The sequence below is a fragment of the Tamandua tetradactyla genome, chromosome 11, assembly GCF_023851605.1.
Source record: "Tamandua tetradactyla isolate mTamTet1 chromosome 11, mTamTet1.pri, whole genome shotgun sequence".
In the NCBI taxonomy this organism is placed as follows: Eukaryota; Metazoa; Chordata; class Mammalia; order Pilosa; family Myrmecophagidae; genus Tamandua; species Tamandua tetradactyla.
In genome coordinates, this window is record NC_135337.1 from 97,421,178 (window position 1) to 97,493,266 (window position 72,089).

The 72,089-nt window shown below is 36.8% G+C and overlaps 1 protein-coding gene and 2 pseudogenes across 1 annotated transcript; 1 reads left to right on the forward strand and 2 right to left on the reverse strand.

Annotated features, from left to right (window-relative positions):
* Nucleotides 1-9,386: 9,386 nt before the first annotated feature.
* On the forward strand, nt 9,387-10,250 carry LOC143649292 (olfactory receptor 9G19-like; annotated as a pseudogene).
* A 1,489-nt stretch (nt 10,251-11,739) lies between these two features.
* LOC143649293 (olfactory receptor 9G4-like) lies at nt 11,740-13,617 on the reverse strand (annotated as a pseudogene).
* A 15,068-nt stretch (nt 13,618-28,685) lies between these two features.
* Nucleotides 28,686-29,621, reverse strand: LOC143649726 (olfactory receptor 9G19-like). Its single transcript, XM_077119656.1, has one exon. The coding sequence runs from the start codon at nt 29,619-29,621 to the stop codon at nt 28,686-28,688; it is 936 nt and encodes a 311-aa protein (XP_076975771.1).
* Nucleotides 29,622-72,089: the final 42,468 nt, after the last annotated feature.

Here is a 72,089-nt window from a genome sequence, read left to right on the forward strand (position 1 = left end):
TCATTTGTTTTGTTTGGAACCTTATCAAAGATTGTTCAGCATATTAGGAAAATCTTATCTCCAATGTAAATGCTATTCCTGATATTAGGTCATTAATAAATATTCATTCAATATTTATGTATATGACTATTTCCACTAGTGTTCCAGCATTGAGGTGGAAATATACCTTTTTATTATAGTTCCTATTTCATATTTATTATCACATAAAAATTATATTATGGACAGCTTTCCTTTTATATCACTAAATTGTCCAGCATTTAGAGATTTAAATACATTTTATTTTATTATAATTCCTGTTTTATAGTTATTATGTGATAATTTTATTATGAACTTTTCTTTTATGCCAACTATTTTTACAGATAGGATATTCTCATACATGTATGTATGATATATTAATATTTGCAAGTAGTTTACATAAATGATAAAGTTTGTTTGAAAAACTTATAGGAGACAGTAATAATGTCTGTTAAATAAAAGTTATGTTTTAATGTGATAGGGCTGAGAGTTATTGCTATAAAGAATCAAAACTTGTGATGTGTCTTTTTTCAGAAGTTATGTGCATGGCTAATTAGACAGACTGTAGAATAATAGTTTATTTCAAGTGACTGACCCTTAAAAGGCTCATATTTGGTTTACTTAAGATAATGACATAGATTCATTTGTTTGTCTCTATTCTACAATTTCACTGTGATTTTCGGTCTGGTTCTCTACTCTGGGATTTATGTTGATTGTGCCAAAATTTCCTCTAGAAAAGCAGAGTAAAGAAATTCCAATGTGGACTTCTGGAGAAGATGGCGGCTTAGTAAGGCATGCAGGTCTTAGTTCCTCCTCCAGAACAACTACTAAAGAACTAGAAACAGTACAGAACAGCTCCTGGAGCCACAACAGAGACCAGACACATAGCGTACCCCATTCCAGAATGGCTGGACCAGCTAAGAGACTCCGCTGTGGTGAGGTCACTGAGAGGTGCGCGCTTCCCTGGGCCGCTGCAGCTGGCGGCCGGAGCCCCTCCCTCCCTTCTTCCCGGGCCAGCTGGGAGCTTTGGATTGGGTTCCCCAAGCTGCAGCAACCAGAGCCCCTTCCACACATGCGGCTTCCCGGGCTGCCTGGGAAACTTGGATCGGCGGTTCCCCAAGCCACGGCGGCCCTCCCACATGCGGCTTCCCAGGCCGGCTGGGAGCTTGGATCGGAGGTTCCCCAAGCCACAGTGGCTGGTGACCCTCCCCCATGTGCGGCTTCTTGGGCCGGCTGGTAGCCTCGGAACAGCAGTCCCCCAAGCCACAGTGGCCGGTGACCACAGCCCCTTCCACACATGCAGCTTCCCGGGCCAGCTTGGAGCATCGGAACAGCTTGGTTCCCCAAGCTGCAGCGGCTGGTGACCCTCCCCCACAGGCGACTTCCCAGAGGGAAAGGAAAGAGTCTCCAACAGTAGTAGAGACTGAGCCCAAGCTAACACCAATAGTGGCATTAAGGAACAACTTCTGACTACTAAAAATAGGCCCTCAGCTCAGGTGAAACTGATCAAGGCAGAAGTCGCCAATTGGGCTAACTGAAAAAGAGGAAAGGGGGTGAAACAGAGCCGTCTGTGGCTGTTTCTATGGAGGCTTCATTGCCTCTGGGCTCAGCGCTGGGATTACATAGGTTACAACTGCCCCAAATGCAGAAACAGGCTGCTTTCAGGGCTCTCTACCACCTGAACCTTCCCCACGGGAGGGGTGAAATGCGACTCAGGAGGAATCCCTCTCTCAAGGAATTCAGATCCAAGGACTTCACAATTTGAAGCATTAAAACCAACCTACAACCTTTCCGCTGTCTCCACCACACACCCAGCAGCGAGAGTCTTCCAAAGTTAAAGGAGCCACAACATCTTTTGCTGGTGGGACCCACAGACAGACAAGCACCACATACTGGGCAGGATAAGAAAAACAGAGCCCAGAGACTTCACAGGAAAGTCTTTCAACCTGCTGGGTCCCACACTCAGGGAAATCTGATTAAATTCCCAGATGCCAGCAAAAAATAACAAATCACACCAGGAAAATTGAAGATATGGCCCAGTTAAAGGAACAAACCAAAAGCTCAAATGAGATACAGGAACTGAGACAACTAATTCTGAATATACGAACAGAAATGGAAAACCTCTTCAAAAACCAAATCAATAAATTGAGGGAGGACATGAAGAAGACATGGGATCAACAAAAAGAAGAAATGGAAAGCCTGAAAAAACAAATCACAGAACTTTGGGATTGAAAAACACAGTAGAACAGATGAAAAAAACAATGGAAACCTACAATGGTAGATTTAAAGAGACAGAGGATAGAATTAGTGAACTGGAGGATGGAACATCTGAAATCCATAAAGAAACAGAAACTATAGGGAAAAGAATGGAAAAATTTGAGCAGGTGCTCAGGGAATTGAATGATAATATGAAGCACACAAATATACGTGTTGTGGGTGTCCCAGAAGGAGAAGAGAAGGGAAAAGGAGGAGAAAAACTAATGGAAGAAATTATCACTGAAAATTTCCCAACTCTTATGAAAGACCTAAAATTACAGATCCAAGAAGTGCAGTGCACCCCAAAGAGAACAGACCCAAATAGGCGTTCTCCAAGACAGTTACTAGTTAGAATGTCAGAGGTCAAAGAGAAAGAGGGACTCTTGAAAGCAGCAAGAGAAAAACAATCCATCACATACAAGCAAAACCCAATAAATATGTGTAGATTTCTCAGCAGAAACTATGGAAGCTAGAAGACAGTGAGATAATATATTTAAATTACTAAAAGAGAAAAACTGCCAATCAAGACTTCCATATCCAGCAAAATTGTCCTTCAAAAATGGGGGAGAAATTAAAACATTTTCAGACAAAAAGTCACTGAGAGAATTTGTGACCAAGAAACCAGCTCTGCAAGAAATACTAAAGGGAGCACTAGAGTCAGATATGAAAAGACAGAAGAGAGAGGTATGGAGAAGAGTGCAGAAAGAAGGAAAATCAGATATGATATATATAATACAAAAGGCAAAATGGTAGAAGAAAGTATTAACCAAACAGTAATAACACTAAATGTCAGTGGACTGAATTCCCCAATCAAAAGACATAGACTGGCAGAATGGATTAAAAAACAGGATCCTTCTATATGCTGTCTATAGGAAACACATCTTAGATCCAAAGATAAACATAGGTTGAAAGTGAAAGGTTGGGAAAAGATATTTCATGCAAATAACAACCAGGAAAGAGCAGGAGTAGCTATACTAATATCCAACAAATTAGACTTCAAATGTAAAACAGTTAAAAGAGACAAAGAAGGACACTATCTACTAATAAAAGGAACAATTAAACAAGAAGACATAACAATCATAAATATTTATGCACTGAATAAAAATGCCCCAAAATACATGAGGAGTACACTGCAATCACTGAAAAGGGAAATAAACACATCTACCATAATAGTTGGAGACTTCAATTCACCACTCTCATCAATGGGCAGAACACCTAGACAGAGGATCAATAAAGAAACAGAGAATTTGAATATTACAATAAATGAGCTTGACTTAACAGACATTTATAGGACATTACACCCCACAACAGCAGGATACATCTTTTTCTCAAGTGTTCATGGATCATTCTCAAAGATAGACCATATGCTGGGTCACAAAGCAAGTCTTAACAAATTTTAAAAGACTGAAATCATCCACAACACTTTCTCGGATCATAAAGCAATGAAGTTGGAAATCAATAATAGGCAGAGTGCCAGAAAATTCACAAATATGTGGAGGCTCAACAACACACTCTTAAACAACGAGTGGGTCAAGGAAGAAATTACAAGAGAAATTAGTAAATATCTCGAGGCGAATAAAAATGAAAACACAACATATAAAAACCTATGGGACACAGCAAAGGCAGTGCTAAGAGGGAAATTTATTGCCCTAAATGCCTATATCAGTAAAGAAGAAAAGGCAAAAATTCAGGAATTAATTGTCCACTTCGAAGAACTGGAGAAAGAACAGCAAACTAACCCCAAAGCAAGCAAAAGCAAAGAAATAACAAAGATTAGAGCAGAAATAAATGAAATTGAGAACATGAAAACAATAGAGAAAATCAATAAGACCAGAAGGTGGTTCTATGAGAAAATCAATAAGATTGATGGGCCCTTAGCAAGATTGACAAAAAGAAGAAGAGAGAGGATGCAAATAAATAAGATCAGAAATGAAAGAGGAGACATAACCACTGACCTCACAGAAATAAAGGAGGTAATAACAGGATACTATGAACAACTTTACACTAGTAAATTCAACAATGTAGATGAAATGGACAAGTTCCTAGAAAGGCATGAACAACCAACTTTGACTCAAGAAGAAATAGATGACCTCAACAAACCAATCACAAGTAAAGAAATTGAATCAGTCATTCAAAAGCTTCCCAAAAAGAAAAGTCCAGGACCAGATGGCTTCACATGTGAATTCTACCAAACATTCCAGAAAGAATTAGTACCAACTCTCCTCAAACTCTTCAAAAAAATCGAAGTGGAGGGAAAGCTACCTAATTCATTCTATGAAGGTAACATCACCCTCATACCAAAACCAGGCAAAGATATTACAAAGAAAGAAAAACTACAGACCAATCTCTCTAATGAATATAAATGCAAGCATCCTCAACAAAATTCTAGCAAATCGAATCCAGCAACACATTAAAAGAATTATACATCATGACCAAGTAGGATTCATCCCAGGTATGCAAGGATGGTTCAACATAAGAAAATCAATTAATGTAATACAACATATCAACAAATCAAAGCAGAAAAATCACATGATCATCTCCGTTGATGCAGAGAAGGCATTTGACAAGATTCAACATCCTTTCCTGTTGAAAACACTTCAAAGGATAGGAATACAAGGGAACTTCCTTAAAATGATAGAGGGAATATGTGAAAAGCCCACAGCTAATATCATCCTCAATGGGGAAAATTGAAAACTTTCCCCCTAAGATCAGGAACAAGACAAGGATGTCCATTATCACCACTATTATTCAACATCGTGTTGAAGGTTCTAGTCAGAGCAATTAGACAAGAAAAAGACATACAAGGCATCAAAATTGGAAAGGAAGAAGTAAAACTATCACTGTTTGCAGACGATATGATACTATATGTCAAAAACCCGGAAAAATCCACAACAAAACTACTAGAGCTAATAAATGTGTACAGCAAAGTAGCAGGTTACAAGATCAACATTCAAAAATCTGTAGCGTTTCTATACACTATCAATGAACAAGCTGAGGGGGAAATCAAGAAATGAATTCCATTTACAATTGCAACTAAAAGAATAAAGTACTTAGGAATAAATTTAACTAAAGAGACAAAAGACCTATACAAAGAAAACTACAAGAAACTGTTAAAAGAAATCACAGAAGACCTAAATAGATGGAAGGGCATACCGTGTTTATGGATTGGAAGACTAAATATAGTTAAGATGTCAATCCTATCTAAATTGATTTACAGATTCAATGCAACACCAATTAAAATCCCAACAACTTATTTTTCAGAAATAGAAAAACCAATAAGCAAATTTATCTGGAAGGGCAGGGTGCCCCGAATTGCTAAAAGCATCTTGAGGAAAAGAAAACGAAGCTGGAGGTCTCAAGCTGCCGGACTTAAAGGCATATTATGAAGTCAAAGTGGTCAAAACATCATGGTATTGGCATAAACATAGATATATCGACCAATGGAATCAAATAGAGTCCTCAGATATAGACCCTCTCATCTATTGACATTTGATCTTTGATAAGGCAGTCAAACCAACTCACCTGGGACAGAACAGTCTCTTCAATAAATGGTGCCTAGAGAACTGGATATCCATATGCAAAAGAATGAAAGACGACCCATATCTCACACTCTATACAAAAGTTAACTCAAAATGGATCAAAGATCTAAACATTAGGTCTAAGACCATAAAACGGTTAGAGGAAAATGTAGGGAGATATCTTATGAAACTTACAATTAGAGGCAGTTTTATGGTCCTTAAACCTAAAGCAAGAGCACTGAAGAAATAAATAAATAAATGGTAACTCCTCAAAATCAAACACTTTTGTGCATCAGAGAACTTCATCAAGAAAATAGAAAGACAGCCTACACAGTGGGAGACAATATTTGGAAACGACATATCAGATAAAGGTCTAGTATCCAGAATTTATAAAGAGATTGTTCAACTCAACAACAAAAAGACAGCCAACCCAATTACAAAATGGGAAAAAGACTTGAACAGACACCTCTCAGAAGAGGAAATACAAATTGCAAAAGGCACATGAAGAGATGCTCAATGTCCCTGGCCATTAGAGAAATGCAAATCAAAACCACAATGAGATATCATCTCACACCCACCAAAATGGCCATTATCAACAAAACAAAAAATGACAAGTGCTGGAGAGGATGCAGAGAAAAGGCACACTTGTCCACTGTTGGTGGGAATGTCAAATGGTGCAACCACTGTGGAAGGCAGTTTGGCGTTTCCTCAAAAAACTGAATATAGAATTGTCATATGACCCAGCAATACCATTGCTAGGTATCTACTTAAAGGACTTAAGGGAAAGACACAAACAGACATTTGCACAGCAATGTTTATAGCAACATTATTTACAATTGCAAAGAGATGGAAACAGCCAAAATGTCCATCCACAGACGAGTGGCTAAACAATCTGTGGTATACACATATGATGGAATATTATGCAGCTTTCAGACAGAATAAACTTATGAAACATGTAATAACATGGATGGACCTAGAGAACATTATGCTGAGTGAGACTAGTCAAAAACTAAAGGACAAATACTGTATGGTCCCACTGATGTGAACCGACATTCGAGAATAAACTTGGAATATGTCATTGGTAACAGAGACCATCAGGAGTTAGAAACAGGGTAAGATAATGGGTAATTGGAGCTGACGGGATACAGACTGTGCAACAAGACTAGATACAAAAACTCAAAAATGAACAGCACAATAATACCTAATTGTAATGTAATTATGTTAAAACACTGAATGAAGCTGCATCTGAGCTATAGTTTTGTTTGTTTGTTTGTTTTTATATATATTTTTTGTATTTGTATTTTTATTTTTTCTCTATATTATCATTTTATTTCTTTTTGTGTTGTCTTGCTATTTCTTTTTCTAAATCGATGCAAATGTAATAAGAAATGATGATCATACATCTATGTGATGATATTAAGAATTACTGATTGCATATGTAGAATGGAATGATTTCTAAATGTTGTGTTAGTTAATTTTTTTAATTAATAAAAAAAGAAAAAAAAAAGAATACAGGTGACCTCCAAAATCATTCAATTAAGTGTTATGCTGTCTTGCAGCATTCTAATATACTTTATGTATTTACAAAAATCTTATTCTTATTAGTCAGTTTACATCTTTAGTTTGCTTAGGATTGTTAAAAATTTTATTTATTGCTTTGCTGGTTTTAATCTCTTGTGTAGTCCAGAGAAGACATGTTATTTAATCCTGATTCTATATTGTTGGAAGGGACATTTTATTGTTTCCATGAAGATGTGCCTTCCAACTTGTGAGTGGTAACCTTTGATTAGATGGTTTACCTGAAGATGTATCTCCATGCATTCAAGGTGATGTTGCTTACTGGAGCCTTTTAAGAGGGGGCCATTTTGGAAAAAGCTACAGAGTCACCAGAACCAGTAGAGCCAACACAATGGACAGCACCCCAGGGAAGCCACTGAAGTTTCCAGGAGAGAAAGCTATGGACATTGCCATGTGACTTTCCACCTGAGAGAGAAACCCCAAATGTCTTTGGCCTTCTTGAACCAAGTTGTCTTACCATGGATGCTTTAATTTGGACATTTTTATAACCTTGCATTAATTGGGACATTTTCATGGACTATAAACTTGCAACTTAATATATTCCACTTTCTAAAAACCATCCTTTTCTTGTATATAGCATTCTAGCATCTAGCTTACTAAAAAAGTTACCTAAATTGGTTGTCAGGAGTGATCCCCTTTTCTGAGAAGTGGCAGGAAGTTTGGGGCTTTCCAAGAAAATGGAAGATACCATGCAAAATTCAGTTTATAGAAAAATTGAAAATGTGCTGGTTTTCATCCTGTATCATAAAAGAGCAAATATGTTGAAATAGCCAATGCTTGATCATTCCTCCCTTTGTAATAAATAAAATAAATGTTAACAAATTAAAAAGAAATGAACTTCCAATGTGGTTGCAGGAGAGAATATCATTTACCTGGTGAATGAGTGACCTTCCTAACTCTTAGGAGAACTTTACAAATCATTCATTCCAAGCAGAGAATTGAGGAAGTTTTGTTTTCCTGTATCTAAGTTTTTTAGCTCTTATCCCAATTCACTTTCTCCCAGAAATCAGATTTTTTCTGAAAAACATTAAACATTGTCTGAAAATCTTTCCATATTTGCTTATTTTTAAAGTATGCATCTCTCCCTTACAGACTAAAAGCCTCATAAGAGTAAGGACCCATGCTATTTTCCTCACTGCTATATCCCTAGACCTAGAACAGCACATGGGACACAGGAACAATCGTGTGAATAAAATGACTAGACCCAGCAGCATTATGGCATTCTTGGTTTAGAATTATTTTACAGAAAGGAATATCTTGAGGTACAGAGAACTTCAATCACCAGCCCAAAAGTAGGAAGGATTCCTGCTCAGATTTTCTTATCCATAGACCTGTAGTCCCGACCGTATCACAGGGTCCTGGTTTGTGGAAAGCTCTCATCTTATACCTACTGAGGGAACTAACTCTCTGCTCTATGCATAGGTGATGTCTCATTTAACCATGGAAAGAAACAATCATACCATGAATGAGTTTATTCGGTGGGCTTCACCACAGACCCTCTGTTGCACTTGATCTTACTTGTGGTGTTCCTATACATGTACCCAGTGACCCTCCTGCAAAATACCATCCTCATTGTGTTGATCTGTTGTGGGAAACAGATCTTTTTACCTTCAGGCTAAACCTTGAGACAGTGACCCGGAACACTGGACCACATAGCTCTTGCCACAGGCTGCTTGTCTCCTACAAGGAAGCTTTGAAGGATAAAAGGCCTGGGGCCTAGAATGTGCTATTCTTTGAAGAGATTTCACAGATAAACAATTTAGATTAAAAGGTTTTGCATTTTCTTGTATTTTATATATTGGCCTAGTTTGTAATTAACATTAAAGATGACCTTGATGTTACTTCCTCCTGCCTTTTGAAGTAACCACTAATAAATAGCTATAGCAAGACTAGCAAAGGGCTCTTGGCTCTAGAATTTCAAGAGTCCCCTGCTCTCATTTTCAGAAATCTGTGTCTGTCTTAATTCTTGCCTCACCCTGTCAGCAACAATTTTTTAATGACTTCTGACTTCATACCCCCATGTATTTTTTCATCAGAAACCTTTATTTCCTGGATCACTGGTTTTCCTCTTTCTACACCCCAAAGATTCTGGTGACCTGCACCTCTGAAGACAAGAGTATTTCCTTTGCTGACTGGGTAGCTCAGTTCTTCTTCACTGGGCTGGCCCATAGCAAGTGGTATCACTTGGCTGCCATAGCTTATGACCATTACATCACCATTTCCCACTCACTGTGTTATGCTCAAGCCATGTCAAGAAAATTGTGCATCTGTTTAGTTATATATTCCTATGCTGGAGTCTTTGTCAATGCAATAATATTGATCAGCAACAGTCACATTAGATTTTTTTTTACATGGGCAGGCACTGGGAATCGAACCCAGGTCCTCAGGCTTGGCAGGCAAGCACTCTTACCTGCTGAGCCACCATGGCCCGCCCAGTCACATTAGATTTTTGTGGTGATAATGTCATTGATGACTTTTTCTGTGATGTCCCACCCCTGGTGAAGTTGGCACATGATGTAAGAGAGCTACCAGGCTGCACTCTTCTTCCTGCTGTCCTCCAATGTCATCAACCCCACTCTGCTCATACTGGCCTCCTACCTCTTCATCATTGCTGCCATCCTGAGGACCCACTCCACAAAGGGCCACCTCAAAGCCTTCACCACCTGCTCCTCTCACTTGATTTCTGTCACCTTGTACTATTACTCAATTCTCGACATCTACTCTCACCCAAGTTGTGGTTATTCCCTTGAGAGAGAAAAATTGGTTTCTACATTTTACACTGTTGTCTTCCCCATGTTGAGCCCCATGATCTATAGTCTAAGAAATAAAGATGCAAAAGAGGCTCTGAAAAAACTCTTCATGTTAACAAAATCTGAAGTCTGATGGACATAATTTTTAAAAACCATTGCTAAGAGATAATGGAAAGCCTTCAGTGGAATATTGGAGAGCTAGGGTACAAAAAAAATTAAATTCTTAATTTTCAATTAAGAATTTCACTGCAGCAATATTGCTTCTTTTGCTTAGTGTCTGTATTTTGTTTTAAGGATCTGACTCAAATATATACTGTAGAAAATAGACTAAGCTTAATATTATGATCTATTTTTAAAGTGGCATTTTGACTTAATACAGAATAGAAGGTTATGGAATACATCAGGGATCTCAAATAATTAAATTTGATATGCCTACCACCTTCAAAATTGGTCAAGTATTTTCCACCTTTGGGATGGGTAATAAGTTAATATAAAGAAAATTTAATGGATTGTTCACATTTCAGGAAAAGAACGTTAAGAGTTTTGTGATGAAAAAGAGAGGGCTATGAGGAATAAGAAATAAATGCAGGTGAATGAAAGATAAAAAGTATCAGAGCTAATGTAAATTATGAAAAGCCTAAAATATGCATGAAAACTTCAATGTAAATTAATTTGTGAATTTGTTCTTTTCATAAAGAGTTATAATCCCTCAATACTGAAGTTCTAACTTCTAAATTTCAAGCTTTTCATTGGCAAAATGTAACCAATAATCCTTTACATGTAGAGTTAATAGTATTGAACTAAATACTACTAAAAATCTTCTTGGAGACAGATATTGAGCTGTCAGTTTCATACAGTTTTCTGGTGGGTTAAGAAACAATCATTGCATCTGAAATACAGTGGGTCTTTGTTTGTCTGTTTGTTTCATTTACAGCGCTTATTTTTATTTTTCCCTAGTCATGGTGGTATACCTTGAGGAGAGCACTGTGAAGTGTCCACTATATGAGGGAGAAATCATTCTTTAGATTGACACATAATCCTAAACAAGACATCATTTTGGGGTTTTAGAACAATGTTTTTATAGTCTAAACAAATATTTAACTCTTTGTATAGTATGATGTTAATTTAGAAACCAGAAAATTCAGTCATAAATATCTTATATTCTCCAAGCTTTTGGAAGGAATTTGTAGTGGACATCTTATAGTAAATATCTATAAAATTATGAGGAAATTTCCAACAGTTTAACCATTCAATATATTCTCCTTACCCAAGACGGTTTCCTTCCCAAGTTTCAAAGTCAAACCACATTCACAAAAACATCTGAATATGTATTTTTTCTTTCCAATTACTCTCAAAGGCAAGCAATAGGATAAATTTTGAGGGAACTGAATGCTACAAATTGACAAAATATCATGTAGAATATCAACAATGTTATAGTATAGGTTAAAATATTTTATATCACAAAAAATATTTAAAACTCAAGAGTGATTTACTTGGTGTTTTATTGTTTTAATTTAATTTGCTGAATTTAACTGAAATATAGCAATGTATCCCAACACATTTAGGTTGACAATTGGGAAAATTTAATGAGATCATTCATTAAAAAGAAAAATGACAACATTTCATCTTTGTGGTTCTATAGTCTGCGTTGCTTTCCTGAAAGCCTCTTTGACATATTTGTTCCTCACACTATAGATGAGAGGGTTGAGTAATGGATTCACCACGGTGTAGAACAGAGCAGCCACTTTGTCTTGCTTTAGCAAGGAGGTGGAGCTTGGCCTTGAATAGATGAAGAGCAAAGACCCATAGAATACATGACTGAGATCAGGTGGGAAGCACAGGTGGAAAAGGCCTTGTGCCTCCCAGAGGCAGAGTGGATCCTCAGGATAGCCAGGAGGATGCTGAAGTAGGAAGTGAGGATGGCAAGTATGCTGGACAGTACTGTGAAGCCCACAACACCCAGAAGAACCTTTTCAAAGATCCAGGTTTCTGTGCAGGACATTTTCACCAGTGGTAGTGCATCACATAAGAAATGGTCAATGGTATTTTTGCCACAGAACTTCAGGCAGAAAGGGTTGGCAGTATGAGCATTCAAGAAACCTCCTGTGTAGGCCCCAGCAATGAGACCAGCACAGAGATACCTGGTCACAGAAACTGAATATATTAATGGGTTAAAAATTGCCATGTGGCAGTCATAAGCCATTACTGCCAGGAGATAGCACTCAGTGTAGGTTACTACACAGGAAAAGAAGAACTGGGCCCCACATCCAGCCAAGGACATACATTTATCTTCAGAGATACAAATGGACAGGATTCCTGGAGTATAAACTGATGTGTACCATAAATCCAGGAAAGACAGATTGCCAATGAAAAAGTACCTGGGTGTGTGCAGGTGAGTATCAATCCAGATTAAGATAACCAGGGTCATATTTCCAAGCAAGGCTACCACATAAATTGTCAAAAATATTCCAAATAGAATCAGCTGCAACTTGGGGTCTGCTGAGAAGCCCACCAAGATGAATTCAGTTAGGATGGTGCAATTTACCACTTCTTTTTCCACGGAAGAGAAAACCTGATTAAGAGTACGAAAAAAAAATTCATTCAGTGATTCTCATATATTAAGAAATAAACAAAGGTTTTATGTCAACAGTTACTAAGAGGTTTATATACTTTAATATCTAGAATCATAGAGCTTAAGTCTATGATTTGGGAAAACCTCTAAAATTGAAGTCAGAATCCAGATTTAAAATTAAGCTTTTCAACTTTTTAACTGTTAAATGCAGGTCCAACACTGTATGCTCATCAGATAGCTGAGTAAATTGAAGCTCATAAAGATTACTTATAGCTTCCTGACTGGTCACCCTATTGAGCAAAATAGACATCCATGGAAGCATCAGCCCAATAATTTCCATATACTGGGCACTCACAAAACGTCAGCATCCTGCTTAGGTGCCAGATATTTTGCTGATATTGATACAAATATTCTTGCAATTATTAGTAAAACTAGAAAAAGTATTTATTTTCCTGCTATTATTAGTTAAAATAGAAAAAATGTATATTATTCACTACAGGCCTGTTATTATTCTGCCATTTACCTGACCCACTTAATCCTCACAACCACCTTATAAGTTCGGTATGATAATGATTCTCTTAGTATACTAGATGAAATAGTAGCACAGAGTGTGGTTTGTTTCGTTTCTTTGTTTTTCAGGCATAAATAATTCATTTCTTTTTCTTGTATAAAAACCATAGGAAAAGCCCACATGAGGTCTGGTTTTCTGCCTGCAAGCTCTGTTGTGGTTCTCTACAAGATGGTCAGTGAATTCCTGAGATGAAGACTTGGTGAACACATCTTTTTCCAGAGGTGGGGGAGAGATAGCTGCTGGTCTTGCAGACGGTATCAAACGTGGCTTTGGGGAAGTTGTCCAGGGTGGCCTACAAGCCCTGATCAAACTGTAGCAGTGGTCTTTGCCAGCCATCAGGAGCAATGTCTTGGACATGGAGTCTGAGACAATGCCAGTGCCCCTGGGATCTTAGATAAGATGCAGAGGCAAAGAGCTCTTGGGTCATACTGCCTTGCATGAGAAGGTGTGGGGCTTGCAGATCTTTCTGCCCTAGTAGACCCAGCACACAGGGACAATGGAGAGCTTAGCCAGAATGATGGCCCCATGGATGGTGGTGGCCGCCTTCTTGGTGCACTTACCTCCCAGACAGGTGAGACAGACCACTGTACTACCTAAAGGCCATAAAGGCCTTGAACCTGGCTCACTAGCCAGTGTGTGTTGCTGTTGTACAGATATAATTTTCAAAATCTCCTCCTTGAGGGACATGTCCAAGGTCACAAAGTTGGTAACACAAAGTTCATGTTTCAACAGGAATTTTGTTGATCTAGGGCCATGCTCTCACTAAGTAAGCCATTTTCCTCTCTTATAGTTGAATGTTTTTCTCTCTGTTCTCCTGACAGAAGCAATGCTTCTTACACTCTAACAATCTCAATTTTTTTTACTACAAACAGCTTTAAAAATATTTTTCTAAAGAATGCTTTCTTTTCCACTGTCTTCTATTGATCTGAGATTTGCCAGTGTAGTTAGGACATTTTTGATTCTATTTATGTTGAATCTGAGGAAGTCCCCATTTTTGGTGGCAAAGCATAGAGAAACCATGAAACCTTCAAAGTATATGTCCTCCAGCCCCAAATCTTTGGAGTAAGACTAAAAGAAGGCATCTATTTAAAAACAATATCTTTACCATGTTAGAGCCAATAGTCTCAGAATCCCATTGTCATGCCACCTGTCTGTAACAACAGTGAGAGAGAGCTGAAACTAAGAAAAGATTGTGATTTATTTCAATGTTTAAAATATTTACTCATGAGCTCAGCTAGGGATAATGATGTACCTAAAATGCAAACCTAATCTTCTAACCTCAGGTCTGGTTTTCTGGCTTATTAGGAAATGAAATGTTTGTGTCCTCATTTCTTCAAGTATAATAATGTTCCAGAGGCTGTGACTTGAGTGCTGACATGGGTAAAAGAGGCCCTGAATGCAGAAAGGCATTCCATTCCTCCACCTATGCAAGGGATCTTGCCTCATTAGCACAAAAAGTGCAAATGTTTTAGTCCTACAGCCCAGGTTCTTTATGACCTCTACTCAGCTTCTGTGCTGGTTTGAAAGGAAGTATGCCCCCTAAGAAAAGTCATGTTTTAATATAAATCCCATTTCTTAAAGGTAGAATAGTCTCTATTCAATGCTGTGTATTTGGGACTGTGATGGGATCATCTCCCTAGTTGATGAGATTTAGTTAAGAACGGTTGTTAAACTGGATTAGGGGATGACATGTCTCCACCCATCTGAGTGGGTCTTGATTAGTTTCTGAAGTCCTATAAAAGAGGAAACATGTTGGAGAGAGAGACTCAGAGAGAGCAGAGAATGCTGCAGCACCACGAAGCAGAGAGTCCACCAGCCAGCGACCTTTGGAGATGAAGAAGGGAAATGCCTCCCGGGGAGCTTCATGAAACCAGAAGCCAGGAGAGAAAGCTAGCAGATGATGCTGTATTTGCCATGTGCCCTTCCAGATGAGAGAGAAACCCTGAACTTCATTGGCCTTCTTGAACCAAGGTATCTTTCCCTGGATGCCTTTGATTGGACTTTTCTATAGACTTGTTTTAATTCTCGGCCTTAGAACTGTAAACTAGCAACTCATTAAATTCCCCTTGTTAAAAGCCTTCCGTTTCTGGTATATTGCATTCCAGCAGCTAGCAAACTAGAACAGCTTCCCTTTATAGCCTTCTTTCTTATGACATGTCTTCACTGGCTCAGGATTTCACCCAAACTGGATTATTCACACAATCAGGTCCCCCATAATAACGTTTCACAACTTAGGAACTTAACAATTGGATACATAATGCTGCTCTGTCACCATTTGTATGCTAAAATATTTTTCTGAATTTCCTCAAGCCTGAAATCAGGACTTTATGATTATTATACATACATTTGTACAAAATGTTAGGTTATATAATCACTGACTCAATGATTACTCTGAACTTTCTTTAACATACATGAACTTTTGCATTATCCCACAACCCTCCCCTTTCCCATGGGCCCTACAGGGTAGATGTCTTCCCTTTCTGTAAAACAGTAAATGGTAGCTAGAAGGAAATAGCAGAGTTGTCAAGCTATGCTCAATAGGAAAAAACAGCACTCTCATCAGAAGGAGGAAAACAGAAAGTATTATAGAAGTTTGTAGGCCAACTTGTAATCCTGAATGAATATGCTTTCACAGCCAATCACATGGCTGCCAGTGCCTCAACTTCACTTCCTTTTGTTCAAATTTTATAAAACATTGCCTTATCCTCTGGTTAGTGCAGACCATCATAAGAAAGAGTTGCTGTATCTCCTTCTGCCTCTGAAGATGAGGACCCCATGAAAGCCCCCTGAAACTGTTTTATCTACTTGCCAAGCTGAACTTGTATGATTCATTCTTGGTCTGCTGTATCCCTCACAGTTCGGTGGAAGGCTGTCTTATTGCACGGCCCCTTGCCTAACTTGGAGCAACCACATTATCATTTATTCATAAAAGGAAATTTAGATCTGGGACTTAATGAGCTCACTTTCATACAAAATAGATTGGGCAATAATGGCAATGTTTGGACAAATCCCATTATTATCACTCTTGTTTTGCCTTTCTAACAACTGATAACATGAAATTTATAGTCTTTTCCTTCATAATTATTTCCCAAAGGAAGAAATGTTTAAATAGGACCTTAAAAATGGAGACCCATTGATCCAGTAATCAACTCATTGTAAGGGTACAGAGAGCAGGGAGTGCACCCTCAACAGAAGACACAGATTTTTCATAGTCATCACATTCCAGAAGAGAGCTGGTGAGTTCAAGAACTAACAGATTGAAGAGGGCTGGGGTGGATAAAAGAACCAGCAAAGGAGCTGAAAGGGTCACTGTCATGGTTAGGGACATGTGTCAATTGGCCAAGTTGTGGTACCTGTTTATCTGATTGGGCAAGTACTGGCCTGTCTGTTGCAATGAGGACATTTCATAGGATTAAGTCATGATCACGTCAGCTGCATCCACAGCTGATTCCATTTGTAATCAGCCAAAAGGGAGTGTCTTCTACAATTAGTGATGCTAAATCTAATCACAGGAAGCCTTTTAAGGAGGATTCAGAGGAGACAGGCCCCATTCCTGCTTCTGTTGGTGAGCCTCTCCTGTGGAGTTCATCCAGACCATCCATCAGAGTCATCAGCTTCACAGCCTGCCCTGTGGATTTTGGACTCTGCATCCCTGTGGTCATGTGAGACACTTTTATAAATTTTATATTTGCAAGTGTTCCCTGTTGATTCTGTTTCTCTAGAGAACTATAACTAATACATCTTGGTACCAGGAGTGGTTCTTAAGAAACAGAATCTTAAAAATGGGTTTTTATGAATGGTTTTCTACTCTGACTGGACTCAGAGACACTAAGGACTCTGATTCCTGTAATCAGAATGACACTCCCAATCCATGGAGTGAGTTGGCAAAGGAGATAGTAAAAATATCATCATTCGATTCTCCTAATACTTCACTTGTAAGAAGTCAGACTCTGGGGGATAAAGTTTTTGACACCTTTACAGAGTTTTGTAGAAATAAGAGTTATAGAGATGTTGGTTGGTTGTTGTTAGATACACTGGCTAGATTAAGTGGTGAAAGGGATGGGCTTAAGACTTCAAACGAGAAACTTAACACCGTCTGAAAGATGTAGATGTTTCTATGAGTATCCTGAAGGAAAATCTTATTTCCTATAGCCGTGAACTTGAGATGTCAGACTCAGAATCTTATTGTTAGAGCAGCAATTTTACAACATAAACTGAAATCTCAGTCTTGCATGGTGTCCACCATTAAAGTGAGGGCAATGATTGGAAAGGAGTGGGACCCTGAAAAATGAGATGGTGACATATAGATTGATAAAGATGTTGGGGGTAGGGTTGAAACCCTAGGCCTGTAATAGTCTTCCCTGAGGACATAGCCACCCCACCTCCAGCCTGCCTTGAAGAATTGGCCAACCAACCTTCTCCTGAAGGGATTAGCCCTAGAGAGATTAATCCTGTTTCACCAGATGAAACTGCAAATAAAGACCCTGAAGCAAATGGCTTGGAAGATATTTCTAATTCTTTTCATGACCCACCCCCACCACCCCTCATTTCTTACAGACCTATAACCAGACTAAAGTCCCAACAGGCCCCTAAAGGTGAGGTACAAAGTATCACACATGAATAGGTACATTATACTCCAAAAGAACTGTGTGAGTTTTCCAATTTATATAGACAGAAATCAGGGGAATATGTGTGGCAATGGATTTTAAGAGTGTGGGATAATGGTGGGAGAAAAATAAGGTTGGATCAGGCTGAGTTTATTGATATGGGCCTACTAAGCAGAGATTCTGCATTCAATGTTATAGCTCGAGCAGTTAGAAAAGGTGTTAACAGCTTGTTTGGGTGGTTGGTTGAAACATGGATCAAAAGTTGGTCAACATTACCTGAGGTTGAAATGCCAGAACTGCCCTAGTATAATGTAGATGAGGGGATCCAGAGGCTTAGAGAGATTGGGATGTTAGAGTGGATTTATCATGCAAAGCCTGCTCTTACACTCCAGGAATGTCCAGAGAATGCACCTTTTACCAGAACAGTGAGAAATAGATTTGTGAGACTAGCACCATCATCCCTAAAGAGCTCTGTGGTTGCACTTCTCTGTAGGTCAGATATTATTGTAGAAACTGCTGTCACTGAGCTGGAATCCTTAAACACAATGGGGATGACAGGATCCCGAGTTGGCAGAAGTCAGTTGGCAGCACTTAATTGCCAAAGACAGGGTAGACATGGCTATTAAAATAGACAGCAAACTCAAAGCAGGCAGCAAAATTACATGACTCACGAGATTTGTGACATTGGCTAGTAAATCGTGGGGTACCTGGAAATACAATAGAAGGGCAGTCTATTAAATTCTTGCTTGAGCTGTATAAACAAAAGAGTTCTAGGTCAGGTGAACAGAAGTCAAAAATGAATTACAAAAACACAGAGTCACAGCACCTTAATCAATTTCCAGACTTGAAACAGTTTACAGACCCAGAGCCACTTGAATGAAGGGGAGGCCAGTTCCGTTTGGGGGAGAAATCTATTACACTGCCACAAATTTATACTGTTAATCTTCCTGCAAGTCTTCCCCAAGGAGACTGACAGCCTTCTACTGGGGTAACTGTTCATTGGGGAAAAGGAAATGATCAGATATTTTGGGGATTATTAGACACTAGTTCAGAAGTGACATTAGTTCCAGGGGACCCAACACATCACTCTGGACCACCAGTCAGAGTGGGAGCTTATGGGGGCCAGGTGATCAATGGAGTTTTAGCTCAGGTCCGTCTCACAGTGGGTCCAATGGCCCCCCAGACCCATCCTGCAGTTATTTCCCCAGTTCCAGAATGTATAATTGCCATAGACATCCTGAGTAATTGGCAGTATCCCCATGTTGACTCTCTAACTCATGCAGTGAGGGCTATTATGGTGGGAAATGCCAAGTGGAAGCCACAAAAACTGCCCCTACCAAGCAAAATAGTAAATCAGAAGCAATACCGTATTCCTGGAGGGATTGCAGAGATTACTGCCACTCTTAAGGACTTGAAAGATGCAGGGGTGGTGATTCCCACCACATCCCCATTCAACTCTCCTATTTGGCCTGTGCAGAAAACAGATGGGTCTTGGAGAATGACAGTGGATTAACGTAAACTCAACCACGTGGTGACTTTAATTGCAGCTGCTGTTCCAGATGTGGTATCATTGCTTGAGCAAATCAGTACATCCCCTGGTACCTGGTATACAGCTATTGATCTGGCAAATGCTTTTTTATCAATAGCTATTAATAAGGACCACCAGAAACAGTGTGTTTTCAGCTGGCAAGGTCAGCATTATACTTTCACTGTCCTACCTCATGGGTATATCAACTCTCCAGCCCTATGTCATAATCATGTTCGCAGAGACCTTGATCATTTCTGCCTCCCACAAGACATCCCACTGGTCCATTATATATCATGTTGATTGGATCTAGTGAGCAAGAAGTAGCAACTAGTCTAGATTTACTGGTAAGGCATTTGCGTGTCACAGGATGGGAGATAAATCCAACAAAAATACAGGGGCATTCCACCTCAGTAAAATTTCTAGGTGTCCAGTGGTGTGGGGCATATTGACATACCCCTCCTAAGGTGAAGGATAAGCTGCTGCATCTGGCCCCTCCCACAACCAAAAAAGAGGCACAACACCTAGTTGGTCTTTTTGGATTTGGGCGACAACATATTCCTCATTTGGGTGTGCTACTCCATCCCATTTATTGAGTGCCCAGAAAAGCTGTTAATTTTGAGTGGGGACCTGAACAACAAGAGGCTCTGCGACAGGTCCAGGCTGCTGTACAAGTTGCTCTGCCACTTGGGCCGTATGATCCAGCAGATCCAATGGTGCTGGAAGTGTCAGTGGCAAATAGAAATGCTGTCTCGAGCCTTTGTCAGGTCCCTATAGGAGAATCACAATGCAGACCCTTAGGATTTTGGAGCAAAGCCTTGCCATCTGCTGAAGATAACTACTCTCTTTTTGAGAAACAGCTTTGGCCTGATACTGTGCCTTAGTAGAGACTGAGCACTTAACCATGGGCCACCAAGTTACCATGAGACCTGAGTTGCCTATCATGAGTTGGGTGGTGTCTGACCCACCAAGCCATAAAGTTGGGCATGTACAGCAGCACTCTATTGTAAAATGGAAATGGTATATACAAGATAGAGCCAGAGCAGGTAATCAAGGCACAAGTAAATTATATGAAGAAGTGGCACAAATGTCCATATTTTCCACTCCTGCCACATTACCTTCTCTTTCCCAGACCAGAACTATGACCTCTTGGGGAGTTCCTTACAGTGAACTGACTGAGGAAGATAAAACTCGGGCCTGGTTTACAGATGGTTCAGCATGATATGCAGGTACCACCTGAAAGTGGACAGCTGCAGCATTACAACCCCTTTTCTGGGGTGTCCTTGAAGGACACTAGTGAGGGGAAATCCTCCCACTGGGCAGAACTTCGAGCAGTGCACCTGGTTGTTCATTTTGCTTGGAAGGAAAACTGGCCAGAGGTGTGTTTGTATACTGACTCATGGGCTGTTGCTAATGGTTTGGCTGGATGATCAGGGACTTGGAAAGACCATAATTGGAAAATTGGTGACAAAGAAGTATGGAAAAGAAGTATGTGGATAGACCTTTCTGAGTGGGCTAAAAGCATGAAGATATTTGTATCCCATGTGAACACATATAAGAGGTGACTTCAGCAGAGGAAGATTTTAATAATCAAGTGGATAAGATGACCCGTTCTGTAGATACCACTCAGCCTCTTTCCCCAGCAACTCCTGTTATTGCCCAATGGGCTCATGAACAAAGTGGTCGTGTTTGTAGAGATGGAGGTTGTGCATGGGCTCAGCAACATGGACTTCCACTCACCAAGGCTGACTTGGGTACAGCCACTGCTGAGGGCCCAATCTGTCAGCAGCAGAGACCTACACTCAGCTCCCGATATGGCACCATTCCCTGAGTTGAACAGTCAACTACATGGTGGCAGGTTGATTACACTGGACCACTCCCTTCATGGAAGGGGCAGCAATTTGTTCTAACTGGAATAGACACATACTCTGGATATGGGTTTGCTTTCCCTGCAAGGATGCTTCTGCCAAAACTGCCATCCATGGGTGTACAGAATGCCTTATCCATCATCATGGTATTCCACATAGCATTGCTTCTGATCAAGGAACACACTTCACAGCAAATGAAGTGTGAGAAAGGGCACATGCTCATGGAATTGTCTGGTCTTTCCATGTTCCCCATCATCCAGAAGCAGCTGGATTGATAGAATGGTGGAATGGCCTTTTGAAAACTCAATTACGGTGCCAACTAGGTGGCAACAACTTGAAAGGCTGGAGTAATGTTCTCCAGGAAGCTGTGTATGCTATGAATCAGTGTCTGCTGTATGGCACTTTTTCTTCCATAGCCAGGATCCATGGGTCCAGGAACAAAGGGTTGGAAATGAGTGTGGTACCACTCACTATTACCCCTAGTGATCCACTAGGAAAATTTTTGCTTCCTGTCCCTGCTACCCTGAGTTCTGCTGGTCTACAGGTTTTAGCTCCAAAATGGGGTGTGCTTCCTCCAGGAGAAACAACAATGATTCCGCTAAACTGGAAGTTAAGATTGCCACCTGGTCACTTTGGGCTACTTATGCCTCTGGATCAACAAGCCAAGAAGGGGATTGCATTATTGCCTGGGGTAATTGACCCTGACTATCAGAAGGAAGTAGGACTGCAACTACATAATGGAGGTAAAGAAAAGTTTTCTTGGAACATAGGAGATCTCGTAGGGTGCCTTTGAGTACTACCATGCCCTGTGATTAAAATCAATGGAAAACTGCAACAACACAATCCAGGCAGGACTGCTAATGGCTCTGAAACTTCAGGAATGAAGGTTTGGATCATCCCACCAGGCAAAGAACCACAGCTAGCTGAAGTGCTTGCTGAGGGTAAAGGGAACATGGAATGGGTAGTGGAAGAAGGTAGTGATAAATATGAACTTCGACCACGTGATCAGTTACAGAAATGAGGACAGTAATACTGTTTTGTTCATGTTATACTCTTTAAGTTGTAAGATATCAAGTTTAAGGATGAATGTTGCCCAAGGATTTGCACCCTATTCTGGAGAGATCTAATGTGTTTCCAGTTATATGCAGGACAGTTGAGTATTGTCAGGTAAAAGAAATATAATGTGTGCTTATTTGTTTTCATTTGGAAATTAACTATGGTTTAAGGTGATATATATATATATAGGTGCCAAGTTGACAAGGGGTGGACTGTCATGGTTAGGGACATGTGTCAACTTGGCCAAGTTGTGGCACCTGTTTATCTGATTGGGCAAGTGCTGGCCTGTCTGTTGCAATGAGGGCATTTCATAGGATTAGGTCATGATCATGTCAGCTGCATCCACAGCTAATTCCATTTGTAATTGGTCAAAGGGGAGTGTCTTTTACAACTAGTGATGCTAAATCTAATCACGGGAATCCTTTTAAGGAGAACTCAGAGGGCACAGGTTCCATTCCTGCTACAGCTGGTGAGCGTCTCTTGTGACCCTCCATCGGAGTCGTCGGCTTCACAGCCTGCCCTGTGGATTTTGGACTCTGCATTCCTGTGGTCATGTGAGACACTTTTGTAAATTTTATATTTGTGGGTGTTCCCTGTTGATTCTGTTTCTCTAGAGAACCCTAACTAATACAGTCATCAACCAGATCATAAAGCTTTTTTTGAGGCATGCTTAGGATTTTGGCCTTCCAACCAATATCAGTGGAAGCCAAGGTAATTATGAAGAAGTCACTCAATTAGACTTGTACATTCAAAGTTCATTCTCAATACAGGCTAGGAAATTAATTGACAGGTAGCAAGGCCTCCCACCTAACAAGAAACTCTCTAAAACCCTCAGTCCTCTGTCATCTGTTCAGACCAATAGTTTTATAAAGACAGGGAAAGGAAGCATTATAAAGTTCTAGAAAGAATAAATATCTGTTGCATAAACTGAAACATCCAAGCACACAGGACTCAAAAACAGTCAGCCTTAACATTTCTGCTAAATAGAAATTTATAATTATGTAGTAATTTATCTTCAGGGTAATGGGAAAATTCCTAAGGCAAGGTCCTTTCAAAGTTGGAAAAGCTTTATCCCTATATTTTTACCAAAGAAATTGCAAATTCTAAACAGTTGTGGATAAATAAATGTGATAAAGTTTTTTTAAAAATATTTTTATTGAGAAATATCCACACACAACAGTTTAACCATGACTCACGATGTCATTACACAGCTGTACATTCCTCACTACAATCATCTCCAGATCATTTGTATCACTCCAAAAAAAGAAATAAAAAGAAAAAGAGAACTCATATATCCCATGCTCCTTACCACTCTCCTCATTGGCCCACAGTATTTCAATCTACCCAATTTTTACACTTTATCTCACCTTATTATTTTTAATGCTCCACTAGAAAACTCAATATTATGGTCATCATTTTTATTTCTGCGTGCAATAAAATTGTACTGAAAATTCATCACATTATATTTCAGTACCAAAGCTCTGATTAAAATAAAGAAAGAGGTAAAATAAACCACAAATCAATGAGTAGTCTGTATGGTGCAAAATGTGGCTATATTTCTTTACAGACCCTGATGTCAATAGTGGAGTCTGTTTTACCAACCCTTGAACCTGGGATGGCCCTTTAGCTTGCCTTGGCCAGTAGATGGTGCCACATTCTGTGCCAAGTGAATTACCAGGCAACCTGGATCTCAGAGATTTTAAGTGCTTCTCTTTTTGTTTTTGGAATCCTGCCTCCACTATGTAAACAAAATAGGGTTAGCTTTTAGTCTTCCTGCTTAGTTCTCCTCTCTCTCCAGCTGACAGAAAGCTGGCAACTGATATGTAAGTGGGGTTTTCTAGATCATTCATCCCAACTGAGTGCAAAGGTGAACACAGGCAAATCGAAGCCAGGTGAGAGCAGACAGGTCTGCCACAGTTAGAACACATGCTAGAAATGACACCTGATCAATTTCTGCTCTCACCACTTGGAAACTCTGTAGTCTTGGGACAGTTTCTAAACAATATCTTGACCTAAATTTATTCACCTTTACAAAGGTAAGAAAAATGTTTACGTTTTAAGATATGCTGAGGATTAAAAAATGTACATGCAATGTATAGTCCACATTGTCTGATATAAAGTAGGATACTTAATAAAATGGTAGCTAATTTTAATGAGCAAAAGGAATAACACATCACCTACTTGCAATAGCTGAGCTTGAAGGAATAAAAAGACAAGTTTCTACTAATACAGTATAAGCCCAAATGGGATTGTCCATCAGAGACTTCTTTAAATCTTTTGGTTTAATATTCTTGTCAGCTACTGTCTGTGATTTGAAAAAGCAGTGGCAGGTTTGGAAGCATGATGTTCATTGGCTTAACGTTGAGAAGTTCAGAGATTGAGATTCTGCCCTGATACTTATCATCTATGCTCTTTTGAGGGCCTCACCTTTCATCTCTAGGACAAAGTGCACTCATTTGAGAAATTTGGTTGACAAGAGAAACCAATTTTCTATAATTCCAATTTGTTAACATCTCCTCTGAATGTATCATAAAGTAATAATAGATAACCTTAGCTGTAAAAATACAGTGTGAGTGAAAGATTGGCAATCTTTCATACGTTTATATCTTTGAAAGTATGGGAAGTCCTCACCATTTTATCTGAAGTGAGTAACAGAATGAATTAAAAACGACAGCCTTTTTTAACTTTAAGATTTCATGCAATGTACCCAAGGTCCTCTAAACTGGCCCTCCATTAATAAGTATTTTTATCTTTTAACATTTGCTCCAACATTCACTCTGCTCCAGAATTGCATGGCTTTCTCACTGCTTCTCAGAAATCCCAACCATACCCTAGCATCAGAGATTTTGAACGGTCTCTTTTCTCTGTCTGGAAAAATCTTCTCCCAAATAATTGCATGGCTCATCCACATGTCTTTTCAGTCCATTTCAAATGTCATTTTCTCACTAAAGCCCATCCTAATCACCCTGTTTAAAATTCCATGCCTAACTCCATGCTGCAATCCTCAGACTCTATGTTCCTCTGTACTCAATGTATTCTTCTAACTCCTGCTTATTAAGTTTATTTTCTTTATCTCACACCAGAATGCAACATCCACACAGGCAGAAAAAGTTGTCTTTTTGTTATGTTTGTTTTGTTTTCTTTTAGTGTTGTGTCTTCAGCATATTAAACAGTTCCTAATAAATAATTGGAAGACTACAATTATTTCTAGGAAGAATAAATGGATAGTTATATTTATATTCAGTAAAAGTTCTACCCTCAAGGGGACTCCCACAGATCCATGTCCATAAGACTAATAATAGGGAAAAAAATAAAAGAGAACACTCATTCCCAAGACCTCAAATCCATCTTGGGCGAAATAAATTCAATTAACAAATGAAAATGAAATAAGAGGCATAGGAACAATCAGACCTGTATGGCTTCTCAAAATATATTTTGCCTATAGCAATCCTGCTGTCTGCTTCCTTCAGGAGGACCATTCAAAATTCTGCGGAAGGATTGTGTCCCTCTGACATATGAAAATGATTATCAACAAATAAAAATAGTATTCAGCAATAACCTGGAACACACAATTAAGAGTAAAAAGCATGCCACATTTTTTGTCCCTTAGATTTCTCCACTAAGTTAGAGAATATATGATGGTCCCAGTGCAACTACCAGAATGAATTTCTGAGTTGAGATGAAGGCCAGGTGCATCCTTGGATGGCACCTTATTTTATAGGGGAGTGTATGAATGTATGAATGTGAGAGTGTATGAGCATGCATGTGTGTGTGTGTGTATGTGTGTGTGTGTGTGTGTGTGTGTGCATGTGCAAAGCAGTGATCCTTTGAGGATCAAGCTAGACCCTGTGGTCCCATATCCTAATGTTAGCTGAGGGCACAGAGAGGTCAGAAATGCTTCACTACCCTTCACCCCAGGTACTTACCTTTGGTCAGAAAGGCAGTTTCCCAGAAATGCCACCCTTTCCCCTCTTCTCTGATGTCTTAAAATGCCTTTGTTTGGAGGTGATATATGTGGTCTTCCAGAGCCCTTTGGGACTCCTTCCATGCAACAACCCAGACAAATTTACTTCAGTCTCCAAAGACTCAGTTATAAAACATTAGCAGTTTGGAGGATGATACATTATTTAGGATATAGTAAAACAAAGAGTGTTTTAATAAAAATTGACCCATTGTAAATGTGTTAATATTAATATTAAATGTGTCATATGAATTTTTGAAATTATGCTAAATATATTTTCTAGAATATATCATGTTGTCCACAGCTTTGTTCCTTGCCACATGCTCTTTGTTCTGGCCATGTCGTACTTCCTTGTTTTGTCTTTCAGGTATCTCTCTATCAGATAACATGAACCTATCTATCAAATGACATGAACTTTTTATGTTGGTACAACCTCATTCTTTATAGTTAAAAATGCTGTTACATGTAGGAAATATGTGATATTACATTTAATTATTCTTTATTTTTAATTATGACTTTATTGTATGTAAAACTGGAAAAGCAAATAAATACAAGCATTCACAGAACCATCCTTGTTATAAATCAATGTTTCACAAAGTACAGATTGTCATTCTGAATTATGCACATAGGATTTAAACCTCTTTGAGGTCTTCCAATTTCTCTATCATTTATTTCTGTCTTAGTCATATAGTTGTTATATTTTTACCCTTGATTCTTTGATTTGGGGGAAAAATAATCTTGGTGAAATCTCATAATGACCCCAAGTAAAGGTGTTTGTTCTGGCATGAACTAAGGGAGTTTATCTTTGTGGTAAACCAAGAAACAAGAATCAGGAAAAAATAATAATAAAACTTGTATCTAGTGTCACTTTATAATGGGTCATTTTCTCATAACTTCCTAACTCATACTCTCTCTCAACAGGTAGTGTAGTATCTTTGGAATCATGATTTCTTAGTTTACCCTCCATAAATCTCTCCAATGAATAATTCAATGCAAATCATTTAAAATACCTATATCTTAGAATTATTCCATAACTAACGTCATGACTCTCATTTTCAAATTTATAGATTAGAATAGATAAAAAGGCAACTTATGAGCTGCTAAATGTAAGTAAAAATAAATCTACTTTTATTTAATTATCCCAAATATGGATAGTTTTGTAGACTATGTTCCAAGCAAATAGAGAGCAATTCTTCCAAAAACCACAGCTCTATTTATACTACAATTTTTAAACTTTTTTAATTGTATAATATAACATTCATAAGAAGCAGAAAAATGAAAAAGCAAAAGTTTTCAAAGCACTCTTCAACGAGTATTACAGGATAGATAGATCCCAGAGTTTGTCATGGGCTACCATATGATCCTCTCAGATTCTTCTTTCTAGCGAGGCTAGAAAGTTTAAATATGTTTTAATCACCCCAATTGACTTTTTTCTTTTTTGTGAAAAATAACATATATACAAAAAAAGCAATACATTTCAAAGCACAACACAACAATTAGTTGTAGAACATATTTCAGAGTTTGACATGGGTTGCAATTCTACAATTTTAGATTTTTACTTCTAGCTGCTCTAAGATACTGTAGACTAAAAGACAATTTAATGATTCAGCAATCATATTCATTTGTTAACTCTTGTCTTCTCTGTATAACTCTACAATCACCTTTAATCTTTCTATTTCTCTCTTTAGGGGTGCTTAGGTTATGCTCATTATAACTTTTCATGTTGGAAGGGTCTGTCACTAATATGGGGTAGGGAGATGGTACTATCTGATGTTCTGGAGAGGATGGGCCCTCTATTTTCAGGACTCATCTGGTCCAGGGACCCATCTGGAGTTTGTAGTTTTCTGGAAAGTCATAGTAGTGCATGGAACATATGTGGAAACCTATATATTGCCCTAGGTGTTCCTTAGGATTGGCTGGAATGGTCCTGGTTGGGGGTTGGCAGGTTATGATAGGTAGCACTGTATAATTGAAACTTTCATAAGAGCAACCTCCAGAGTAGCCTCTTGACTCTATTTGAACTCCCTCTGCCGTGGATACTTTATTAGTTACACTTCTTTATACTACATAAACTTTATTTGATTTTTTTTTTTTGGCATGCTCAGGCACTGGGAATCGAACCTGGGTTTTAGGCATGGCAGGTGAGAATTTTGTCACTGAGTCACCAGTGCACCACTCTACTACATAAACTTTATACTAGTATACTATAGTATGCTTCTATACTACAATATTTTTAAAACACCCTCAAATACATCAATATATAGCTTAAAAATACAAATTAACCTGGTGTTTCCAAATTATCTAATGATTTCCTCTTTTCTTAATTTATTTATTTCTGAGAGTTCCAAGAGGATTACAATGACATAGAGACTGTAAAAATACATCCATTGTTGACCAAGTATTTTCATTTATGATACCTTGTTTCTAGTCAATACTTTCCCCAGGGCATCTTTCACATCTTTATTTCTTAAGCTATAGATCAAAGGGTTCAACATTGGAATCACCACAGTATAGAAGACTGACACGACTTTATCCCGTTCCAGAGCATAGCTAGTGCTTGGCCTGGAGTAAATGAAGAGAATTGATCCATAGTACAAGGTGACAGCTGTCAGGTGTGAGCCACATGTGGAAAAAGCCTTCAGACGTCCTTGGGTAGAGTGGATATTCAAAATGGCAGCAATGATGAAGAGATAGGAGGCAAGAATAAGTATCGTGGGAGTGATGACATTTGAGGCAAGTATGAAATAAAGCACAGCCTGGTAGTCCTTCTTCACACCACATGCCAGCTTCACAAGTGGGGGCAGATCACAGAAGAAATCATCAATGACATTGCTGCCACAGAAGCTCAAGGTAAATGTTTTGCTGGTGATAAGAGTTGAATTAAGAAAACCACCAAAGTATGAAGCCGCAACAAGACTGCCACATATCACAGGGGACATTGCCTGGGCATAAAGCAGGGGATTGGAGATGGCCACATAACGGTCATAAGCCATGGCAGCCAGCAAGTAACACTCACTATAAGCCAGCCCAGCAGAGAAGAAAAATTGAGCCAAGCAGCCAGCAAAGGAGATGCTTTTGTCTTCAGAGATGCAGGTCATCAGGATTTTTGGTGCATAGACAGAAGAATACCAGAGGTCCAGGAATGACAGGTTCCCAATAAAAAAATACATGGGTGTGTGGAGTGGAGAATCAACACAAATCAGAGAAATTAGGGTGATATTCCCCATGAGACTGAAGATGTAAATTATGAGAAAGATTAAAAAGAGTACTCTTTGTAACTGCAGATCAGCTGTGAAACCTAAAAGAATGAATTCCTTCACTTCGGTGAAATTTTTCTCGTCCATGGAGTTTTTATTTCAGTCTTTTACTGAAAGGCAAAAAAGTATGTCATGAGTTAAGATATCAGCATAGCCCTCTTGCCAGTATTGGCATTTTAGATCATTAAAAATCTCAAGTGACACACCTACATGATTCATGGTTCACTTTTCATGCTGAATTGGGTATTACTCCATTTTTGATAGCTGGGGAACCAGTTCTGTGCTGCTGTCTTAAGATCTCAGTTGGGATGCCCACTATGTAGTGTGTGTCATGTTATATTTTTATCTAGTTTTTCTTTATTTCAAGAGGAGATGTGAGTTGTTTATCACCTCTTTCTCTTGTACTTTGGATAATTGGAGACCCTAGAAACAATATAAAAAAGAAGATTGAATAGGATGCTCTGATAACTGTCCCCTTTTTCTCCCACTGATTTACCTGGAGAAGCATAATTTATTCAGCTAGCTACATTTTGGAATAATATGGACGGTCACTAGACTTTAGTTTCCATGAAGGATAAAATTACTAACTATACATAATTTAGATTTCTTTCTCCATAACCAAGCACAAAAGTTGGAGATGAGTAAAAAATGTGAAATTGCTGTGTAAAATACTAGATTCCCCTACATAATTTTTAACTTTTGAGATCACAGCAATGTATGTGATTATCAAACACACCCTGGGGGAAGTAGGACCACAATAATTGATGGATATTTGTGCTAATTTTACTGGTTGAATTTTCTATAGTAGAGCTGAAAAACACTGGCCCAATGAATGGTCTTGGTTAATGATGATGAAACACTGAGAATCCTCTTCCCTTAGAGTTTCTGAGTAATGGGGGAAATACTATCACCACTTTTCTATGTGACAACACAGAGACCCCAAGTGCAACTGACCACCATCAAAAAAGGGCAAAATTGTGCTTATCAGGATTCTCAACTGGCAGAGGACCTAACATTTTTGCTGTGGGTATATGGCTTAAAAATCTTTTAAACTAGAAAAAAATCTTATTTTGGCTATTATGCCAGGCATTGCACTTAAAATTGAGCTAGAAAATTAAAGACTGCTCTCTTGAAACTGTTCCTATTTGATGAGAACATATTCTACTAGAATGGTAAGAAATTCTATTTTTTATACTCTAAAACAAATTTTTCTGTGATAATAATAATAATAATAATAATACCTGAAAGAGGATTGGAATAAGTGACACTTTAGTTCCCTTAAGTACTTTAGGACTGTTGAATGTTAACTATGTTTTCAAAAAACTGCATTCCTGGAAGTAATTCTGGGTGGAAGGCCCATAATTAGGAGACATAGTTTTTGATATAGGTGCCCTCTGCCATGTTTAAATAAAACCATCCTTTCCAGAACTCCGTTTACTCACCTGTCTTTTTTTGTTCATTGGGACTTTCTTATTTCAAATGAGATCACAGATTTTAGAAAACACTTTAGAAAACTGGAAGTTTGAAACTGGATTTTGCCTTCTCTACAAATTCTCTATAAATTTATAACTTCATCTCAGAAATGCCTCCTACAGTATATTTAAATTAACTCCCAAATAATTGCAATTATTTTCATCTAAAACTCCAGACTTTTAAGTTTTCTCATTCAGAAGCTGCCTCATCTCTTTTCTTGTGCTTTTATAAAAGGTAGGCAATTGAAGAGCTTGCTTGCAAAGACCAAATTGGGAATAAAAATTGCAACAGATAGTTCTTCCCGAATATCTCTTGTTTTCCTCAACTGTTACTTAAGTAAAAAATTAATATGTTTGAGTATATAAATATGAATATATATCTCAAGACTTTTACACATAAAAATGGACTTATGGTGGTTACTGTAAAACATAAAATGCAGGCAAATATCATAAATTAAGAACATGGGGGGGTGCATAAATTAAGAATATGGGGGCATACAAGAATAGTTCCATGGTAGAATTCTCACCTGGCAGGTGGGAGACCCAGGTTCAATTCAGGGCCCATGAACTTCCCCAAAACAAACAAATAAGCAAACAAAAATTCAACAAATAGTGCTGCAATAATGGATACTTATATGGAAAAAGAATGAAATATGGTCTCACCCATACAGTATACAAAAATAAAAAGAATATGAAAACAGGAAAAACAAGACTTAACATGGAAATTGAGATGAAACCTGTTACATGAGTCCTATTATAGGCTGAGATTTGAAACTTCCTACAGGCAAAATATACAGTTAGAAATGTCCATGAGACAAGTAATCAACCAAAAAGGTGGACAACATATTGACTTTTTGATACTAACTTCAGAAATCATTTCTGCAGAGATTCCTTATAATGAGAAAGGATGAAATATAATCTATAATTATTTAATATTTTGCATATACATTCTCATCCGTAGGGACACAAAGGAGTTTTTTTACTTGAGCTATATTAGTTCATAGATTTAAAGTTGGCTGCATGCCTTGTTTGGTTCAAGGGGTGCTGGAAATCTCCCTCCACAAAAAAACATTTCTCCTTCCCATCTATCAGGTATCTTTCTTCACCAGATAGCTTCCTAAGAAGTAGCTACACCTGGGATGGGTCACACAGAAAGGAGCTGATTGCAGTGAGATTTATCAATGTGCTCAAGGTTTAATGCACCTGCTGTCTGTTGCATTTCACTTAAAACTTTAATAAGATATTCTTTAAATTATATATTAATTACAACTGTGCAGTACTATCCAAAAGTGACATACAATTTCAGTCCTTCTCTACAGCATTGCCTACTACAGATGAAGAAACACTTTAATGTCAGGAAAGTTTAACTCAATTCAATTATTCTGCACATTAACCAACTCAAGGGATTAACATGGTCCCTGCATGGTAAGAGCAAAGACAACAGTGGGAGATGGCTACGGAGAGTTTATCATAATGAAAAATCCATCAAGTCACACCTGGTTTTCTGCTTCACTGACCAAAGAAATAAGGCCTGAAGAGAGTACATTATGGGCTCTTTAACTTTCTCTAACAGATACTACAGAAAAATAAATCTTATTTTATTTCAAAAAGAATAATTCCATTATAGTATAATTATATTGAGTTGTTTTGTTTTTGGTTGTTTTTTTTTTTTTTGGTCTTTTTCCATATTGTGACTTACTGCATTTTTTTCCTTTGGTCAATTAAATGCTGTGCTTACTGTCATGAATATTAATAGTCACTTATTTCAATTTCAGCTGAAATGTAGAACTTCCCACCTACCTTAGAATAGCAAGTGCCATCCACTCACTTCAAGCATCATCAATCCAATGTTCACAGCTGTGAAACAACATATAGTGTTGAGCATCCCTTTGGGATATGCACTAAATGTAAAGGGAATTTACAACTGCTATTCTGGTGTCTAGCGATCAATTAAAATGCTCATTTTCTTTCTGTAATGAAGTATGGAGATATCATTCACTAGGAACAGAATTTGTCAAATAACTCTAAAAGCCAGTTTATTTTGTATTCAAGTTATGCATTTGTATTTTAAAACCTGGTAGAAAGTAATAATGGGACAGTCTACACATAGCAGGTGCTCAAAAATTATCTACAGTTTATAATGATGATTATAATGATAGCAATAAACAAAGACAAAGACAAGAGAGTTTCAGTACTGAGATATGTTGACTATCACTTGAACAAGTTGTTCCAATTTACAAGCAATGAAATTAAGAGACAGTGAATGCATTGACTAGCCCAAAGTCATGGTTACTGCAAATACTGCTTGTATGCTCATCAGATCATGAGTACATTCACTCATTTAAGGCATGCAGAATTTGTCAAGCAACTCCGATGTTCCCAGAATTGAATAAGATGTTGAAGGATTTTTTTTAAATGAGACAAAATAACAATTTATGTTAGTTTAATAAGGGTAAGGCACAAGGTCAAGACAGAAGTTGTCTAAGTATGAATTCCAGATCTATAATTCACTAGTAGTATGGTGTTGAGAAATATGTGTCAACTCACTAAGTCTCCAATTTCCTTATCTATAAAATGGGGATAAATCTGTTGTCTTCATAAGGTTATTATATAGATTAAATCAGGTACCTTATGGAAAGGGTTTCCACAAATATCAACTAAAAGCATCAGAAGATAAGCAAAACAAAAATAATAAGTGTTAAAGATTTTGGTATGTAGCCTAAGTACAATGGGGAACCATGGAAGCATTTTGATCAGATGAATGGTGTGCTCAAAACCAACCAACCAAAGGAAAAACTCTGTCTTTGCAATATGAAAAAGAGGTGTGTGAATGTAGCTGTGCTAGTTCAGATGATTTATAGAAACTGAAGTGAGAGCAGATATCTGGCACTTGGATTGGTTGGATAAAATTGGATTTGGAGAAAAAAGGATCAGAAAGACATTTGGGAAATAAATATCAGAAAGATATTTGGAAAGTAACATGTCTTGGAATTGGTGATGAGAACTTTGAATCAAATATCCCTGAATGTTCTGTGTCTGTGAATGTTTTTCCTTCTCCCCTCTCTCAGGAATAGATTTACCCAGAAAAAAAAATAAGAAGAAACTTTTCCATGATGTCATCTAGGGTAGTTGGCTTGCAAGGGATGCCAGTATCTTCTCATTCCCTACCCACAATAGATATTTTTCCTTTAAGACCCAAAGAAGTACTATATCCAAATATAATGCTGATGGGGAAATAAGGACCTCTCTGGAAGGACATGGCATGTACACCTTAGGAGAGGTAGGATATTGCTAATGATCATAAGTAGGGTCTGGGAATGTGCCTGGGAATGGATTTAAAGGAAGTTGACCATAGGTAGTTTTCTCATTAAGTAACGTCAACAGAGGCCTATGATTAATATTGAGATATGAGACCATCCCTACACACTGTAAAGGAAACAGTCCAAAAGCTCAGGAAAATGAGAATGTGGGAGTGGGTTAATTATATACAACTGCTCAACCATCAATTACACTTGTGGTTCTCCTATCTTTTGTATTCAGCACCCCTTTACTCTCTTTAAACTGATAAAAAGTCAATAGTTATTTATTTATTCATTTGAAAGAGCAATAATAAATTCACATGATATTATAAATAACAGACTTTTATTTAAAAATTATATTTTCCATAAAAATATATAGTGAGTTGATTGATATTGCTTTACATTCTGGCAATTTTTTTAAATTCCCAGCTTAATAGGACATAGCTGAATTCTCATGTATGCTTCTGTATTCAATCTGTTGAGATACATTACTTTGTTTCACGTATATGCCATTGGAAAGTGAAGGAATATTTAAGTAGCCTTTTCAGATCATTTTGGTTTTTCTTTGATAATACATCAACATTCAACAAATAGTATTTTCCTAAAGATTAAATATGGTGAGAAATACAAGCTCAATATCTGTAATATCTTGAATATTTTGAAAATAGTTTTGACTTTGTGTACTCCCTGAAAGCATTCAGGGACCCCAAAAGGTCCCTAGGCTACACTTTAAGAACTGCTTCCTCTAAGCATACACCTTGAAAAAGTGTTGGGCACATTCTTTCAACAAGTCCCAAGTAAATGCATTAATGAAAAGAGCATCAACATTCTTAAAATTCTCTGTGGGACTCTTCTGCATGCTAGAAATGACAGTAGGAGATGCTACTGCAATGTTGGGTTTCTTGATGTCAAGGAAAATGATGGATTTCTGAAGAGTTCCTTCTAAGAGGAAGCATATAATCTTCAGAGATAAGAGAGGTGTGGTTACTAAAAAAGCCATAAGAATTAATTTACTTTTGAGATTCTGAGGACTAGAAATGGTTTTGCATAATTGTGCTCATGCATGTAATTAGTGACTTGCACCAATAGACAAGATTCAAACCCAGGTCTTCCCAACTCCAAAACACATCCTCTTAACTACAGAAACATCCTGCATATCTATCAAGCACATGCATGTTTTAGGGACCAGGTCAGGCACTGGGAATAAAGAATAAATAAGGCATGGACCCTTCCCTAAAGGAAAGAGTTGTCTATTTGAGAATCAATTATTTGTAATCAAAATGCAATAAATGTAATAGATTTATGTTTAAAGTACAATAGTAGGAAAAAGGAATGATGTACCTGGAGGAACTGAGTGTGGGGGCACAGATAAACTTTTGCACACTGGTGTTTATGGTGGCATTGTTCCTGATCCACAATGCGTGGAGGTGTTCTAAGTGTACAATGACTGAGGAATGGAGGAGGAACTATGCTGTATACATACAATCAATGACTGGATGGCCACAGGAAAGAATGAAGTTGTGAGGAATGCAACTAGGTGTATGAACCTTAAGGACTGTAAGTTGAATGCAATGTCAGGAACAAAAAGATAAATATTATCATGATTCAATCATATGAACTAACTATAACATAAAAACTTGGTGAACTGAAGTTGAGAACATGAGTTATCAGGTTGAGGTCTATTATAAATGGGCCTAAATTGTAAACTCTTACAGCTGTCACATAGATCCAGGAGTTGTAACTGTTATTTCTAAATCCTGAGATACTGAGCTGTTTGTTTATGACTTGGTCATTCCCAGAAACTTTGAGTATTTATGTTACACCAGAGACTCAGAGTTAGAACTATGAAAGTCAGCAGTACACCATACAGGAACTTTTTTTTGAAGTTGAAAAAGGTTCCAGATTTTGCATAGAGATATTAATGAAGTTAATCTGGATAGAATTAAGGTAAATCAGAATACAGGATAAAGGATGATATGGTCCATATTTTACAACTCCAACTTCTATGTGAGATTAAAGGGAGATATGTTTATTTGGTGCAAATTTATATTTTCCGGTTGTGCATTCCCCATTTTACTTTGTATGGTCAGTTAGTTGAACACCAAAAGTATATGGAATCTTGAATATGGTGTGAGATCTTGTTGGTTTGCCCAGGTTAGTGTGATGCCCCAATATATCCCAGAGAAAATTGGGCAGTGAATAAAGATCAACTTGGGGGACTTGGAAAAAAGGGAGAAATATTCAACTTCCCTATTAGGAGAATTTCTGATATTCTCAAAAGCAGTGGGGACAACTAAATCAATAGGCAGAGCCCTCAATTGTGGGGCTTGCCCCTATGAAATGTATTCCTACAAAGGATAGGATAAGCTTACTTAAAATTTAAGCTGAAGGTTTTGGTTGCTCAGATGTGGCCTCTCTCTCTACATGCAGGAGAACTCACTGCCCTGCCTACTGTGTGGGACATGACTCACACAGGTGAAAATCTCCCTAGCAACATGGGACAGAAATCCTGAGATAAGCCAGGACCCAGCATTAAGGGATTGTGCAAGTCTTCTTGACCAAAAGGGGGAAAAGAGAAATCAACAAAATAAAGTGTCAGAGGCTGAGAGATTTCAAACAGAATCAAAAAGTGATCCTAGAGGTTATTTTATGCCCTATATAGATATCCCATTTTTAGTTTATGGTATATTTGAGTAGCTGGAGGGAGGGACCTGAAACAACTGAGTTGTGTCACAGTAGTTTTGATTCTTGAAGTTGATTGTATAAAGATATAACTTTTACAATGTGACTGTGAGATGTGAAAGCCTTGTGTCTGATGTTTTTATCCAAGGTATGGACAGATGAGTAAAAAACATGGATAAAGAATAATCAAATAATAGGGGACAAAATATAAAATAGATTGGGTAGATGGAAATACTAGTTGCCAATAGGAGGGAAGGGTAAGGGATATGTATGTACCAGTTTTTTCTCATTTTTTATTTTTTACTTTCTGGAGTGATACTAATGTGTTAAAAATTATCATGGTGATGAACATACAACTATGTGATGATTTTGTTTGCCACTGATTGTACTCCATGTATGGAATGCATGTATGTGAAGGCTTATCAATAAAAAATATTTTTTTAAAAAAGAAATGAGTGCTAGATATTTTTAAGGCCAATATAGAAGTTGCATATGTACCCAAAAAAGTTTTTTCAGTGGAGAAGGAGATGTGAATTAGTCTGGAAATCTTAGTAAAAAAGTAAAAGTTAATTAGAGGGTGTGCTGATTATTAAGCTATTGCCTTTGCTTAAAGATGTTTTGTCTGGGATTCTGTCAACCACATCCCTCTTTTGGCACCTGGGTTTGTATTAGCTTGAATCCACAAGGGGTTCAAAAGAGAGGCTGAAGAGCTGGAAGAAGGATAAAAACTGGAAGCAGTTCCTATCAGTCTAGTTCCTATCAGTCTAGGATCCAGGCTATAGCCCTTTTGTTCCAGTAGTAGCAGTTGAGTCCAGTTTTTTGCTTATCCAGCATTTGTTGATCAGGCCTTATTGCACCTCCCCAAAGGTCCCAGCCCAGCTGTCTGTCATCCTCTCCTCATAGCCTGGGTTCCAGCTTACTGGGAAAATCCTTCACACTCAAAAGCACCAGCACTAACTGAGTAGCAAACCCTTCTCTGAGATCCAAGTTTTGGCTTTGCAGGAGATTTAGTAATTTCAGCCTTTTCTCTCTGGTGCCTCACCCTGTGTGATAGCTGCTTCCTGAAGTTGCTACCTCTGTTATACCTTAGTTTATCCTTTTGGCCTTTTCAATTCTGCAATACCTAACAAGCAATTCTTTATTTTTAAATTTTTTCTGTTAAAATAATTGTGGTCTCCTGACTAGACCTTACCTGATACAAAGAACATTTCTAACAAAGACATGGAAGTATGAAACAAACATCTGATGGAATAATAATTATAATACAGACTTGTTCTGCATGCAGATACCATTCTCAAGCTTATATACCTCAAATGGACTCTACATGAAAACAACATGTCTTGCCAATTTTTGTTTTGTTTGCATTTTTTTCCAGATATTTCTCTTGGATTTAACTTGTACTCCAGACCCAGTACACTCTCCCCAAAGCACTGTGCCCAACATGGAAAACTCAGAATTCCTTCCACTTCAGAACCCACCCTCAAGTCCAATAAGATGATGGATACAATTCTAAGATCTTACAACTCCCTGGTTCAGGACTGAGCATTTTGAGCATAGCATCTCATTCAATGATCAAATATGCAATGTGATCAAAACTGTCTAGATCAGTGAGAAGCTTTTCTGCAAAAGGTAAATTGAAAAAATGAAAATGCATAGAGGAGACATTTCTGTAAGAAATGTGTTATTTAAAAAAAATAGAAAATGCCCCACAACTGTGTTGATTCATTTCCAAATAATAAATTGACAAATAAATGAACACACAAAGTGTGTAGAACTAAGCATTATATCGGTTAAGAATTAATATTAATACTGTTGCTATTGTTTTTACTTTCCTATATTGAACATCAAAGTGCTTTTCATATATTTTTTCTGAAGGAAAAAGGGTGCTAAACTTTCAAAAATTGCAACTATTGTTTTTATGGTCATGCAAAATTGCTACCTAATTTTGCATGACTTCTTATCTGGAGGTACTCTGAGAAGAAGAAAAGAGATGTGAAAAGGAGAAGCATATTGGTAAAATATCAAACACTAACTTGTGACCAAAAATAAGGCAGTCCATTATGAGATTCCTAAATGCAAGCGGTACTGAGTTGGAGAAGTAGGGAAATTGAATAAAACTTGAGGCTCTGTAATATGTATTTATTACCCAAATATTAGCCATTGTATGGTTATGTTAGGATACAAAAGTTATAAACAAAAGTAAACTCAAACATAAAAAAGAACATGCATTGTGACTTTCTGCTTCACATTAGCTAATCTTCTGAACCAAGAAGTCAAGTTATTTGAAGGTCAGCCTTTCATTTACTTTAACTTTTAATTGTGGTACCATACATATAGCATGAAGTTGCCAATTTTACCGTTTTTAAGTGTGCAATTCTGTGGCATCATTTACATTTACATTACTGTCCTACTTCATCATCATCCATTGCCAAAAGTTTTTCATCACCCTAAACAGAAATTCTGTACCTATTAAACAATTACTCGCCCTTCTCCCCTCCCCCCAACCCCTGGTAACCCCTGACCAACTTTCCATCTTTATCAATTTATTTATTTTAGATATAACAGAATGGAGTCACTCAATATTTGTATCTACTTTATCTCATTAAGCATGACGTTTCTAGGTTCACCCATGTTGTAGCATGTCTCAGAATGTCATTACATTTAAGGGCTGAATAACATTCGATTGCATGTATATCCTATCATCTGACAATACAATGCAAACATAATGAAAAGACAATGAAAACTGATGAAAGAACAAACTGTCAATTGTGAAAATGATGCAGAATTTCAAGTCAGGGAACATCATGTTAGATAAATGTTTCAGTTGCAGATGAGTTTACTGAGCACTGAAGATCTGAGTTTTGCCCATTCAAAAATTGGATAAAAGAATACCAATATGGATTATAATATATTTGCTGCTTCAAAAGATAATTAAGAATACACAAATTAAGATGAAACCCTTAAGAAATTGTATTTTGTGAAAATGACCCCATTCATGAGTGAGCTGTATTGGAAATATTGTATCGCCCTTTGATACTTAATTTTTATTAGTTCTATGAATTGATATATAGTTGAAATACATATATATATATTTACAATTTCATTATGTTTAATTTTATTTCCCAAGATTGATTCCAATCACACACCTTATTATAATATATAAGAAAATGTTAATATGGTTATCCTTGTATATTAACAGACATATTCCTCACCTCAATTTTCACGGAATAGTAAAGACCTTGTGAATTTGTATACAATTCCAATTTATAAAATGGTTTCTTTTTTCAGGGCAGTATGACAAGTGAATTAGAACAAAAATAAAAATAAACTTTTTATCCGTTTCAGGAGTCAATTTACTTCTGCATTTTTGCCCTGCAGTATTCCACAAACTATGTACGTACATGTCTGAGGGCCAGGTTTCTAGAGATAATCTGTGTCCTAACTATGCCCTCTTTCAGCTGCTACTTTCTCAGCTCCAGCCTGTTGGCATTGGCAGAAGGACTTTCTCGGTCTTCATACCTGAGTGACTGAATAAGTTAAATTATTTTTGACCAATTTTACTATTTTAGTTTCATGGTTCTGATTTTAGATCAAAGACCATACATAGAATTAAGTTAGGCTTCATTTGGCCCACATACCAAATATTTATTGAACCTTGACCATAGGCTAGTAGGTGCTAATCACTGGAGATTCAGCAGAGAAAAAGCAGACACAATCCTTGTTCTCATTCACTTATAGTTCAAGGAAGGTAATTGCCTAACATGATTCTAAGAAATTACCATGACATGTTCAAGACCATGAGAATATAATCTTGGATATTTCAGACTTTGCATAATCATAACTCCTGCAATACATTTGTATGATGCTGTACCAGTTCTACCTCCAACATAAAGTACCTTCTATACCTGTATTAGAACAAGGGATCATAACTTGAGGTCCATTGATCCCTAGGGAAGATATAGACCAGCTTTAAGATATCCAAGATTCCTGCTGAAAATGAGCAAGGAAAAGTTTACTAGTGTTCGTATGTGTTCAAGACAGCTCATGGATTCTATCCTATTCTCCATAAAGTCCATACATCAGAGCCACATCCCTCAAAATGAAAGCCTTCTAGAATGTTGATACTTTCTGAGATAGATTTTACCAAAGGAATTTGGGCTCCAAAGGGAGAACTAGATGAAATTTCTTAGAACTTAGACTTTCTATATTGGATCCCTAAAAATAATTGCCAGGCAAACATTGAAAGCATTTATAATTTACTTTTATGAAAAGCAATAAAAGAAGAGGCAGAGTAGTATTAAAAACTATGACAACATTGCCAAGGGGAGGAAGTAAGTAAGGATAACTGATAGTTCATTGTAAACATTGTTAGAAAACCCTTCTAAATGAAAGATTACTGGATAGCACATTAAAGAATTTCAAATCAGAGTGCTTGTCTCAAACAAATATGAAATAGCATCAATGTGTGCAAACATTGTAGAAAAATGCTTTATTCTTTTATTTAAAATCTTTTAAAAGATGTTTCTGCTTTGGGGTGGTGTGACAGTGGCTCAGTGGCAGAATTCTTGTCTGCCATGTTGGAGATCTAGGTTCAGCTACTGGTGCTTGCCCATGCAAAAAAAAACACACAAAAAAAAGGAAGATATTTTGCTTTTAAGGAGCTTACCCTATACTGAGTGACATGCACAGGCTAGATGCACAACAAACCCATCTACTCTATCTTTAGATGGAAATGTAGTCATGGAGGATGCCTACATTTCCCAGATTCCTTCTTAGTTAAGCTGGAACCACATGACTACATTCTGGCCAATAGGATATGAACAAAAGGGAGGTATGTTGCTTTTTTTCTGGCCATAAAATCCAATATACATGCACCCATCCTTTCTCTCCCTTTCCTGTCAAGTAATGATAGTTATGTATTTTAATGATAGGGTCAAACACAGAAAGAACCTGAATCTCAGAGTCACCACTTAAGAGGAAAGATTAAATTTTCCAAAAACTTGAACTGTAACATATTCTATCCACAGTAAAACAGAGTAGTTTTGGTCATTCATTTAAAAATCAAATATATCTACCACTCAACAGGCACAGAAATTGATTAAAAAAAAAGGAGAAATCAAAAGTAAACAAAAATGTAGCCCCTACCCTCAAGGAAGATAATCTAGTGGTAAAAAATTATAGCTGCAAGCAACATATTATAAATATTCCCCCCATGTTGCAACCCTTATTTCAGTCTCTGGAGAGAACAGGACCACTGTGTAAGTCCTTATAGAGGATGGGACTACACCTTTTCCAAGTCCCAAGGATGATAAAGACTCTTAGACTTTGAAATCTAATGAAGTTTATCCTGCAGGTTTTCAGAAGTGTTTGGCTCCAGTGACCCCTGCTTTCCTTCCAATTTCTCCCTATGGAAATGGGAACTTTTTTTACTATGACTATCCCTCCTTTGTATGTTGGCAGCAGATAATTTTTTCTGAGTTTTCAGAGGTCCAGGGCCAGAGGAGAATTTTACCTTAGGACCACACCTGTAATTATGATGAGATTTTGTACTTTTCCTGACTTTGTATGCTATTTATATTGTTGTACTGTCACTGAAATACTCTTGTGGTATTGTGGTCTTTTGTGCTCTTTTGTGGTACTGTGACAGAGTGAATATATTTGTATGTGGAAAAAACATATCTTTTTGAGGTCCAGATGGTGGAATATGCTGGTTTGAAAGTGTTTTATACCTGAGAAAAGTCATGTTCTTCTAATCTTATTCCAAACTTCTAATCTTATTCCAAACAATAAACCTATTGTTTAGGGTGGGACCATTTGATTAAGTTCATTTCCATGGAGATGTGACCTACCCAATTATAGGTGGGATCTTTTTTCTTAAGTTGTTTCCATGGAGATGTGACCCACACAATTGTGGGTAGGATTTTCTGATTAGATGGTTTCCATGGAGATGTGTCTCTGCCCATTCAAGATGGGTCTTAATCCACTTACTGGAATCCTTTAAGAGGGGACCATTTTGGAAAAATCTTAGAGCTGGCACAGACAGGGGTATTTAGAGATGAAGAAAAACATGGCCCTATGGAAGCAGTTTGAAACCAGAAGCCAAAGGATCAGCAGATCTCAACCACAGCCATGTGCCTTCCCAGCTGAAAGACGTATTCAAGATGCCATCGGCCTTTCATAAGTCAAGTCATCTTTCTCTGGATGCCTTAGTATAGACATTTTCATAGTCTTAGAAAGTAAACTTGCAACTTAATAAATCCCCTTTATAAAAACCAACTGATTTCAGGTATATTGTATTCTGGCAGTATTTGCAAGCTAAAACAAAAGGAATGTCACATATTTAGTGTATTCATACATAAGTTCAACAAGCAAACATCTTCCATGAGACAGGCCCTGCTGCTCTGAATACTTTTTTCATAAAATTCACATCCTTCAATGACTCCATGACCAGGAATCCCTACTTCATGGCACTGACAGTGCTATAAAATTTACATGTATTTGTAATTATAAATTTCCTGTCTGTTCCTCAAACTGTGTCAATAAAGCTGTATCCGTATATGGTTTTGTTCACCAATGTATTACTTCTGTGCCCTAGTAAAACTCTCTGCATAACACTTAGCACAATACCTCTTGATAAATATTTGTTGAATTAATTAATATGCTAATAAAAGGTCATTTTCTCATTTTTAATTAAAAAAACAAAGAACAATGTGTACAATAGTTTTCCATTTGCCTGAGTGTGTATATTTAGAGTTATATTCATGACTACCCTTGTAAATGGATAAAAATCTTCTGGAAAGAAACATAAGCCACCATTGAGAATAATCATTTTGGGGGGAAACTGGAAAGCTGAGCTGTGATGATCACTTAGCTCTACCTGTGTGCTCATTAACATATCTTATTGGAATGTTTACCAATAACATACATGTTTTTTTCAATATAAAGGAAAATAATGGAAAATAAATAGTATAAACATTGCTAAGTACAGACCAGAAATTATGAGTGTTTTTCATGATTCATCAAAGAGAGAAAATTCCACATGAGTTTTTATTGCAACTTTCTCATCTTTATCTTAATTTTTAGCTCTGGTATCCAATTATTTTAAACTCATCATTTCAGGTCTTCCCTCATTAACAGGGGTCATTGGCCACAGCTAATATAATTTTTGTCCTGTCATGTATGTGCCCTATCATGTCATATACATTTATATACATATACATGTCATAAATTTTGAATGAATATAACTATGAAAGGAAATATATGATAGCAAATGCTATATTTAATTTCTTATAAAGTGTGTATATGACTTTGTATCAGTCAAAATATTTCTACCCTGGTGAGGTCCAGGGAATTTTATTTTTAAAGTGGATTAGAAAAAAATAGCAGAGTAGAGGGGAGGAACCAAGTATCACTATTTCCCTAGTAGTCAAAGCTATTCATTTTAACTTATTGGCTTTATAGCAAAGTACAAGGAAGTCCCAACCCCTTTAAAATAACCTTTACTGTCCTACCATGGATTTATACATTTAAATAACACATTTTCTTATTATTCTTTATGTTATATGGAAGGTCCTTTGGGAAGCATCATAATTTAATCATAAAATGTTTAATATTCCCTTTCTAATGTGATAGCTATTTCATCTTTCTTTCCTTCCTTCCATTCTCCCTTTTTTAATATGTGGAAAAAGGAGTAATTGCCCTAAATATCAAGAGGCCAGGTTCTAAGCCTAAGTGTGTTTCTAGTTTGTTCTGTGATCTTGAAGAGATTCTCGGCCAACATTAGTTCTTAGCTCCCTCAGCTGCCAAAGAAAAGACTCAACCCAGATCACCAGTAAAGCAATTTTCTGTGACTTAAAAAACTATGTATGAGTTTGGAACCTGGAGACCCAGCAGTTATCTCTTCAAAGAAATAATGAGAGAAAATTGCTAACTATTCTTGCTAGTGTGAGACAGTCTCCAAAGAATAACAGCTGTTACTGAGTCCCTTTCTAATGAGATGTCTAGGGCATTATTAAAATTGATTGGGCTCTCAGAGATGAGCAATTACCAAGCTTGAAAGAAATTATTTCCCTGGCTCCTAAACTCCTAAACAAGTTTCAGAGGAACTAATTAGTCAAGATAGTTTTAAATAAAAAAACTTCCTGGTAATCATTACTGTTCAGCTCTGGAAGTTAGTTCTTAGGCCACAAAGAGGGACTGACTAGCCCTGGGGGTAGTCAAGGCACATGTAAACTGATGTAGGGCAGAAGAGTTATTCCTGTCATTGATGCTCATTGACCCCTCACCATTTAAAGCAAAACAAAGCAGAAAGAACTTCCAAACAGGAAAAAAAAAATCCTGAAAACCTAGGAAACTAAATCAATCTATAAAAATGGAAGCTGTGGGAAAGACTACATGTCTGATCATTATTATGTTGAAAAACTTGGATTTTATGGGAGGCATCCCTACATTTGAATGCCAGTTCTTGACCTAGTTGCAACCTGTAAGTTGCAAGATGCTTACAACTCTTTGAGTCTCAGATCCCTCAAATTTAAAAGGAGGCCAAATAATGGGCCATACAGAGGAGAATTATATGAGATAAGGCCTATAATGTGCCTAAAATGTAGTAATAACTTGATAACTAGCCATTGCAATTACTGTTTTATCATCACCATCATTCTCACCCCAGGCTACAACACTAACTTCTTAAAGCTACTCACAATTCCTATCGCTCCCCAATCCAGAGACCCCTACACAAAGCCACCTCTCCAACTGAGGCACATTGCAGATTAAAATTCCCTTTCTTGGGCACTTCCAACAGAAAAAATCCCCAAATCCTCAAGCTAATTAACCTATGATCTGAATCCATCTAATTTTCCATTCATATTCCCCACTAATTTACTTTATGAGTCCTGTGTCCCAGTTAAATCAAATCCCTTCTTGGTCGTTTCATTATAACCCTGCTGTTCTCTTCACCTTGTATCCTGTCCACATTGTCAAATGTCCAAATCCTACCTCCACGGCCAGCCTCAATGGCCAGCCTCAAAAACCACCTCCTTCACACCTCCAATGTGAAACTTCCTGCCTTTGAGTCTCTTTGCTTCTTGTGGCCACTAAATTGTAGCACTTATACATTAGCCATGCTCTATTTGATTGAAAATTTCTTAAGGGTAGAGACTGCATGTTCCTGATTATTTTTATTTCTATTAATAGTAATAATAATGCCAGCAAAATTGCATAGTATTTTAATTTTAATAGCTAGCTTTTATATCATTACTCACAAATGTTTATAGCTCTGTCTTATAAATGAAGAAAATGAGGCCTTCCTAGAGAAGTAAGGAGAAGATAAGGATCATAGGTAATGACAAAGCAAAGTCTGAGACTCTGCTCTTTTGACATCATCTCCAGTGATCTTTCCAGTGCATCCCTTTATTTTTTTCACATTATCTGCACAGAAGCCACTTTTACCAGTGGTCCTTAGGCTCTCAGGCTACCCATAAGACTACTTATATATTAGCAAATATAATCACTGGATTCAACTTTCACAAAAACAAATTATGGGGAAAGTGTCATTGCAATATCTCCAGTTCCTCCCCATTATTTCCTCCAACCTGCACCTCCAAGTTCCTCTCCTGCAGGTGCTTTCACATGAGAGGGTGTAATTTTTATGCAAATTAAATCTCCATTATTATTTTATGTTTTATTTTTATTGTCACAATATAATATTTTTAAATAATGAAATGTCTTACCAAGCACATTTATATACCGCAATCCTTTCTCAATTTGCTCAGCACCCTGTCCAAACACTATTATTTGTTCTAAATTATTTTATCACAATTTTAAATACGTTGAGTACCAATATTATACAAATCCTTTAATTAGTGCTTATTATGTACCAAGACAATATTCTAGGTTGTATTAGTTACAGTTCTCTGGAGAAACAGAATCAGCAGGAAACACTCACAAATATAAAATTTATAAAAGTGTCTCATGAAACCATGGGAATGAACAGTTCAAAATCCACAGGGCAGGCTGCGAAGCTGATGATTCCGATGGAGGCCCTGGATGAACTCCACAGGTGAGGCTTACCAACCAAAGCTGAAAGAGAGCCTGTATCTTCTGAATCCTCCCTAAAAGGCTTCCAGGATTAGATTAAACATCAATCATTGTAGAAGACACCCCCTTGGCTGATTACCAATGGAATCAGCTGCGGTTGCAGCTGACATGATCATGATTTAGTTCTATGAAATATCCTCATCAAAACAGATAGGCCAGCACTTGCCCAACCGGACAAACAGGTACCACCACTTGGCCAAGTTGACACATGAAAATGACCTGACAGTCCACCCCTTGTCAACTTGGCAGCTATACATATCACCTTAAACCACACCTAATTTCTAAATTAAAAAAAAAACACATTTTTTTCTTTGACCTAACAAAACTAAACTGTCCTGAATATAACTGGAAGCACATCAAATCTCTCCAGAATAGGGTGCAAATCCTTAAGAAAACAGCATCACAGTCTTCATTTCTGTAACTGATCATGTGGTCAAAGTTCATATTTTTCACTACCTTCTTTCACCACCCATTCCATGTTCCCTTTACCCTCAGCTGGCCATGGTTCTTTGCCTGGTGGGGTGACCCAAACTTTCATTACTGAAGTTTAAGAGCCATTGGTAGTCCTGCCTGGATTGGGTGATTGAAGTTTTCCATTGATTTTAAACACAGTGCATGGTAGTAATAAAAGATGCCCTAGGGGATCTCCTATATTCCAGGAAAACTCTACTTTACCTCTATTGTGTAGTTGCAGACCTATTTCCACCTGATAGCCAGAGTCAATCACCCCAGTCAATAATGTAATTCCCTTCTTGGCTTGTTGATCCAGGGACATGAGTAGTCCAAAGTAATCAGGTGGCAGTCTTCAGTTCCGGTTCAATGAAATCATTGTTTCTCCTGATGGAAGCACTCCTGCTTTGGAACTAAAACCTGTAGACCAGCAGAACTCAGGGTTTCAGGGACAGGAAGAAAAAGTTTTCCTAGTGGATCACTAGGGGTAATAGTGAGTGGTTCCACTCCCATTTCCACCCCTTGGTTCCTGGATCCATGGATCCTGGCTATGGGAGAAACAGCACCATAAAGTAGATGCTGATTCAGAGCATATACAGCTTCCTGGAGAACATTACCCCAGCCCTTCAAGGTATTGCCACCTAGTTAGCACTGTAATTGATTTTTTAATCATAAGCTATCAATCTAGCTGCTTCTAGATGATGGGGTACATGGTAAGACTAGAGAATTCCATGAGCATGAGCCCATTCCTGAACTTCATTGCTGTGAAATGTGTCCCTTGATCAGAAGCAATGCTGTGGGGAATACCATGATGATGGATAAGGCATTCTGTAAGCCCACAGATGGTAGTTTTGGCAGAAACATTGCATGCAGGGAAAGCAAACCCATATCCAGAGTGTGTGTCTATTCCAATTAGAACAAATCATTGTGTCTTCTATGAAGGGAGTGGTCTAATGTAATCAACCTGCCACCATGTGGCTGGCTGGTCAGCTCAGGGAATGGTGCATATTGGGAGCTGAATGTGGATCTCTGCTGCTGGCAGATTGTTCACTCAGTAGTGGCTATAGCCAAGTCAGCCTTGGTGAGTGGAAGTCCTTGTTTCTGAACCTATGCATAAGCTCCATCCCTACCACCATGACCAAATTGTTCATGAGCCCATTGGGCAATGACAAGAGTTGCTGGGGAAAGGGGTTGACTGGTATCCACAGAATGGGTCAACTTATCCACTTTATTATTTAAACCTTCCTCTGCTGATGTCACCTTCTGGTGCACATTCACATGGGACACAAATATCTTCATGTTTTTAGCCCACTCAGAAAGGTCTATCCGCATACTTCTTCCCCAGATCTCTTTGTCACCAATTTTCCAATTATTGTCTTTCAAGTCCCTGACCATCCAGCAAAACCATTAGCAACAGCCCATGAGTGAGTACACAAATGAACCTCTGGCCAGTTTTCTTTCCAAGCAAAATGAACAACCAAGTGCACTGCTCAAAGTTCTGCCCACTGTGAAGATTTCCCCTCACCACTGTCCTTCAAGGACACCCTAGAAACGGGTTGTAGTGCTGTAATTGTCCACTTTTGGATAATTACAGCACAGACCTGCATACTGTGCTGGAACATCTATAAACCAAGCCTGAGTTTTCTCTTCCTCAGTCAAGTCACTGTGAGGAACTCCCCAAGAGGCCATAGCTCTGATCTGGGAAAGAGAAGGTAATGTGGCAGGAGTGGAGGTCATGGGCAGGCATTTGGGCCACTTCCTCATCTAACTTACTTGTGCCTTCAGGACCTGCTCTGGCCCTATCTCATATATACCATTTCCATTTTACAAAAGAGTGCTGCTGCACAAGCCCAACTTTATGGCTTGGTGGGTCAGACAACACCCTGCTCATGATAGGCAACTCAGGTCTCATGGTAAGTTGGTGGCCCAAAGTTAAGCATTCAGTCTCTACTAAGGTCCAGTAACAGGCCAAAAGCTGTTTCTCAAAAGGAGAGTAGTTATCTGCAGCAGATGATAAGACTTTGCTCCAAAATCCTAAGGGTCTGCATTGTGATTCTCCTATAGGGGCCTGCCAAAGGCTCTAGACAGCATCTTTATTTGACACTGACAACTCCAGCACCACTGGATCTGCTGGATCATATGGCCCAAGTGGCAGAGCAGCTTGGGCCTGTCACGGAGTCTCCTCTTGTTCAGGTCCCCACTCAAAATTAGCAGCATTTCTGGTCACTTGATCAATAGGTTGGAGTAGCATGCCCATATGAGGAATATGTTGTCACAAAAATCCATAGAAACCAACTGGGCATTGTGCCTCTTTTCTGGTCATAGGAGGGGCCAGATACAACAACTTATCCTTCACCTTAGAAAGGTTATCTCGACCTGCTCCACACCACTGTACACCTAGAAATTTCACTGAGATGGAAGGCCCCTGCATTTTTGTTGGATTTATTCCCATTCTTTGATATTCAAATGTCTTACCAGTAAGTCTAGAGTAGCTTCTACTTCTTGCTCACTAGGTCCAATCATCATGATATCATCAATGTAATGGACCAGTGTGATGTCTTGTGGGAGGCAGAAATGATTAAAGTCTCTGTGGACAAGATTATGACATAGGGCTGGAGAGTTGATATAACCCTGAGGTAGGTCAGTGAAAGTATATTGCTCATCTTGCCAGCTGAAAGCAAAGTGTTTCTGCTTGTCCTTACTATAGCTATTGAGAAAAAAGCATTTGCCAGATCAATAGCTGCATACCAGTTACCAGGGAATGTATTGATTTGCTCAAGCAATTATACTACATCTGGAACAGCAGCTGCAATTGGAGTTACCACCTGGTTAGCTTATGACACATAGGTTGGTCATTGTCCAAGACCCATATGTTTTCTATACAGGCCAAATAGGAGAGTTGAATGGAGATGTGGTGGGAATCACCACCCCCTGCATCCTTCAAGACCTTAAGAGTGACAGTAATCTCTGTAATCCCTCAAAGAATCCAGTATAGTTTCTGATTTACTATTTTTCTTGGTAAGGGCAGTTCTAGTGGCTTCCACTTGGCCTTTCCCACTATAATAGCCCCCACTCCATGAGTTAGAGAGCCAACGTGGGGATTCTGCCAGTTGCTCAGTATGTTTATTCCAATTATACATTATGGAACTGGGGAAATAACTACAGAATGGGTCTGGGGGCCCACTGGACCCACTGTGAGACAGATCTGAGTTAAAACTTCATTGATCACCTGGCCTCCATGTTCCCCCACTCTGACTGGTGGACCAGAGTTATATTTTGGGTTTCCTGGAATTAATGTCACTTCTGAACCAGTTTCTAAGAATCCCCAAAATATCTGATCATTTCCTTTTCACCAATGCACAGTTACCCTAGTAAAAGGCCATCAGTCTCCCTGGGGAAGGCTTGGAAGAAGATTAAAATTATAAATTTGTGGCAGTGTAACAGGGTTCTACACCAAGGGGACCTGGCCACCCCTTTATTCAAGAGGCTCTGTGTCTGTGAACTGTCTCAAGTCTGGAAATTGATTAAGGGGTCGTGACTCTGTGTTTTTGTTATTCAAGTTAGACTTCTGTTCACTTGACCTAGAACTATTTTGTTTATATAGCGCAAACAAGAATTTAGTAGACTGCTCTTCTATTGTATTTCTAGGTACCCCCTTCATTTACTAGCCAATGCCACAAATCTCTGTGAGTCGTATAATTTTGACTCCTGCTTTGAGTTTGCTGCCTATTATAATAGCCACATCTACCCTGTCTTTGGTGATTAAGTGCTGCCACATGGCTTCTGCCAACTTAGGATCCAGTCATCCCCATTCTGTTTAAGGATTCCAACTCAGTGACAGCAGTTCCCACAGTAATATCTCACCTGCAGAGAAGTGCAGCTACAGAGCTCTTCACAGATGATGGCACTAGTCTGACAAATTTATTTCTCACTGTTCTGGTAAAAGATGAATCTTCTGGATATTCCTGGGGTATAAGAGCAGGCTTTGCATGATAAATACACTCTAACATTCCAATTTCTCTAAGCCTCTGGATCCCCTCATCCACATTATACCAGGGCAGTTCTGGCATTTCAACCTCAGGTAATGATGGCCACCTTTTGATCCATGTTTCAATCAACCACCCAAACAAACTGTTAATATCTTTTCTAACCCTCTGAGCTATAACATTGAATGCAGAATCTCTGCTTAGTGGGCCCATATCAATAAATTCAGCCTGATCCAGCCTTATATTCCTCCCACTATCATCCCACACCCTTAAAATCTATTGCTGCACATATTCTCCCAATTTCTGTCTATATAAATTAGAAAATTCACACAGTTCTTTTGGAGTATAATATACCTCCTCATGTGTGATTCTTTGTACCTCACCTTTAGGAGCCTGTTGGGACTTTAGTCTTATTATAGTTCTGGAAGAAATGAGGTGTGGTAGGGGTGGTTCAGTTCCTGGTGCCTGCCCATGCCAAGAAAAGAGACTTTTCCTCCCCTTCCTAATCCCTTCCCAGGACACATGGAAGTCAGTCTGTGCTCCATCGTGGGTCCCTGTTGGTTGGAAAATAATGACTTGGGAAAGTCCTTTCCAAGGTTACCCTTCTCCCAGAATTTGACCTTCAAGTCAAAGAAAACAATACTAGAAACAATAAAAGGAACATAAAAAACTAAAGTGGCCAAGCAAAAACAAACAACAGATCAATAAACCCAGAGAAGGAACAGAGGAAAGGGAGCTTTCTCTTGAAGGTGAAACAATTGTACAAAAAGCACAATCACAGCAATTGTGCTGCAGCTGCAGGGCAAGAATCATGTAAATAACAGGTGTCAAAATCCCATCAGTTAAAAATAGACTATCTAAATATCTAAAATAACTTAAATTGAGTATCCAAGAAGAGCCTTAACACAAAGCCAATCATAATAAAAAACTAGGCAAGAGAGACAAACTAACTTTCAGAGCAATTTCATCAAGATAATCTGATGCCTAGAAAGAAAAAAAATTACAAGTCATTCTAAGAAACAGGAATATATGTCTTAGTTACAGGAATAAATTAAAATCTCAGTGGAGATTTAGAATTTAGAACAACTAATCAAAGATGCTGAAACAAATCTCCTAAATCAATTCAAGGAGATACAGAGAAATATGACTAAGGAGATAATGAATATTAAGAAGACAATCTGCAAGCATAAAGAGAAATTTTAATGAATAAAAAGAACATAATACAAATTTTGGAAAAGACAATAGAAGAGATTAAAAACATTCTAGGGGCATACAAGAGCAGATTTAAATAGGCAGAATAAAGAATTGGCAAATTAGAGGGCTGGACAATCAAAGTTATATAGACAGAAGAACAAGTAGAGAAAAGAATGGGAAAAATTGAGCAGGTTCTCTGGGATCTGAATGACAGCACAAAGCACACAAACTTAAGCATTATTGATGTCCCAGAAGAAGAGAAGAGAAAGGGGGCAGAAAGAATATTTGAGGAAATAATAGCATAATACTTCCTAACTCTTATAAAGGACATAAATTTACATGCCCAAGATGTGCACTGTACTCCAAACAGAATAAATCATAACAGACCTACTCTGGGGCCATAGTAAATAATAAGGACCAAAGAGAAAAGTCTGAAAGTATCAAGATAACAGTGATTCATCACATATGAGGAGTACACAATAAGAATAAATGCAATTTCTCATCAGGAACCATGGAGAAAAGAAGGCAGTAGCATTATATATTTGAAGTACTGAAAGAGAAAAACTGTCCAGCAAAAGTTATTCATCTGACAAAAATGAGGAGAAGTTTACAATATTCTCAAATAAACAATAGCTGAGAGAGCTCATCAACAAAACACCTACCCAACAAAAAAACTAAGAGGAGTTCTGTAAGCTGAAAGGATAAGACAGGAGAGAGTGGCTTGGAGTAGTGTGAAGAAATGAAGATTAATAGTAACAGTAACTAAAAGGGTAAAAAGTGAGACCAAAAAGATATGACATAAAAAAAGGATAAAATGACTGAAATAATTGCTGATGTTACAGTAGTAACATTGAAAGTGTATGGATTAAATTCCCTAATTAGAAGACACAGGCTGGTAGAGTGTGTTAAAAAGCATGAGCCAGGTGGGGTGCAAATGTGGTGCAGTAGGAGAATTCTTGCCTGCCATGCAGGAGACCTGGGTTCGGTTCCCAGCCCATGCATTTCTCAAACAAACAAGCAAGCAAACCAAAAAAAATCAGCAAATTGTGCTGCAATAAGGGGATACTCACATGCAGCATACAAAAAAAGCATGAGCCAAATATATGCTCATTAAAAGAAACTCACTTTAGACCCAAAGACACAAAGAGGTTGAAAGTGTTAGTTTGGAGAAAGTTACTACATGAAAATAGTAATTAAAAATATTAGTATTGTGGTAGCAATATTAATATCAACAAAATAGACCTTAAATGGAAAATTGTTATGAGACAGATAAGAACACTATATATTAATGAAAGGGGGAGTTCACCAAGAAGAAATAACAAATGGAAATATTTACACACCAAATACTGGCAAAATGGAAGGGAGAAATATTCATCTCTACAATAATACTTGGACACTGCTTTCATCAAAAGATAGAACATCTAAGTAAACAGAAAACCTGTATAATATGTTAAATAAATTAGATGTAACAGGCATATATAGAACATTGCACCACCAAACAGCAGGATGTATATTCTTTTCAAGTGTGCATGGATCTTTCTCCAAGATAAACCACATGTGAAGTCACAAAATAAGTATCAATAAATTTTAAATATTGGAATTACAGAAAGCACTTTCTGTTACCATAACTAAATGAAGCTGGAAATCAATAAAAGGTGGTTAACTAAAATTAAAAAATATATGGAATTTAATTCAAACACCCTTAATCAGTGGGACAAAGAAGAAATTGCAAGGGAAATCAGTAAATATTACTAGATGAATGAAAATGAGAATACAACATATCAAAACATATTGGATGCAGCAGAAACAGTGCTGAGGGTGAAATTTAAAACCTTAATCCACATTTAAAAATAAGAAAGAGCTAAAATTAAAGACCTAATTGCACACCCAAAGGAACTATATAAAGAACTGCAAACTAACTCCAAAACAAGCAAAAGGAAAGAAATAAAAACATGAGAGCAGAAATAAATGAAATTGAGAATATAAAACAATAGCTAGAACTAACAAAATTCAAAGTTTTTTTTTTGAGTTGGTCAATAAAATTGACAAACTCTTAGCTAGAATACCAAAGGAAAAAAGAAAAAAGATGCAAATAAATAAAATAAAAAATTAGTAAGAAGACATTACTGCTGACCCCATACAAATAAAAAGGATCATTAAAGGATTTTATTAAAAATGTATGCCACAAATTAGACAAATTAGATGAAATGGATAAATTCCTAGAAGCAGACAAGCAACCAACACTGACTCTAGAAGATCTCAATAGATCAATTACAAGTAGGGAGATTGAATGGGTCATCAAAAACCTCCAAACAAAGAAAACCCCAAGACCAGATGCCTTCACAATTGAATTCTACCAAGAACTCAAAAAAAAAAAAAAAATTAGTACCAATCACGCTCAAACTCTTCCAAAAAAATTGAGTAGAAGGGAATATTACCTAATTTATTATATGAGGTCAACATAAACCAAATACCAAAACCAGATAAACATACCACAAATACAGAAAACAACAGGCCAATTTTTTCTTATGAATATAGATGCAAAAATCCTCAAAAAATTGCAAATCAAATTTAACAGCACATTAAAAGAACTATACACCATGACCCAGTGGGTTTTTTTCCAAGTCTGCAAGTGTAGTTCTACACAAGAAAATATATTAATGAAATTACACCACACTAACAAAATGATGGGTAAAAACCAAATGAGCATCTCAAATAATGCATATAAAAATATTTGGTAAAGCCCAGCATCCTTTCTTGATTAAAAAACACCTTGAAAATAGGGATGTAAGGAAACTTCCTCAAGATGAAATAACCATAGCTAACATTGTACTCAATGGTGAAAGACAGAAAGCTTTTGCTCTGAGATCAGGAACAAGATAAAAATGCCCACTGTTACCACGGTTATTCAACATTGTGCTGGAAGTTTCAACCAGAGTAATTTGCCAAGGAAAATAAATTAAAGGCATCTAAATTGTAAAGGAGGGAGCAAAACTCTCACTAATTGCACATGGTATACTCATATATATATGTGTAGGAAGTTACAAAAACTACAACAAAGCTTCTAGAGTTTTGTTCAGCAAAGAGTCAGGCACAAGATAAGCATGCAAATATCAGAAGCATTTCTGTACACTACTAATGAGTGATTTGAAGAGAAATTCTAGAAAAAATTCCATTCACAATAACAATTAAGAAAATCAAATATCCAGGAATGGACTTAACCAAAGATGTAAAGGACTTGTACACATAAAATTAACAAAACAAGATTAAAAGACATCAAAGAAAGCCTAAATAAATGGAAGGACATTCCAGGTTCATGGATTGAATGACTAAATACCATTAAGATGTCAGTTGTATACAAATTGGTTTACAGATTCAACACACTCCCAGTGAAAACTCAAACAGCCTACTCTGCAGATATGGAAAAGTCAATTTTTGAATTTATATGGAAGGGTAAGCCCTGAAAAGCCAAAAACACCTTGAAGAAAGAGAATGAATTTTGAGAACTCCCACTTCCTGACTTTAATGCATATTACAAAGTTACTATTGTCAAACAGCATAGTAGTGATATAGGGCTAGATATATTGACCAATGGAATCAGACTGAGAGTTGAGAAATAGACCCTTACATCTATGGTCAATTAATTTTGACAAGTCTGTCAGTCCATTTAACTGGGGAAAAATACTTTCTTCATCAAATGATGCCGAGACTTGGGTATCCATATGCAAGAGAAGCTCAAACTCACACTATGTACAAAAATTAACTTAAATGAATCAAAGGCCTAAATATAAAAACCAAGACTATAAAACTTCTAGAAAAAAAAGTACAGAGGCATCTTCAAGATGTTTTGGTAGACAGTGATTTCTTAAACTTTACACACAAAGCACAGCAATGAAGAAAAAAATAAATAAATGGGGCATCCTCAAAATTAAAAATGTTTGCACATCAAGGGACTTTGTCAATAAACTGAAAAGACAACCTACTCGATAGGATAAATATTTGTAAACCACATACCCAATAAAGGTTTAATACTCAGTATATATGAAGAAATATTGCAATTACAAAAAGAAAATAATTAAGAATGGGCAAAAGACTTGTATAGACATTCTTTAAAGGGGAAATAAAAATGATGAAAAGCACAGGAAAAAAAGTGCTTTTATATACAGTGAAATAAGGCAGACACAAAAGGACAAATACTGCATGACCTCACTACTTTTAACAAATTACAATAAGTCAACTCATGAATTTAGAATTTAGAATATAGATTATGAAGAGATAGATTAAGATTAGAGAATAGGGAGTTGGTGCTTAGCTTGTACAGAATTTCAGTTCAGGTTGAGTATAAAGCTTTGGAATGGATGATGTTGATGGCAGCACATTATTATGTTTGTGATCAACAGCATTAAAATACATCAGTGGATATGGTTAAAGTGAGAATCTTTCGATTATATATATTACTAGAATAAAAATTAAAAGATGAAACAGAACAGTATAATACAGTGAACCTTATGGTAGAGGGTAGACTCTACTAATAATGCAAGCATAACAAATTTATTTCATGAATTATAACAAATGTATCATACTAATATGAGGTAATAATAATAGAGAATAGGGTAGTATATGGGGAAAATTACACCTATTGAAAGAATGGATGATAGATCTATTTTAATTATCTTTCAGCAATTGTAACAAAGGTAACTGCTATTAAAATAATACAATTTTTTAAAGCTATTATAAGTTCCATTCCAATGCAAGATGTTGTTGGCGGTGTGGTGTGTGGAAATCCTGTATTTTATATAGGATCATTTTATAAACTCACAACTTCTTTAATAAGAAAAGGAAGAAAAAGAGGAAATATGAACTAAGATTCATATTTAGATGACTGTCTCCAAAACCCAATTCTTGCCTATCCAAATCCAAGCTATTTCCTTCCTCATGTTGTCTCCACTTTGCCACCACTGCTGCTTCTAAAATCCTGCCAATGAAATAATATTGAGGAACTTTCATACTTAGGATACAAAAATCTACTGCTTATGCTAAATAGTTTTGTTAGGAAACAGCTAAATATATTCATAGTTTGTGAACTAATTCCATCCCCATCATGTAATTAATCTTCAAAATGGCCCTGCAATAAGACAGATATTGTCATTTCCTCCATTTAAACCAGAATGACTAGCCTCGTACATGGAATGCAAAATCAACAGGAGTATAGCTTGAAACTTCTTCCTTGTAAACTCCATGGATGGAGGAGTGATGCCCATCTTATTCACCATTCTGTACAGCAACACCAGAACCCATGTGAGGCACATAAGAGAAGTTCAATAATTATTTCTAAACAAATGAATTGCAAGGTCTTCCAATTCAAAATTCTGCATTTTTTTCATTGCATCACATTTTATATCTACCGTCACCAATGAACCATGCCCATATAAAATGTCAAACAATCAATAAATATGTGTGTCCTGTTTGCTCTACTGCCTGCCATTCTCCTCTCTGCTTCTCTTCAGGCTGCCTTATTCCATGAGACACAAAAATATTGTAATTAGGCCAATTAATAACTCTGCAATAGCATCTAGGTGTTCAAGTGAAATAAAGAGTTGCCCATCTCTCACTTTAAATCAAAAGCTAGAAATGATTAAGTTTAGTGAGGGAGGCATGTCAAAAGCCAAGATAGGGCAAAGGCTAGGTGTGCTGGTTTGAAAGGAAGTATGCCCCCTAAGAAAAGCCATGTTTTAATATAAATCCCATTTCATAAAGGTAGGATAATCTCTATTCAATACTGTATGTTTGAAACTGTAATGAGATTATCTCCCTGGATGATATGATTTAGTCAAGAGTGGTTGTTAAACTGGATTAGGGGATGACATGTCTCCACCCATTTGAGTGGGTCTTGATTAGTTCCTGAAGTCCTATAAAAGGAGAATGAGAGACTCAGAGAGAGCAGAGAATGCTGCAGCACCATGATGCAGCGTCCACGAGCCAGCAACCTTTGGAGGTGAAGAAGGAAAGTGCCTCCCGGGGAGCTTCATGAAATAGGAAGCCAGGAGAGAAAGCTAGCAGATGATGCTGTATTTGCCATGTGCCCTTCCAGCTGAGAGAGGAGCCCTGACCGTGTTCACCATGTGCCTTTCCAGATGAGAGAGAAACCCTGAACTTCATCAGCCTTCTTGAACCAAGGTATCTTTCCCTGGATGCCTTTGATTGGACATTACTATAGACTTGTTGTAATGGGGACATTTTCTCGGCCTTAGAACTGTAAACTAGCAACTCATTAAATCACCCCTTTTAAAAGCCATTCCGTTTCTGGTATATTGCATTCTGGCAGCTAACAAACTAGAACACTAGGTCTCTTGTGCTATCTAACCAAGTTGTTGAATGCAAAGTAAAAGTTATTGAAGGAAATTAAAAGTGCTACAACACTGAACACACAAATGATAAGAAAGAGAAACAGACTTATTGTTCATATGGAGAAAATTTTCATGGTCTAGATAGATGATCAAACCAGCCAAAAAAGTTCCCTTAAGCTATAAAGCAAGGCACTAACTTGTTTCAATTTTACAAAAGCTAGAGATGAGGAAGCTGCAGGAGAAATGTTTGAAGCTTGCAGAGGCTGGTTCATGATGGTTAAGGATAGAATTCATCTCCATAACAAATGTGCAAGATGAAGCAGTAAATGTTGATGTAGAAGCTGCAGCAAGTTATTCAGAAGATCTAGCTAAGATAATTGATGAAGGTGGCTACACTAAGCAACAGATTTTCAGTGTAGATGAAACAGCCTTATATTAGAAGAAGACATCACCTAGAACTTTCATAGCTTAAGAGAAGACAGTGCCAACAGAGCCTGACTTCAAAATTTCAAAGGGCAAGTGCCTGTGACCCTGTTCACTAGCTTCTGATGGTTGGTCAAAACCTTTTTCTTTGAAAAACTGGTTAACATTTGCTCCATGAGCATGATATTTATACTTTCTTATATTTTGGCATTTTAATTCCTTCTTGAAATGAAAACATGTTATAATTCTCCCAATTTTGCCTGTCATGTAATTATTTTCTTTGTAATGTAAATATGTTTTGAATATTTGAATTTAAATATTCTCTAGAATATTTATTTCTGATATTTCTTTTTTCTGACATTTCTTTTAAAATTCACTTCTGAAGACATTAATATCTTCATTTCCTTTAATTACCTTACATTTAAAAATATTTCACTTACTAGCTATAACAAGATAATTACTTTTGATTTAAAATAGTCATAATAAGGTAATCACTAGCCATAATAAGACAATTACTTTTGATTTAAAGTGCAATGTTAACTTAACAAGACAAACACATACAGCATGAAAAGCCAAATAATATATCTTAAATTTACATTTGCATGTTCTTAAAAATTATTTTCATACTTTACCAAAATGACTTATTGATCAGGTAAATGTATCCAATGTAGAAAAAATATAAGAAAATTATGCAGTACCTTACCACAGAACATTCACCTCATACAAAAAAAAAAGATTTAATATTTTAGGTGAAATAAAATATAAAATAAAATCTTAAAACTTTCATTTTACTAGTTTTGTTGTAATTGTATTAGCATGATCTTGAAAATTGCATTTCAAATTAATTCAATTAATTGTTAAAACCCAAATGCTCACACAATTGAAGATTTTAAACTTTCCCAATTCTCAACAGTATATCAAAATATGAATAACATAGGAGAAATAAAAACTAATATAAGTAGATAGTTAACAGCATATCTGGTAATTTAGAGATAATAATTCAGGAGTTTTTAAAATCAGAATGGTTTCTTGCACTTGAAGAGTCTTTATACATTAGTAAAGTTGAAGAGTTAATAACACTAGCTAGAATTCATGAAGATCAATGATTGAGAGAATGATGTATTCTGCAAATATTACCCCCAAAACTAATAAAGATAAATGTTCCTTAATGATAAATGAAAGGTATCACCACTCTTAACTAATTCCTTGTTCTTTCTACAGCTCAACATTACAAAGGATTGCCTGTCCCTATTCCAAAGGATTTAATAATGGCCAATAACTTGTCTCAGCCATTGAAATAGAAAAATAAATGGCATACATCACTGCTGGTGGGAACAAATTACAGCCCATATACACTCTCTCTCCTCCCACACTGAGTAGCAAAGTTTCCGGTGGTGGAGTTTTCAACTAACTGATGTCTTTGAGTACAGAATCCATCAGCATGAAAGGGAAACATGCCCTGAACAAGAAACAAATTTGTTTCTTTATTTAAACCAATAAAGAAATTGATATTTGAGGATTGCTTGTCACAGTAAATTAACATAGAGGATTCAACAGATATGTAATAATTTGAAGGCATTATAGAAACATTGTATAACCATAAATGATGAGAAAGCATAACGACTGTTCATTAAGAGTTTGTTTTGAAAATACTGAGATTAAAGAAATATAGTGTTTTATTATTAGAAAACTCTGGCATGTACATGTTTCCTTATATTTGATTTTAGATCTGAATAAGTATGTAAAATGACTTAAGATTCTGACTTTGAGGCAAAGCGCCTTATCATGGAAACCCACAATTTCTAATCTTTATTCAAACATTCATAGTTTTAAGCACCCTTATAGTGACCCAACATTATATATAATCTGACAACGAAGAAGTACCAAATACGTAGGGAAGGCCTCTATAATGAAAGACAAAATTAAAACAGATAGTAAAAGGAACTCATGAAAAATGATAAGGATAATGCAAGAACAAGGAAAAGTATCATTTGAGAGATAAGAAAAATGTATTCATGAAACAAGAACAGAATGCTACATAAGAAAAATTACTGTTCAAATAGATTTAACATATGACAACAGAAATTAAGAACTCCATATAGATAGCACAGATATGGAAAGCAACATTGAGGAGAACTTTCAAAAGTAAAGAAAAAGTAAAGATGGAAATTTAGGAAACAAAATATAAGAAAAATAAATAATTAAGCCAGGAGGCTGAACATCACCATAATAGGAGTTAAATAAATAAATAAAAAAAGAACATGGAAAGAATAGAGGAGAAAATTATCTATTTTCAGATAATTCCAGAAAATATTGCAAAATTGAAGAACATGAATTTCTAGATTTCAAAGTCAGTGCTTTAGATTAAAGTATACCAAAAGCAAGTTGATGCAATCTGAATTTTCAGGAAAATGCAAAGCTTTAACTTTGCTTTAACTTTTACTCCAAAGGAAGAGTAAAAACAAGTCTCACATCCAAGACTGAGGATTTAAATGGATTTGGATTTATTAACAGCAGCACTGAAAGCTAGAAAGCAAGGTCAATGCGTTCAAATTCAGAAAAAAACTATTTCCAACTTAGAGTTATATGCTCACTCATTATAGTCCTTAAAAATAAAGATAGAGGTTGGTGTGATGGTGGCTCAGTGACAGAATTCTCACTTGCCATGCTGGAAGCCTGGATTCAATTCCTGGTGCCTGCCCATGTAAATAAAATAAATAAATAAGATAGAAAAGAGATGAGATATGCCAGTTTGATAGGATTACATAACCTAGAAGAGCCATGTTTTAATACTAATTCATTTTGTGGAGGCAGCCATTTATTTTAATCCTTATTCAGCATTGTAGTTTGGAAACTTGATTAGATCATCTCCAGGGAGATGTGACACACAGAATTGTGGGTATTAACCTTTGATTAGAGGGAGATGTGACTCCGCCCATCCCAGATGGGTCTTGATTAGTTTACCAGAGTCCTTTAAAAGAGGAAGCATTTTGGAAAAAAAAGCTTCAGAACCACAAGAACCCTGAGAGGCTACACAGCCATAGACCTTTGGAGATAAAGATGGAAAATATTCCCAGGGAGCTTCATGAAGCAAGAAACCTGGAAAGAAAGCTAGCTGATGTCATCATGTTTACCATGTGCCTTTCCAGTTGAGAGAGAAACCCTGAAATTCACTGACCTTTCTCATGTGAAGGTAACCTCTTATTGGTGTTTTAATTTGGACATTTTTATAGACTTGCTTTAATCTGGACATTTTTCACAGCCTCAGAACTGTAAACTTGCAACTTAATAAATTCTCCATTTCAAAAGCCATTCTGTTTCTGCTATATCACATTCCAGCAGCTAGCAAATTAGAACAAGAGGTAACTTTAGGCAAAGAATTTCTCAAACACTTTACCTTTCTCAGGAAACAACTTTATTGAAACTTTTACCACCTTCTCAAAAAGGTCTTAGAGCTCTAACAAAACAAGGAGGTACACCAAGAAAGGGAAACAAAGGATATAGGGAGAATAGAATATGACACAATGAAAAGGTAAAGGATTTTTCTTAGAGGGGACCTCAGGATAATGACTTGTAGCAGTAGATCAACTGGACCAGACTGGAACAGGTCAGAAGGCCCCAGGAAAAAAGTTTTAAAACAAACTTGATAGAATACTTAATGCATCTGAAGGTCCAATTGACAGAGAGTTCAGGATATAATTAAAAATGAGAAAATTGAGTACATAGGAAAATAAAACAAAAATAAAAACAAGACAATTATTAATTTATGAGAAAAATAGTACAAGGAAATAAAACTATTCAGAATATATTATATGATTCAATGTGATAGCTTTACATATCTCATACATAGTGATATATGATACAACTAAATATATTCATAATGCAATGCATGTCTCAGTTATGAATAGTATTTACACAATGAAAAATGAAACAACTGGATATTTATGTAGGAAAAATTATGATGTAATTTTATTTATGGTGGGGGATGTAGAAGGTACACAGTTGGTGCAGGGAGATAGGACTTCAGGGAAAACTAAATCCTCATCTTTCATATTGGGAAGTCAGGAGATAGCAATCAAAATTCAAATGATTCAAAATGGAAAATTATAACAAATTATTTCGTGGTTGTCTCTGGGGATGTTTCATCTTACATCATGGAAAATAAAGCAGAGATATCTGAGCTGGGAATAGCCAGGGTTGATTGGGTGAAAATAATGTAAAGCAGCTCAGGCACCCAGAAGCAACTAGGTGCTACCCGCAGCTGCAGCTGTTCAGAATAAGATCTAACATTAACCCTACCAAAAATGTACAGAATTGTCCATCAGTCAATCTAAACCAGAGGTCTTTATGACAGGGTGAGGTGTATAGCTTTCTTGTCATGAGTTATTTCTTTATAATCAAGGAGAAATGGCAGAGAATTAGAACCCTTTTCTTCAGTGGCAAATAAGTTGGACTGGTATCCACATGTATGAAGTCACCTCAGAGCTGGAGACCTCTAATCCAGCCAAAGCTTTGGTTACAATATCTTCCACCAGTCTTCTCACAATATCATTCCTTGAGCATCATTCAGAAGCAGTATAGAGAGTTCCACAGTAGGAGTTATGCAGAATACATATAGGATCAGAAATATGTGTAGCATAGGTGTAGTTGTACAATATCCCCTGGTAAAGTAAAGAGCCTCAGGCTGCCAAGAGGAAGTGGGTGTTCTGCTGGGAGCCAACCAGTGGTAAAATTTTCCAGGAAGATGTTTAAACTTTTCTGTAAAGGAAATTGTCAGTGAAAAACCATAGGATACAGGGGTGTTTGGTAACAGGAGTACCATTAGATTCCTAAGAAGATCAGGAAAAGGAGTGGTGGAATACGTGTCAGGGAAACAGACATGTAGAAGAGCATAGTGAAAATAGGAAGAGAGAAAAGGTGGAAGAAAAGTGACACATCTCAGGAAGGAAGCAAGAAAAGAAAATGAAGAATGTTTGGTTGAGTGAATTAAGATGGCCAAATTATGCATCCAAATAAATTCTGTAATTTCTTCAAGGATTGGGAAGGAAAGGCACAAAGTTGGCAGAAGATTCTACAGCAGCCCAAATTGGTTATCTGCATAAATTATGTCAAGGCTCCGATATATGGGGAAATCCCAGACATCTTGAAGTGTCAGGCATAGTTTATCTGAAATCCCATGATTTACAGCCAAATATACAGACAGTCTGGCTCACTGAGGGATATTATTTCTTGTAGCAGTACCAGCGATGATCTTTATCCTTGGAATGGAAGTCTATGTAATGTGGGTGATGAAGCATTTATACCAGATTAATCTTTATTACCTCAATTCTGCCAATGTTTCTCAAATGAATTTTATATAGATGAATTTCAAAGGAAAAATGTAAGTATTTTTTCTGGGTCCATGTGAGAGAATTACTTTCTGAAACACAGCTTAAGAAACATGCATTTAGCCAACTTTAAAAGGCTATAAAAAATAAAAAGAAAAGGCTATGAAAATATTCTCCAACTGTGAGATATCACTCCCCACCAAAGAGAGGCACTTGGCTCTTATAATGAGTAAAGGGATTTATCATGATAAGCCTGAAATTATAATTAAAATTATTTTAAAAGTGAAAAATTCAAATCTTCTTTTTAACTTTAAAATCACAAATAATACAACTAATGACTCTTCAGACTTCAGTGTGAAAACATTGACCTAGACCTGTTGTTCTCAACCTGGTTGCATATTAAAATCATCTTGGGAGCTTTTTAAAAACAGGATTCTGTGCTCCATTTTAAGATAATATGAATCTCTGAGTTGGTGCCAGGTGGTTCTAATCTCAGGTACTGTTGGATACTCTAGACCTATAACCTAAGTAAGATTCCTGATGGAGCTTCCATACTCCACTTTCTGCATCCAACAGTCAGACTTACTTGGTGGGCAATATGGAGCCATTACAAGTCTTTGTGTATCTGATAATTGTCTGAATTGTATGCCAGAAAGATTTAAGTCTGCTCTCATTCCATCTTTGAGCCCTCACAAATCCTGCCACAAACTACCTTTCCAACATTATATCCCACTGCCCTCCTTATGCCCACCATAATTTAATCCAGTGGAGGAACACATTCTTTTGTACTCTGAATCTTTAATCAAATTAATATGTTTAACTGGTACCTGTCAAAATGCTATCCAATCTTTGACAATAAATATGACATTTCCCATTAAAAACTTTTCTTCTGAAATTTGCTTCCAAAGCAATTTCCCTGTCTTTAAATTCCAAAATCATGCAGTGACTTCACCTATGGAACTGCAAAATGTTACATTTTATTATGGTGCTTTCTTGTAGGACCTGATAGTCTTTTCAAGATGTTTTGGTTTCTTAAAGTTGACAATATGCAATATACAAGAAATGGGTTGACTTTTAAAATGTGTATTTATTAACTTGCAAGTGTACAATTCTGAGGCTATGAAAATGTCCAAATCAAAGCATCAACTGGTGATGCTTTCTCCCTGGAGGCCACTGACTGACAATCATCAAGGCACATGGTGACATCTGCTGGTTGCTGCCTTTTCTCTGGGGGTTATTTCAGTTTCTGGCTTCATTGGCTTCCCTTCAGAGCTTTGGTGCCTTTCTCTCAGCCTCTCTTGCTCCCTTAGTTTCTTTGGGATTTTCTCTGTGTCTTCTTTCTTTCATCCTGTTATGAGGGACTCCAATAAGAGGAGTAAAAAACCTGAATGAGATGGGTCATTTCTAAACTTAAGTTTTGATCCTACTCACCAAAATATGTAACTCACAGCCATAGAAATGGATTAACTTTATAAGTGCATAATTTTCTTGGGTCCATATAGCCTCCAAACCATCACACAAGGCTATTATCTTCAAGGATGGAGATCAAAATTTAGTCAACTCAAAAGATATGTGGGGTGCTCTGATTGTTACTAGTAAGGCCATAATAGATGTTAATACCAAAATACATCTATACTGTTTTGAAAATAGCTGACTCTCTAACCCATTGGGTGCCCATCACCCATCCAGACCACACCTCCAGTTGCCTCTATTAGAACTCCACGTTTTCTTATACTCTAGTCACTTAATAATGCCTGGTAGAGCAGAAGGCTCAAGGGTCTGGTTTCGGCCAGCACCCTTTGCAAGACTTTCTTAAGGTGAGGAATACAGAAAGAACCAACAAATAGTAAGAATATGGTATCAGAATAACTCAGTTTACTTGGTTTTGTCTTTATAAACTGAAGTACACTAATGACAAAACTTGATTCTTATTTGTTTTCAGGTTCATTGACCAAAGAATACCAAGGAAAAAGAATAGCAAATCTAATGCAGTTATACTTTTGGGCAACTTTACAGAGAAATTTTCCATTGAGAAATTCCCAGATTTTCTATAGGAAAATTTTTTTTCAAAATGACATTTTTAACTGATACAATTGATTCTAAATTTCTCATAAAGTGTTCCTATAAAGATTAGGAAGAGGATCAAGAAAAATCCAATAATAATAATAATGGGGCATAAAAGACCAGACACATTGAATAATAAGTATTTTATATAAACAGCTGATAAACTAGTGTGATACTGGAACAACACAGATAGCTGAATAGAATTGATATCATTATGTTATATATTTTTATAAAAATATAAACAATAAAGGAAGCAATTTCATGAGGTAAATGGAGAGCTGGAGAATCATGAAGAATTTGATTGGACATGTGCTTCCTGTGTAGCTTTATGTAAGCCACTTGACTTTATGAACTGAGGTGTCTCTCTCTTGCATGAAGATATTTTCTACCTTACAGGGTTATCTTAAAGTAAAAATATCATTACAGAATGTACAATATCACCTTTTCCTAGAGTTCTACAACACACCATGTTTTAAAGAGTGTTTCAATAACTCATTATTAATATTTAAGTATTTTAAGTATCATCCCATGGAAATGAAAAGTAGGCTGCATATATTTAAAAATTCCAGAATAATTAGAGTAAAATACAAATATGTAAAACATAGAAACAGAAAATAAATACTTACCAAATAGTCCACTTTATGGCCAATATTTAAAGATGAAAGTAGTAATAACAAAATGAAAAATTTTACATAGTTTTATTTATTTAAAAAGAAGCAAAGGACAGATTAAGAGAAGAATTTTCAATCAATGCCAAAATTATTTTTATTTATTACTTTTATAATGATATAAGAAGGTACAAAAATATTTGATCAAAGAATAAAAAACTGAACTTTGTGTATCTAGAAGAAATGTGCCATAATTCTATTACATATTATATAACTGTCACTTTACCTCTTCATACCTTAGCTTCCCAATCTGAAAGATAAGAATGCTAGACTAAAGGAGTTATTTTAAAATTTTATTTGCCATGAACTTTAGAGAATCTGATGACAGCTTTGGTCTTTTCCTGTGGAATAAATATGCATACTCACAGACATACAAAGTTTGCAATATTGTGCAACTGATTTAGGGGTTCACAATCCTCCACAAATCATTCAGGCACTGCTGAAAGACTTTCCAAAGCCTACTATCTCAGTGAAGGTTTTAAATTATTAAAAGAAACAGTATTGGACAACCTTATTGCAATTAATGAGCTGATTCTACCATCTAGTGGCAAAACTTAACAACACTTTAACAATTCACCAGAAATGTGGTTTACTTTATTTGAACATAGATATTTGTACCAATTTATATAACCATAGTAGTTGTTAATTTATTCATATTTATTGTGTAACTTAAGAAATACCTGTCACATTTTCTTTGCTTTTTGTTTTCTTCAATAATTTATAAATAGTAAGTTATATACTTACTTTATTTGAGATGCTGATATGTATAACTATATTTAAATATGTATTTCTTTGACAAACTCAAGAATGAAGCTTTATGTTAACATTTATCTTCCACTGAAAGATAAATTTTTGGGGTGTGATTTCACTATACCTTCTCAATAAGTGTCTCACAATTTTTATTTAAATTAACCATAGTATAAGATACAGGTTCCAATTTTGATTTTTCAGTATAGCCTTACTTGTGTAGCCCAAATATTGCTAAGCCATTCACACATTTATATCATCTTTCTCTCTTTCTCTCACCCTTCCTCCATCCCCTCCTCCCTCTCCCCCTCTCACTGCCTCAGACACACACACATGTACAAACATAAACACACACACATGTACAAACATAAACACACACTGGATTCTAAAACAAATGAAAAGTAATGAAGTTTGAAGTTTGCTTTTGTTTGCCCCTACAGATTGCTTCTTGGATTGTGAAATAGGAAGGTTTGGAGATGGTCTCTCATTCCACTCAAAGTTTCACATTTCAAATGTGTTGTTCCATCCAACCAGGTTTAGCTTTTCCCCTATTTCAGCCAAAGAACTACTCTTTACCTTTAGGGAAACTCCAGTACCTGGTGGGATTGTCTGTCATTGGCCCTCCCTCCCCTAAAACCTAGATGAGCATAAGATGCAGGAGAGGAAGTCAGAGAACAGGACATCCTGTCGAGGCATCTGATCAGCTCTGAGCAGGGACCACTAGGACCCTTTGGGGGGATTTGATAAAAAGGTGATAAATCTTGTTTTGTTGGCCTCTGTGGCAAAGACTGGCACCAATATGAACATTCTTCCTTAGATTCAAAAAATAAATCACTTTTCCTAAAGGCAATTATGGTTTCTTTTTTCTTAAAATGCAAATATTTACCAGAATATTTTTGTATGATTCTCATGGTGTTTGGTACTTTCCTTTTCAGAACCAAAATCTTTTGTTTTTAAGTATTGCTTTTCTTCCATCATACTATCTTTCCTTTCTGGAAATTAGGTAGATGATATAGATATCGACAGAGTTAGAGATAGAGATACAGATAGAGACAGAGACAGAGACAGAGATAGAGATAAAGATGATAGAAATGATAGAGAATATAAATATATAGATATAGATATAGAAAATATAGATGTAAATATAGATACATAATTGGTTAGTTTATCTTCACCAGTTTCCTTTTTCTAATGCCACTTTTATCCTTTATCTTTATTCCTATCTGTTATGAGAAACAAAATCCTTAGTTCATCTTATAACACAATAATTAGGCATTTTATAATTGCCAATAAAGTATTAATTACTGCCCCTGAACTTTTTTCTCATCTTATTTTAAACATAATACATATCACTTGTGTAAAAATTCAAACAATTTATTATATGATAATGAAATGGAGCTTCTTCCTCTTTTCTTTTAACCACACTCCAGAGATACACATGGCTAACAGTTTCATATTTCTTCTACTAAATTTTGTCAATGCCTATATACACTTAGTCATTGATCAGTCAGTTAGTTAAAAATTGATACAAGGTTTTGATGATTTTATTATGATATTGTCAGAGACCCAGGACTGCCTGAATTCTGCTTTTTGGACAATAGTCTGGTCACTCTCTAACACAGATCCTCTGGCAAATAGGAGGTGGAAACACAGTGGAGAGTGAGACAGACTATTTCCACACATTCCTATCTATTCCCCATCAATCCAAAAAGCAAGTGTATGGAAATACAACATGTAATGTTTAGAAGGTGAAAGGGAGAAGAGGCAGACCGAGAAACCTTAAAGTGAGCTAGTTTATTCCTGCGCTCCTGGGCAGAGCTCACAGAACTCAAGGTAGGCAGTTGTGATTTTGCTGCTGGGTCCTGGTGCGGGTGGTTTTTAAGCAAGGGAGTTAGGTGACGTCTAGAAGGGGTGGCACATTTTACACAGCTCGAGTCGTGGTGACCTTCCCTGTTCCCCCGACCTAACACAACATCCCAAAGCTTGTGGGACACAGCGAAGGCAGTGCTGAAAGGGAAATTTATAGCTATAAATGCATTCTATTAAAAAGAAAAAAACTTCAGATCAGTTTCTTAACCTCAACTGACAGAAGTATAAAGTGGAGAGCAAACCTAAGCCAAAATAAGCTCAAATGAGGAAAAAAGATTAAACAGATATAAATAAAATAGGAAGCAAAAAAATAGAAAGAGCAAAATCAAAACATCATTCTTTGAAAGCATTAGCAAAATCAACAAATTTTAGCTGAACTCACAATATAAAGAGAGCAGATACAAGTAGTGTAAATCAAAAATGAAAAGGAGTCCTTATCACCAATCCCACTGAAATAAAAAGGACTGTAAGTGGATACTATAAGCAAATGTATGCCAATAAAGTACATAAGCTGAAAGAAATGGACAAATTCTTATAAACACACAAATTACCTACATTGACTAAAGAAGAAATAGAAGATCACAGTAAACCAATTACTAGTAAACAGACTAAATTAGTAATCTAAAACCCTCTAACAAAGGAAAGCACAGGACAAGATGGTTTCATAGGGAATTCTGCCAACCATTCCAGGAAGACAAATCCAAATCTGTTCAAAATTTTTCAAAGAAGATTGAAGTAAAGGGAACACTATCTAACTCATTCTACAGAGCCAACATCACACTCATACCAAAGCAGGAAAAAGATACTACAAGAAAAGAAAACTAAAGACAAATAACTCTTATGTATATGCATGCAAACATTTTAAGCAAAGTACTAGCAAGCTGAATTTAAGAGCATATTAAATAAACTATACACCATGATCAAGTGGAATTTATCCCTGGTACACATGCTTGGTTCAAGATAAGAAAATTAATTAATGAAGTATACCACATTGACAGAATGAAGGGGAAAAGAACACATGGCCATCTCAGTTGATGCAGAAAAGACATTTAAAAAATACAGCATCTTTCTTTTTTCTTTTTGTTAGTGTTCAATGAATAATTTTTTTTTATTAATTAAAAAAAGAATTAACAAAACAATTAGAAATCCTTCCAATCTACATGTACAATCAGTAATTCTTAATAACATCACATAGTTGCATATTCATCATTTCTTAGTACATTTGCATCGATTTAGAAAAAGAAATAAAAAGAAAACAGAATAAGAATTAAAACAATAATAGAAAGAAAAAAAAACAAAACAAAAACAAAAAACCTATACCTCACATGCAGCTTCATTCAGTGTTTTAACATAATTGCATTACAATTGGGTAGTATTGTGCTGTCCATTTCTGAGTTTTTATATCCAGTCCCGTTGTACAGTCTGTATCCCTTCAGCTCCAATTATCCCTTTTCTTTTTTTTTTTTTAATTAACGGAAAAAAAGAAATTAACCCAACATTTAGAGATCATACCATTCTACATATGCAATCATTAATTCTTAACATCATCACATAGATGCATGATCATCATTTCTTAGCACATATGCATTAGAAGAACTAGCAACATAACCGAAAAAGATATAGAATGTTAATATAGAGAAAAAAATACAAGAAATAATAGTAAAATCAAAACAAAACAAAACAAAACAAAACAAAAACCTATAGCTCAGATGCAGCTTCATTCAGTGTTTTAACATGATTACTTTACAATTAGGTTTTATTGTGCTGTCCATTTTTGAGTTTTTGTATCTAGTCCTGTTACACTCTCTGTATCCCTTCAACTCCAATTGGCCATTATCTTACCCTGTTTCTACCTCCTGCTGGACTCTGTTATCAAGGACATATTTCAAGTTTATTCTCGAATGTCTGTTCACATCAGTGGGACCATACAGT

Excerpts from the sequence above, each read along its gene's own strand:
- LOC143649726 (XM_077119656.1), bottom strand. The coding sequence starts at position 29,621 with ATGGACGAGAAAAATTTCACCGAAGTGAAGGAATTCATTCTTTTAGGT.